The 72,089-nt window shown below is 39.6% G+C and overlaps 3 protein-coding genes across 14 annotated transcripts; 2 read left to right on the top strand and 1 right to left on the bottom strand.

Moving 5' to 3' along the window:
* The first annotated feature begins 14,659 nt into the window (after positions 1 to 14,659).
* On the top strand, positions 14,660 to 16,919 carry LOC105051066 (transcription factor BC1). Of its 2 annotated transcripts, none has more exons than XM_073243616.1 (8): positions 14,660 to 15,080; positions 15,207 to 15,392; positions 15,481 to 15,546; positions 15,635 to 15,703; positions 15,788 to 15,871; positions 15,986 to 16,138; positions 16,240 to 16,356; positions 16,429 to 16,919. In XM_073243616.1, exons 1-7 carry the CDS (start codon positions 14,715 to 14,717, stop codon positions 16,327 to 16,329), a joined length of 1,014 nt encoding a protein of 337 aa, XP_073099717.1. In that variant the 5' UTR covers positions 14,660 to 14,714; the 3' UTR covers positions 16,330 to 16,356; positions 16,429 to 16,919. The 2 variants fall into 2 exon arrangements, with proteins under 2 accessions (XP_073099717.1, XP_019708362.1); XM_019852803.3 differs by having other exon boundaries at positions 16,479 to 16,919.
* Positions 16,920 to 27,344: 10,425 nt separating this feature from the next.
* On the top strand, positions 27,345 to 49,216 carry LOC105051068 (uncharacterized). 10 transcript variants are annotated; one of them, XM_073243380.1, is made up of 4 exons: positions 27,345 to 28,546; positions 29,805 to 30,373; positions 30,455 to 30,572; positions 48,042 to 48,515. In XM_073243380.1, exon 1 carries the CDS (start codon positions 27,509 to 27,511, stop codon positions 28,457 to 28,459), a length of 951 nt encoding a protein of 316 aa, XP_073099481.1. In that variant the 5' UTR covers positions 27,345 to 27,508; the 3' UTR covers positions 28,460 to 28,546; positions 29,805 to 30,373; positions 30,455 to 30,572; positions 48,042 to 48,515. The 10 variants fall into 10 exon arrangements, with proteins under 10 accessions (XP_073099481.1, XP_073099482.1, XP_073099480.1 ...); XM_073243381.1 differs by lacking the exons at positions 29,805 to 30,373; positions 30,455 to 30,572 and adding an exon at positions 29,515 to 29,552; XM_073243379.1 differs by having other exon boundaries at positions 29,805 to 30,572.
* A 251-nt stretch (positions 49,217 to 49,467) lies between these two features.
* LOC105051069 (uncharacterized) lies at positions 49,468 to 59,064 on the bottom strand. 2 transcript variants are annotated; one of them, XM_010931346.2, is made up of 5 exons: positions 58,989 to 59,064; positions 58,073 to 58,829; positions 57,854 to 57,904; positions 57,628 to 57,700; positions 49,468 to 49,965 (listed from the first exon to the last, which is right to left on the bottom strand). In XM_010931346.2, exons 2-5 carry the CDS (start codon positions 58,729 to 58,731, stop codon positions 49,810 to 49,812), a joined length of 939 nt encoding a protein of 312 aa, XP_010929648.1. In that variant the 5' UTR covers positions 58,732 to 58,829; positions 58,989 to 59,064; the 3' UTR covers positions 49,468 to 49,809. The 2 variants fall into 2 exon arrangements, with proteins under 2 accessions (XP_010929648.1, XP_073100060.1); XM_073243959.1 differs by having other exon boundaries at positions 49,469 to 49,965; positions 58,073 to 59,063.
* Between the last annotated feature and the right edge of the window lie 13,025 nt (positions 59,065 to 72,089).

The raw sequence follows: 72,089 nt of genomic DNA on the forward strand, positions 1-72,089 counted from the left end.
CCTTGTCCGGACTCCTACGGGAGCCGGACTTCGCCTTTGACTTTAATTGCAGGAAGACTCCGCCCGGACTCCTACGGGAGTCGGGCTTCGTCCTCGACTCCAACGGCTGCAGACAGACTTCATCCGGACTCCTACGGGAGCTGGACTCCGCCGACAACTTCAACCGCAAGTAGACTCCGTCCGGACTCCTACGGGAGCCGGGCTCCGTCCTCAACATCAACTGCCGGTAAGCCTTGTCTGGACTCCTACGGGAGCCGGACTTCGCTTTTGACTTTAATTGCAGGAAGACTCCGCCCGGACTCCTACGGGAGCCGGACTTCGTCCTCGACTCCAACGGCTGCAGACAGACTTCGTCCGGACTCCTACGGGAGCCGAACTCCGCCGACAACTTCAACCGCAAGTAGACTCCGCCCGGACTCCTACGGGAGCCGGGCTCCATCCTCAACATCAACTGCCGGTAAGCCTTGTCCGGACTCCTACAGGAGCCGGACTTCGCCTTTAGCTTTAATTGCAGGAAGACTCCGCCCGAACTCCTACGGGAGCCGGGCTTCGTCCTTGACTCCAACGGCTGCGGACAGACTTCGTCCGGACTCCTACGGGAGCCGGACTCCGTCGACAACTTCAACCGCAAGTAGACTCCGCCCGGACTCCTACGGGAGTCAGGCTCCGTCCTCAACATCAACTGCCGGTAAGCCTTGTCCGGACTCCTACGGGAGCCGGACTTCGCCTTTAGCTTTAATTGCAGGAATACTCCGCCCGGACTCCTACGGGAGCCGGGCTTCCTCCTTGACTCCAACGGCTGCGGACAGACTTCGTCCGGACTCCTACGGGAGCCGGACTCCGCCGATAACTTCAACCGCAAGTAGACTCCGCCCAGACTCCCACGGTAGCCGGGATCCGTCGCCAACTTCGACTGCCGGTAAGATCCGTCCGGACTCCTACGGGAGCCAGACTTCGCACCTGATTTTGATTGCAGGGGACTCCGCCCGTACTCCTACGGGAGCTGGGCTCCGCCTGCGACTTCAACTCCGAGAGGACTCCGCCCGGACTCCTACGGGAGCCAGCCTTCGTCCTCAACATCAACTGCCGGTAAGCCTTGTCCGGACTCCTACGGGAGCCAGACTTCGCCTTTGACTTTAATTGCAAGAAGACTCCGCCCGGACTCCTACGGGAGCCGGGCTTCGTCCTCGACTCCAACGGCTGCAAACAGACTTCATCCGGACTCCTACGGGAGCCGGACTCCACCGACAACTTCAACTGCAAGTAGACTCCGCCCGGACTCCTACGGGAGTTGGGCTCCGTCCTCAACATCAACTGCCGGTAAGCCTTGTCCGGACTCCTACGGGAGCCGGACTTCGCTTTTGACTTTAATTGCAGGAAGACTCCGCCCGGACTCCTACGGGAGCCGGGCTTCGTCCTCGACTCCAACGGCTGCAGACAGACTTTGTCCGGACTCCTACGGGAGTCAGACTCCGTCGACAACTTCAACCGCAAGTAGACTCCGCCCGGACTCCTACGGGAGCCGGGCTCCGTCCTCAACATCAACTGTCGGTAAGCCTTGTCCGGACTCCTACGGGAGCCGGACTTCGTCATCAGCCCCGATCGCTGCCGAACTTCAACCGACGGATCTGCACTCCCAGGCAGGCCACAATAACAGCCACGATCCTGCTCCACTTCCTGCGGTAGATTTCGCGCAGCTCCATCACTCCCTGACAGGCCGCAGTAACGGTCACAGCACTGCTCCACTTCCTACGACGGATCTCGCGCAGCTCCACTACTCCCTGGCAGGCCACAATAATGGCCACGATCTTGCTCCACTTCCTGCGACGGATACCGCGCGATTCTCCCATCCGCTGGCAAGTCGCGACAACAGACGCCGCTCCACTTCCCGCGGCAGACTCCATGTGGCACACCCCGGTGATAGCCACGGGTCCACTCCACTACTCTTCGCAGCAAACTCCGCCTGACCCTGGGCAACCCACTGCCAGACGGTTACAGATGTCGCTATCAGGCTACTGCCCCCTCCGCCTATAAAAGGGGGCTCCAGATACGTTATTCAATAAGCTCTCATCTTTCATCTAAAAACTTTGCTAAATTCTCCATTCAAGCACTCCATTCTTGTTGAGGCAGAGAACTGACTTGAGCGTCGGAGGGTCTTGTCGGAGCAACCCCACCTCCGGTTTAGACTTCCTTTGCAGGTCCCGACGGCGACCGCGACTTCCTCGACTCCAGCTTCTCTGGCGCAAGCGGATTTTTGCTCCAACAGCTCTAAAGGTCCCTAAGAAGATGGACAGGATGGCGAACGAGAGGCCACAGGAAACTAACTCGGAGGGATGCAAAAAATAATGACAGAGAAGAAGTTCCTAGGCGGTGGGAAGAAGGTTGAAGGTGCTGGAACTAACCTATATCGCTCTGAGAGACCAGAGGGACGAAGACAGGGATGATTTGGAAGACACCTACGGCTCGAGAAGATGCCCACTGAAACAGGGCTCTCGAAGAGAAGGCAGACACTGATAGAAACTCTGGAACGGAATAGGGCACCTAAAGGTGGGAGGACGGGTTTAAATAGACCCTGGGATCCGGCGCCATAATGATCACGAATCCCCCCAAGCCAGTCCACACCCGGCACGTGTCCCACTCCCCCCGACGGGCGGCTAAAAGCGGCTGACGGATCAGCAGGGCCATTATGGCGTCGTACCTGGGCCAGTGTATCGACGAGAATTTTGAAGGGACCCCTCATATCGCCCCGATTCGAAAAGACTCCAGCACGCGCACATTTAATGCCAAAATATCTGGGGGCGGCAGTGCGCAGAATTCGAGGGGACGGTTTCGGCTGTGCCCATCTCTCTGTACTTCCTTCGTTCGAAATTCAAACTCGAAAGTAGGAGGACTGGTGTTGGGTATAAAATATCCACAGCCGAAGTCCTCAGCAGAATCAGCTCCAGGAGGACTCCGCCCGGACTCCTATGGAAATCGAGCTCCGATCGTATCATCAACTTCAGAAGGACTTCTTCCGGACTCCTACGGGAGCCGGACTCCGCCGATAACTTCAACCGCAAGTAGACTCCGCCTGGACTCCTACGGGAGCCAGGCTCCATCCTCAACATCAACTGCCGGTAAGCCTTGTCCGGACTCCTACGGGAGTCGGACTTCGCCTTTGACTTTAATTGCAGGAAGACTCCGCCCGGACTCCTATGGGAGCCGGGCTTCGTCCTCGACTCCAACGGCTGCAGACAGACTTCGTCCGGACTCCTACGGGAGCCGGACTCCGCCGACAACTTCAACCGCAAGTAGACTCCGCCCGGACTCCTACGGGAGCCAGGCTCCGTCCTCAACATCAACTGCCGGTAAGTCTTGTCCGGACTCCTACGGGAGCCGGACTTCGCTTTTGACTTTAATTGCAGGAAGACTCCGCCTGGACTCCTACGGGAGCCGGGCTTCGTCCTCGACTCCAACGGCTGCAGACAGACTTCGTCCGGACTCCTACGGGAGCCGGACTCCGCTGATAACTTCAACCGCAAGTAGACTCCGCCCGGACTCCTACGGGAGCCGGGCTCCGTCCTCAACATCAACTGCCGGTAAGCCTTGTCCGGACTCCTACGGGAGCCGGACTTCGCCTTTAGCTTTAATTGCAGGAAGACTCCGCCCGGACTCCTATGGGAGCCGGGCTTCATCCTTGACTCCAACGGCTGCGGACAGACTTCGTCCGGACTCCTACGGGAGCCGGACTCCGCCGACAACTTCAACTGCAAGTAGACTCCGTCCAGACTCCTACGGGAGCCGGGCTCCGTCCTCAACATCAACTGCCGGTAAGCCTTGTCCGGACTCCTACGGGAGCCGGACTTCGCCTTTAGCTTTAATTGCAGGAAGTCTCCGCCCGGACTCCTACGGGAGCCGGGCTTCGTCCTTGACTCCAACGGCTGCGGACAGACTTCGTCCGGACTCCTACGGGAGCCAGACTCCGCCGACAACTTCAACTGCAAGTAGACTCCGCCCGGACTCCCACGGGAGCCGGGCTCCGTTGCCAACTTCGACTGCCGGTAAGATCCGTCCGGACTCCTACGGGAGCCGGACTTCGCACCTGATTTTGATTGCAGGGGACTCCGCCCGGACTCCTACGGGAGCCGGGCTCCGCCCGCGACTTCAACTCCGAGAGGACTCCGCCCGGACTCCTACGGGAGCCGGGCTCCGTCCTCAACATCGACTGCTGGTAAGCCTTGTCCGGACTCCTACGGGAGCCGAACTTCGCCTTTGACTTTAATTGCAGGAAGACTCCGCCCGGACTCCTACGGGAGCCGGGCTTCGTCCTCGACTCCAACGGCTGCAGACAGACTTCGTCCGGACTCCTACGGGAGCCGGACTCCGCCGACAACTTCAACCGCAAGTAGACTCCGCCCGGACTCCTACGGGAGCCGGGCTCCATCCTCAACATCAACTGTCGGTAAGCCTTGTCCGGACTCCTACGGGAGCCGGACTTCGCTTTTGACTTTAATTGCAGGAAGACTCCGCCCGGACTCCTACGGGAGCCGGACTTCGTCCTCGACTCCAACGGCTGCAGACAGACTTCGTCCGGACTCCTACAGGAGCCAGACTCCGCCGACAACTTCAACCGCAAGTAGACTCCGCCCGGACTCCTACGGGAGCCGGACTTCGTCATCAGCCCCGACCGCTGTCGAACTTCAACCGACGGATCTGCACTCCCAGGCAGGCCACAATAACGGCCACGATCCTGCTCCACTTCCTGTGGCAGATTCCGCGCAGCTCCATCACTCCCTGACAGGCCGCAGTAACGGTCACAGCACTGCTCCACTTCCTACGATGGATCTCGCACAGCTCCACTACTCTCTGGCAGGCCACAATAATGGCCACGATCCTGCTCCACTTCCTTGTACGGATACCGTGCGATTCTCCCATCCGCTAGCAAGTCGCGACAACAGACGCCGCTCCACTCCCCGCGGCAGACTCCACGTGGCACATCCCGGTGATAGCCACGGGTCCACTCCACTACTCTTCGCAGCAAACTCCGCCTGACCCTGGGCAACCCACTGTCAGACGGTTACAGATGTCGCTATCAGGCTACTGCCCCCTCCGCCTATAAAAGGGGGCTCCAGATACGTTATTCGATAAGCTCTCATCTTTCATCTAAAAACTCTGCTAAATTCTCCGTTCGAGCACTCCATTCTTGTTGAGGCAGAGAACTGACTTGAGCGTCGGAAGATCTTGCCGGAGCAACCCCACCTCCGGTTTAGACTTCCTTTGCAGGTCTCGGCGGCGACCGCGACTTCCTCGACTCTAGCTTCTCCGGCGCAAGCGGATTTTTGCTCCAACAATAATGATACTTATGCATCTCTTCTTGGACATCAATCTTAAATGAGAACTCCTAATTCATCTCATCTTATATATCCTTGCATCTTTTTCTATACAATTGCACTAGACAAGTACAAAATATATCCTAGCAATTCTCAAACATTAATTGACAATAGATGGGAAGAAATATAAAAAATATATATACATACACAAAGTCAACTTAACCCGAATTTATATCCATTTTCTTGTTTCAAAGAGAGTTCACAATTAATTATGCTGTTCATTGATGTTATTCAAATCTTACATTGTTCCATGGAAGCAAATATGCATGGCAGAAATGTCCTAACTATTACTAGATCAATGATGCACACATTCCTCAACAACATGCAGTTAGATGTGGAGGGTGGTGATTGTAAACTTTGTTAGATCAGTTAGTATACAGTTTAATATTTAATAGAGGTACCTTTGTTTAATGATGCATTAGCTTTTCAGGATGCTAGGGAAGTGAAACATGCCCATGTAGAGGAATCCACTTAAGCCATTGTGATTCCTTTTTTTGGACTGAAACGAGAGGTAGCAGGATGCTACCCCCTTTTTAGTGCTGGTAAAAAAATCAAAGTTACGGTTCCAAGAGAAACTACATGAGATACAGAAGGAAGATAAAAGAAAAAAGAGAAGATTATCTATAATTTGTTGCAGTTGTAGCTAAAGTTTCTAGCTTCATCCAAAGTCTCTTATGATTGTCTTCATCCTTCAAAGAACAAAGGTGTTCCTAGCCACAAAAAGTTTGAAGAATGTCCCGTAAAACAAAGAAAACAGAGCCTTTCTTTCTTAGAAATAGCCAATTGTTCCTTTCCCTTCAAACTTCCCAACATATTATAGCTAATAATTGATCACCTATTTTGCTCTCAAGTTTGTTCTTATTTTTCTTTCTCTAAGTACTCCACATGTCAAAAAACAAAGAAGATTTACCTCTTAAATTCCGCTGTAATTTTATTGTTGTCCACAAACTCCTTGCAAGAGAACATTTGAAAAATAAGTAGGTGCCCCACTCTAAACTCAAGCCATATAGTATACATCCGGAGCTGATATTCCAACCTTTTCTCACAAGAACTTTCCTTGTATGCAGCTTATTCCTTGTTGCCAACCTAAGAAAACCTTCATTTTTTCAGGTGTTAGCGCTTTCCAAAAAAAATTTGAGAAGGAACATTTAAGACCACCACAATTAAAAACTTATAGGAGTCAACAATGAATAAATCATTCTATGAAAGCTTCCAAACCAATACATCTGCAATATGAGATGGCCTAAGAGGGGCAAGAATGGATAGCAAGGAAGACAAATGGGTCTCTTAAAGTATAGCCAATGGCCTTTGAACTTTGATACATCATCTCAAATTCTTCCAGCTCTAGTATGATGAAATCAGCCTATCAGTTTCAAAACACAACTATAAAGCTCTAAAAATGAGAGCAAAGAGGAATCATATCAATCCAAACTTCCTCCCAAAAATGGATCGAGTCGTCATTCCCCACCTTGAAAGCTACAGAATTTCAAAAGGCAGAAGTTTTTGAATAAACATCTTTTCATATGGGTGACAAGCCCAACAAGCTCCTTGTTAATCTCATTTCTAACTTCCTCTATGAGTAATAGGCCCATGCCACCTAGCTCCACCAAAGATTTGGAGATTCCAATAGAAATTTTCATGCCTATTTAGCTAAAAGTGACTGATTCAGCTGAATAAGGTTCTTCATCCCCAAACCTCTCTGATCTTTGGTTTTACAAGTGTTGATCCATATAGAGACCTGCAAAATAGAGATTAGCAAAAGTAAAGATGCAGACTATTGTTGGGATCTCTCTTTTTTTTTTCCATATAACTCCTGAAAAGAGATATTTATAGGCCAAGGGGCTCCCACATAGATAGGGATCTCTTTTGCACATACAGTTAACGAAAAATAAAAAAATGATACAATCGGACTCAAAAATAGAATGAAACAAAAAAATATTGCAGCAATCTCCTAGGCCTACCATAACTTCCACTATGCATGAGAAGTGGAACGAAAAAGAAAAATCTCATATGATGTGAAACAGTACTATAAAATTTTTTCTATGGATTTAATTCTAAACCCACATGGGATCTTCTGTGGAGCAAATCCATGTGACTTTCATGTGGTTTCATGTTTGACTTCATTATTGATAGCTTCTCAGATCATCCCTAATCATGGCTCCCCCTCTTTAGAGGATCAAGCTCCTACTAGATCTGGAACTAAAGATGGGGAAACACAGCTTGACCGACATCCCGATTGAACCACTTGGCCATGCTCAGACGTTGGCCTTTTCGTCTAATCCAAAAGGCTTCTTGCTGTCCTTAGCACGTCTCAATGATCTTCTTCTCCATAATGGTGTCATCCACTAGCGTCATCTCTTGATCAATGACCAAGTCACCCACCAATGGCAAGATCTCCTCCAGCCCATCATCCAGCATCACTGGCTCCAAAGGTTTCAAGTTGCTGACGTTCATAACCAAGTAGATCTCCATGTAAGCTGGAAACTCTAACTGGAAAGCATTATTGCTGATCTTCTGAAGAATCTTGAAGGGGCCGCATCAAATAGGCTTTAGCTTCCTCCTATCTCCCTTCTGCCGCTCTATCCCAAGGTGCAACCACACTAGGTTGTCCTCTTAGAAATTAGCCTCCACTCGATGTCGATCATACTATTTCTTGTGCTTCTGCTGGGCTCTGTGCAATTGCTGCTTTGCCTGGCTATGCACTTGCTAGATCCCTTCTAAGAAGTGCTAGGCTCTTGCGACGGCCCCTTCCTTCTTGGATGTCTGTAGTGTAATGATTATCGTAAACTCTAAGTCAAAAGGACTTTATGGCAAATAGACCAAGCACACCTCAAAAGGGGACTTCAATATAGAACTGTGCTTCATCCTGTTGAATGTGAACTACAGGTAAGGCAAGCTCTCATCCCAAGTCTTGGGATGTTGAGCATGGTAGCCTCGTAGCAGATATACCATATTCTGGTTGACGATCTCCATTTAGCTATCAGTTTGAGGATGATATAGTATGCTCCTTTGCAGATATGTATCCATCATGGACCACAAAGACCTCCAAAAAGTGGTTAGAAACTGATTGTCACAGTTGGATGCAATCAAGCTAGGTAATCCAAAATGAGTTCACACATTCCAAAAATACAGCCATGCCGCCTCCTCTCCAATGATCATCTTCTTGCATGGGAACAGCACCACCATCTTCCAAAAGCGATCAACCAACACAACTAAGTAGTCGTGCCCCTACCGCATCCTTGGAAGACCTCTTAAGAAATCCATGAAGACACTCTCCCAAGGTCGACTCAAAACTGGCAAGGATTTAAATAGCCCCAACTTTCGATTGCTTGGCTTGGAACAGCTACACAACATGCAGCCCCTCATGAATTAGGCCACATCTTGTTACATCCCAGGCTAGTAGACATAACGATGAAGATTTGCCATCATCATATTCACCCCAAAGTAGCTTACCACTTCGAGGTATTCACCTCTCTAATCCACTTCACCCGGTCTGTTATTTTTGGCATACACAACTATGCGCCTTTGTAGAAAAGCCCGCCTCTCAAGATAAACTCCATGGGCCTTCTAGCTTCGATGTCCTCCAAAACACCTCAAAAATCAGGGTCCATCTTGTACATGTCAGTGTACTCCTCCAGTGTACTCCTCGTGCAACACCAACTGGACCTACATAAGAACAAATAAACACAAGACCGCGATAGGAGGTCGTGACAGCACATCTGTCAGTTTGTTTTGTACACCCTTCTTATACTTGATGATCATGTTGTATTACTATAAGTATGTCATCAACTTCACGTGTCTGGCTTGCTATAGCTTAGACTGTTTGGAGGTACTGAAGTGGTCGGTGGTCAGTGTGCACCACCATCTTCTTCTCCAAGAGGTAGCATCGTCAATGCTTCACCATCTGGTGTAGGGCTAAGAGCTCCTTGTCATATATCGGATAGTTGAGCTGGGAGCCCGAGAACATATTTAAGTGATACGCCATAGGCCGACCATCTTTTTACAAGACAGCCCCTATGGCGTAACCTGATATGTTTGCTTCGAGCTCGAACAACCACTGAAGACTTGGTAAGGCTAGGACAGGCGTCTCACTGATCTTCCTCTTCAAAAGCTGAAAGGCATCTTCACATTTCTTTATCCACTCGAACTTGTTGTTCGCCTTTGTCAAAGCATGAAGAGAAGAAGCCAAAACAAAAAAATTTTAGATAAATTTCTGGAGATATTGGCATGCTCCCACAAAGCTTCTCACCTCGATCATGGATTGTGACATTGGCCACTCCTAGATTGCATGCACCTTATCAGGGTCGATGCGAAGCTCGCCGTTGCCTACCATAAAGCTGAGGTAGACCAGAGAAGAGCACCCAAACACCTCTAGGATCTTCTTGACGTTCACCATGTGCTCCTCCTAGGAAGTGGAGAAGATGAGGATGTCGTCAAGGTACACAAGGATGAAGTCATTGAGGAAGGATTGCAGCACGTCGTTTATTAGTCGCATGAATGTGGTGGGGGCGTTGCACAAACCGATCGATATCACAAGCCATTTGAGGAGCCCTGCCACATCTTGAATGTGGTCTTCCAAGTGTCCTCTTCACAGATCTAGACTTGATGGTAGCCAGACTTCAAATTCAGCTTGGTGAAGACCTTCATATGCTTTAATTGGTTGAGGAGGTCATCGATGTGGGGAAGTGGGTAGCAATTTTTTATGGTAATTTCATTGAAGACTCAATAGTCGATGCACATCCACCACCCCCATCCTTCTTCGACACCAGCACCACCAATGAATTGCAAAGAGAGTTGCTCACCTTGATGATGCTGTTCTCAAGCAGCTGAGCCACCTGCCACTTGATCTCCTCATTCTCGATCACGAAGTTCTTGTATATGCCAAGGTTAGGAAGCAGCGCATTGGAGATGAGTTGGATCTCGTGCTCCATTGCTTGACTCAACGGTACCCTATGGGCCTCTTCAAAAAGCCCCAAGTAGTTGCCAAGGAGTTTGGCCATCTCATCCTCCTGTTCTCTATAAGGCAATACTAGCATAAGAAGACCCCCGATCATAGAGATCACTAGATGAATCATCACCGGCATGAATTTTTGGCAGGCATTTACCAACCGCTTCGGTTGGCAAGTGGTCACCAGGTCGATTGGTTGATGCGTTCGCTCTCACCTGATGATGAACTTCCTCCCATCTTTGGTGAGCTTATACTCTTATGCTCACTGATGGAAGTGAGCATTCCATTCATATAGGAATGGACTACCAAGTATCACCTGATAGATATCCAGGGCTACCACCTCACACACCATCTCATCAATGTAGCGATCGGTGGTGGTGAAGTGAAGCTTGCACTGGCGGTCGACCATCTAGCCCACGTCCTTCATGATCCACCCCAACAGGTAGGGGCATGGATGTGGTGTCATCTCTAAGCCAAGCCTCTGCACAAGGCTCATCGAGATTAGATTCTTCTGAATGTCGATGTCAATGATGGCACCGATGACCTTGTTCTTGATCTGGATATTGAGGGTGAAAAGTTTCTCTGTGGCATCCTCTTCGATTGATCAATCCGGTCTTGTCGCCTTCGGCTTGACCATCAAAGATAGGCTTATGTCTGCCTTTGTGACCAATTCGAGCCATTCGCCTTCACTTGTCATCGTAGTCGCCGCCATGCACTTGACTTTATTCTTCTCCTCAGCCTCTTTGGCATTAGCTCTAGATGGAGCTTCTAGCATTTGTCCTTCATGTGACCTGTAATCCTATAATGATCATAGTATAAGTCACTTTTAGAAAAGGAAGAGGAAGAGTTACCATCGCCGTTCTTCTTACCGCACTTTCGGTGTGACTTGGGGGATCCCTCCTTGGACCCTTCAAAATCGACCGCTAGGCTTGTTCTTCAGTTCGATAGCTATGGCAGTAGTGTTGGTGCTAGAGATGTCCATCACTTTATACAGGGGAAGCTCGACCTAAGTTTGCTTATGCAATCCAATGATGAACTTGGTGAAGACATCTTCGTTGTCGAGGGAGATAACCAGTGCCACCGTCAGGTGTCGGAACTCAGTGGTGTACTCCTATCCGGACTAGTTCTGGCTTTGCTTCAAGTTATACTAGCAGGTCTACTGGTTTTGAGAATACCCTATAGGGTAAAACTCCTAATGGAGGAGGCATTTGAACGACTCCACTCAACCTCCGCACCACTATTGGTGTGAAGGTATACATTTTACCATGCTAAGGCATGGTTGGTCAGCTTCAGTCGGGTGAACGCGATTCGATCTTTCCTACTATACCCATAAGGATAAAGTAGGTCTCCAGCTGGTTGATCCAGGCATCCAGCTTTATCGCATCTACTGTACCATTGAAGGAGGGGATATCGATCTTCACCTTGACCTTAAATGGCCATGGCTTCTCACCTGCAATGCTCATGGAGTCGATGTCGAAGCCTAACCCTGTCACACTCGAATGGCCTCAATGGAACTCCTTTGTGGGGGTCACATGTGCTTTTAGGGGAAGGCTGTCGTCAATCTTTGTCGCCTCTTCGTGTTCTACGATTGTTGCCGGATCAATCTATGGAGTAGGTGGCTGTTGTTGATTCTTTTTGCTGTTCTCCACTCGAGCCAGCATGGCGGCCATCAGGTCCCCCATCTACTTGATCTCTGTGGCTAGATCGTTTATTGAATTGGTCTCCTCTAAAGAGCTCATCTTTGATTGTGATGGTCGTCGATGCTTCATCAAGCTGGTGAGAGGTTCACCAGTCACTTAATATATAGCCCTCGTATGGACCATACATAGCCTAGAAACATACTCTGATACCAAAACTTGATCCATATAGAGACCTGCAAAATAGAGTTTAGCGAAAATGAAGACAGCAAACTATTCTTGGGATCTCTCTATTTTTTCTTTTTCGCTACAACTCCTCAAAAGAGGTATTTGTAGGCCAAGAGACTCCCACATAGATCGGCATCTCCTTGGCATGTACGGTTAGTGAAAACAGAAAAATAACATAATTTGACTGAAAAATAGAATGGAATGGATTCTTAGAATGGAAAAATATTGTAGCAACCACCCGAGCCCACCACAACTTCCACTATACGTGAGAACTGAAATGAAAAAAAAAATTCCATACGACGTGAAACAGTATTGTAGAATATTTTCCATGGATTTAATTTTGAACCAGCGTGGGATCTTCTGTGGAGCAAATCTGTGTAACCTCTATGTGGTTTCATATTCGACTTCATTATTGGTTGCTCCTCAGATCATCGTCCCTGATCAAACATAATCCTAATTCGTCAGGCAATGAAATCCATCAATGTTGTCTATCCCTTTTCATAAGAATGTTCTTCTCAACTTGTTCATTCTCTTTATAACCCAGCTAGGCAATTCAAAAATAAACATATAGTAAGATGGCAATGCAATTAGAACCGTGTAGACCAAAGTTAGCCTACTGCTGAGTGAAAGTAATCTTTCCTTCTGAGTAGCTATTCATGATTCATAGTCATGTACCAGACAAGTTCTACATTTGTAACTAGTCTAATATAATTAGAGTTTATTCTAGTTGGTTTTAGATTATGCCACTTCGGAGGATCACCAAAAGCTTTTATAAGCTAAAAGGAGATGGGCAATCAAGATGATGACAATGAATGCAAGAGGAGAATATATATAACTATAATTTTCAGCTCACGCATGCAAAATCCAATAGGTGGATCGCTACCATAAAGTTACACAACCTGGTTTGTTGCTAGTACAAGCATGCAACATCATGGCAAGGCATGAAGACTTGAACCGAACAAAATGGCCACGTGGTTGTATATTTCAAATGAAGAACCATTTAATGAGTTATGAAATGAGAAGATTTCATTCTCAAATCACCAAGAATAATTGATCAGATAAGACCATGGATCTAAACATGGAGCTTACCGATGCATGTCTTAGGTGATATGATCCATCATGGGGCCAAAGTCAAGCTGATGGATTCAACATTGGTGATTGTCAAAGTTAGTTGAGGATTGTGGAGAGGAAGATCATGCTCATGACAAGGTGTGAGATTTTGGTGATTGTGGCTATGGTAACATATGACATGATGAAACACCTCATTTGTACATGAATATCAACAAAAATTATAAAATTTTTATTAGAAGGGGTTATTTTTACTGATTCACTATCTGTTGGTGACCATAAAAAAAAAAAAAAAAAAAAAAAAAGAGGATGATCTGTTGGTGCATGATACCAATAACAATACTGTAAAATTGAAAATTATATAATGAATGGAGTTTGATTACTTCATTCCTTTTTAAATATTAGAAAGAATCATATGTAATTGCTTGGACCTACCTCTCTTCTAGCTCTATGATTGTTTACCATAGAATCCTGAAAAGCAACCAAACTGCACCACAAAATACTGTGTAACTCTCTATAATCTTCATCAGAAGATGGATGGCTATCAAAAAATATGCACTGTATGTGACACCACCTTGTTTGATGGCCTTTAATCTCTTGATGGAGACTACTGAGAGCTGCAATAACATTCTATGGTGCAACTAGTGCACCATATAGGATCTGTGCTCAATTGATTCTTCTCTCAAAAGGCATGGAAATCCTATACCATGGCAAGTGACACGGTGAAGGTGAAAGCCACCTAGAATAGTTATATATCCTCCTAAGAAGCATTTCATTTTTCTCTTTGGATAGTTATGTAACCAAAAACCATTTTTTGATGCAATCTAAGACTATCCTTGAAAACTTTTAAAATGGACCCCATTAAACCTCACAGCATAAGGGAAAGGGGAAAGAGAGAACAGAACAGCCCTTCTCCTCTTTCACTTTCTAGGGTTCCACATCTCCTTATTTCCCTTTAGCTATTGACTTTCACGAGTCTTTGGATTCTTTCTCTCTAATTTTCTGGATGGTGATTGTGGCAGGTATATGCATAGATCCTCTTTTTATGGCACCATCATGGATTGGCTTAAACAATAGACAGTTAGATACTGGTCCAACCTAATCATATAAAAGTTATTTAAGTTTTAGATGTCCAAAGAAGTTACTATTATTAAGGGAATAACCAATAACGGATGTGTAATCAAAATAGGAGGACATCATCTTGAACTAATCTGGTCTCTTAAACTCAGACTTAGCAGAGAGGAAGAGGAGAGGTAAGAATTGATAAGACCAGTCAAATGCACACATACCGGCATGGGGCCTCTCTCTCTCTCTCTCTCTCTCTACCACAACAACAACCCCACCCTCTTCCGCAAACTTTTATATAAACCAGGCTAGGCCTGCCATCAGACCTACCCTGCCTTGCTACTCTGCTCCTCTGATCTCTCCTCCTTGGCTTTTAGAATCAATCCTCAGCTCTCCACAATGGAAGCCTTCTCATACGAGCAGCACTACCCTTTCCTTCTAGACTCTCCTATCCTTCCACCCACCCCCTTTGAGATGTCCCTGCCCATACAGCAAGTTGGAGAGATGAACAATAACTCCCCTTCTTGCTTCCCCTACTATTTCTCAGCTGAAGCCATCCTAGGGGTCTCATCTGTTGATGCCAGAGCCTATGAGAGCAGCAGCTCTCTTGACACTGCCACAAAAGCTCCTTCAGTTGAGAGTCAGATTGCTCCTCCATCAGTGGTAATTGAATCCCATGATGAGAAGGTTCCCAAACACCAAGGCTCCATGGAGAAGAAAAGAAAGAATGGTGACAAGACTTGCTCGAGTTCTGGTCGATCCAAAGTAAGGACAGCCGAAATCGTTGACCATGTCAAAAAAAAAAAAAAAAAAAAGTATTTCTAGTGATTGGCAGGTCTTGTTTTCAAATATTGCCTGTTTTCTTTGCTAAGTGCTGTTTCATGTTGTTAGAATGTCAAGGAAAGCAAGAGTGGCAAGCAGAGAAAACGCAATTGTGAATTGAAGGGAAAAGAGGAGAAGAAGCCCAAATGTGATGATTTGAAGGCCACAGAGGCTGGCGAAGAGCCCCCTCCAGGGTACATTCATGTAAGAGCAAGGAGAGGTCAAGCTACAGATAGCCACAGCCTTGCAGAAAGGGTACTCCTGCAGACTTGAATGCACCCTTTTACCATTGTGACCACAATGATTTGTGACTCAGTTTCAAAACATGCCATTGGGTTTTCAGGTCAGAAGGGAGAAGATAAGTGAGAGGATGAAGATGTTGCAAGGTCTTGTCCCTGGCTGTGATAAGGTGAACTTTGTATAATGTGCTACTTTCTATACAAGGATTAGATTTAGAGACATTTTACTGAATGATTGCTAATGGTTTTGATTTGTAGGTTACTGGAAAGGCACTCATGCTGGACGAGATAATTAACTATGTGCAATCTTTGCAGAACCAAGTTGAGGTGAAAGTGATAAATATATAGTTTCCCTCCTTATTTAGCACATCTCAAGTGATTCTAATGCAGCATATTTATTTGCAAGTGCAGTTTCTTTCCATGAAGCTTGCTTCTACAAATCCCTCGTTATATGACTTTGGGGTGGATCTTGATGACTTCATGGATAAACCAGAGGTAGGATAAAAATCCCAAATTTATCTTAATATGTATTTGTTTGTATTTCATGGTTATGGATAGATTTCTGTACATGGTATTTGATATTGGTGGATCTGTAACAATAAATTTCAGAAAATGGAGAACATACCACATCAACTGACACTTGTGAACCCAACCACTCACTTTCAGCCTACAGCTTTTGATAATGCTACAAATAACTACCAAATGATAGATCCTCCTGTGCCTCTTCTACTACATTGCCAGGGACCCACTGCCTTTCCTCAGGTCTTTATTCTTTTTAAAGGATCATTTATTTTTAAAGATAAAGTTCTTAACAAAAAATCCAGTATATGTCCTTGCTACTAAATAGAGCACTTCTTTTTCAGGATGGTGGCAGTTTTATGATTCAGGTGGGAGAACAAAGACAACCAATTCTCGATCAATTTGAGCACAACAACATGAGCTCTTTTCAGTAGATTAAAAAATAGCCTTTGATACTCTTGGTAAGCCATAAGTGATATGCCTTGAGGGCCAAATTTATGGCATTTTCTTATATTTTCTTTATCTTACCTCAGGTGTACTTCTCTTCTCATGTTTTCCATGTTCTTCCAATTGCAACATGCAGACAAACAGTACTGTGGCCACATAACATCACAATAGACCCAGATGGATAGCTCTCGTTGCTCTTGAAATGGTTTTCGCCCACAATGCCTAGCTCTCAATCCATTTGAATAAGAGTTTCCTTCCAGAGTTTGCTCTAAATTTGTGAAACAAAGGCAAAGTCAGGGCATGGAAAAACCAAGAGTTCAGACCGTATCTGCAGTAGATTCATGCACAAATACCAAGAGACGATGCCTGATGTTACACTTAAAAAGAATAATAAGAAAATTTTAAAAAAAAATTATTTTATTTTTGTTGTATCCTCAGTTTTACATAGAGAGAGACAGAGAGCTGAAGGGTCCTTGTATCACAGGAAGCTTACAAGGCTGGCCACTGACATAAGATTTCTTTGCTGCTTCTTTTTTTTTTTTTTTTTTGTAACTTTTTCTTTTTTTCTGTTCGAACATTCATGTGTATTTGTATAATCTTCAATATACTGTTATTGTTGTTATTTAAGTTGTGGATCTTAGCAGAATCTGCCTAGTCTATGATTGTAGACAGGGCATCTTAGTGGAAAATATATGCTTCACTTTTTACTAGGCAGTACATTAATGTATGAAAAATTTTTGATTAGATCCATCTTCCTAGTTTTTGCACAAGATTTGTCCTTGAACATGACAATTCTCACCAAAACTAAAGAAAGCTGAAGAATTGTAGATTTATTTTTACCTACAGGATTGCAGTCATTAGTCTTTCTTGCATTCAGGAGATTGGAGGCATGCAATCATGTGAATAAATGAATTGCAAACTTCTCTATATCGACTTTGTTTAAGAATCTGAAAATTTGAAAATGGAATTATACACCTTGTAGTAATAACTATTCTCGCTTGTCAATCTTTGAATCCTGTCACTGACCAAGCAATCCAACGTATCAATTAAAGATCATACATGGTTAGACTACCTCCGATGCACGTCGATTGTCCCAACTGCAATGTGCTTGCTTTTGCATGCTTTTTAAGGTTGTCGAAGCAACGATGATGCACTAATTAAATTTTAGAACAAATCAGTAGGCTCTTAGGCTGACCATATGTAGGTTGCTGAACCAAAGCACTTGAGGAGTTGAACAGAGAGAGCTCATGCTTTTCTCTATCAATAAATTAGTTAGGCCCTAGGCAGACTGTCATTTAATTTCATTTCATGTCTAACATCTCTCTCTCTCTATCCCCCTCTCCCTATGAGACTTAAAACATGCCTCTTGAACCACCTTGAGGAATCAAAACACAAAATGTCACCTTCATGATACATGATTTTTTTTCTTTTTTCTTCATCTAAGGGAGGCTTTCACTATCATGCGCTGTCCCATTAGTACAAGTTGGCATGTAACAGGTGGTTGCATGTCTACCAAATGTGATTCCTAGGACATGCATGGTCTATTTTTTTTTTTTTAATTTTTTATAAACTAAAAAAAGTTATATATAAACTTTCTTAAAATGATAATTAATCATAAATCATGGTCCAACATTATTTTTAAACATATTCTATGTGGATTACATCGATATTTATTACAACAGAAAAGATAGAATTGCCTATTTGAACTAATTGTCGGTATGGTAAGGTCGTAAGACAGATTTTCCTCCAAGATGCTACGCACGATCTAAACAAATGCAATCAATGATTAGATTTTTTTTCTTCTAAAGTAAGCATATATTCTTTAAAATTCCAGGCATGGTATTAATGAATCATGTCTTTATCAACTTGACCACGTTGCCAAAAACCAGGTCATACATATGGTGGGTAAGTACTAAGGCAGGCTGACGGCAAGACTCCATCAAGCGTCTGCGGCTGTTTCCAGGTGTTGGACACTTGGGAAGTATGACATGATGGTCTCCATCTTGATGCAAAATATACGGCTTCCAGACCATCTCATTTGGGGGACCAAGAGATAAGGAAAGCTTAGGTGGTTGGGTCCGGGCCTCGACTGGGCCCGGCCGACATGGGGCGGTGTCCGCTTACTGGGGCCCAAAGTGGCCGACGATGGGCATCCCCGCATGGAGCGGGCTATCGCGTCGTTACGTTCTCTCTCTAGACTCCCTCTCTAGAGAGAGACAGAGAGAGAGAGAGGAGAGCGTGAAGCCATGTGAGATAGAAGCTGACAATGGATTTAATGTTAGTTATGTCCTCACACAAGCATGGGCTGCCTCCCTCATATGGCTGGGTGACTGATCCCCCCACATGTTGCTCTCTCTCTCTCTCTCTCTCTATGGTCTGGCCTAGTCAGGAGCTCCAAATGAGGCCTTATAGGTCTGGACCTCCCTAGAGCCTGTGGCTTAATGGCCATTGTAAAGGTTCAGAGGATCCAATTAGCTGTAATTTTGGCATGTTGCATGCATAAGGATTCGATCATCTGAAATTTGGCACCTTGCCTGCATATCCATTCGAAAGCAATCATGAACTTTGATGCATGGAAGTGATCTTACCAATTCAAATTGTTTAAAGTAAATCTGCTAGATGAATTCATTTTTTTTTCCCTCATGGATTTCTCCTATTTTTTCCTTTGTTCCTTCGAGTATTAATATATAATATGTTTATTATAGAGAGGTGTAGATATAAGACCACAAATGGAGTATAGAGATGAAGTAGGCTGGTCGAGTTGACAAATAAGGACGGCAGACACGTGGATCATTATGGTTGGTTCGTGTGTTGATAGTAGAAATATCAAAAAGTACTAACATAGTGGTTGCTCATTCAATTGAAACAATATTTTTAGATTCAACTTTGTTTTTGCCAACTCAAAAATAATAATTGACTATGCAAATAATGTCGTAATATGCCTTATATGGTGTGTCTATCATTTCTCATTTTACCTATTAATAATAGTTTTTGTTTCTACATCGGTAGCATTGACAACTACCTGGTGGTAATATCTAATATTTTTATTACTAAATAAAAATAAATAAATTGGGATCGGACTTATTATCAAGATTATCAAGTCAATTGAATCCTACATATGTCATGTAAGCTAGGGTTTGTCTTGTTGGTCACATTTCTACTTTGTAATTAGAGATTTCAAGTCTTAGATGGTGCATCCTCAAATATTTAGACTTACATAAAAGATGGATCTCTCTTTTGTCTAAAAAGGAAAAAAAAATAATGAAGATCTTGACTAGTCTACCATAATCTAGCAAAATTGGGGACCGACATTAACTAATACAATCAGTGTAGGAATGGCTGAGCATATTTCTTTGTTAGATGGATTATATATGGTTTAGGCATTACTATAGTTGACAATCATTGGTTCTTAATGGACAAAAATCACATCCCATAAACACATCTCAATGTGCTTATGAGTGACCCACTATCGCCGTAATGACAGGAGGAGAAAGTGATACCAAGCATGGACAAGATAGATGGCTTTGGACAAGCAAGGAAGATGGTCACAAGAGGAACAAAAATTTCTACAAGAAAAAGTTAGATAACGACATAAGATCCATTGAGATCTTGGACTTTTCGATACTCGATGAGTCATGAATGAATGCATTAGTATGAGCTAAGACCAAAAGCATGGTAAGATTACATCCACATCATATTTGAATTTCGTATATTTGTCACATTATCTGCAAGAAACTCAAGATATTTCCTTTGGAGTAACTATCAAGAAACCTGAATTTCGATTACAATTTGAACATGTGACGATGGTGATAAGTTTCAATTTATAGCATGTATGCAATTGCATCTGGTAGTTAGAAAGCTTGCTTGCCATGATTGATAAAGTTGTATGATGCCTTGATGGTTGATGTAGAGGAAAGCCAATACAAAACTATTTGTGACTTAGGCTGGGAAATAATGGCACAGTATTGTAGGAGCAGGAGCCCAAGGTAGGGCCTGGGAACTATGAAGTTATCACAATCGGCTTGGCCTATGAGGTCCAAAATATAGTGTTTCTTAATCCTCTTATAAAATGTGTCATGAGAGATCAAGGATACAGAATTTGGATGCCAAAAGCTCAAACCAAAAATTCCTGCTTTAGCCGAAGTATTTGTGGCACATATTTAAGTGGCTCAACCGACAAGCGCATGCCGACAGAACGAATCATTAATCTATCAAGTCAAGCAATAACTCGCACTCAAATTAAGCATGTTAAATCCACACTACAAGCCATGATGCCAAGGTTTATTTGAGCCAAGCATAGCATGATACATATGGTTCCATTTAATGAAATTAATGAATTATTGTTGCACCCTTCATTCCTTCAATAGGTCTTTTTTTTGGGGGGGGTTTGTAACTATTCCTTCAATAGGTTTTTCATGGCGAAGAACAGTTTTATCTTTTGGATATTTCATTGATTATCCCTATTGAAGCCCCACTATTGAATTGGATAGCTTTATATATTGGCTTATGACCATGTACATGGACAGCAACCATGACACAGTGATCTTAGGTGCTCAAATTACCAGAGAGCTGCAGGCCACAATATATGAAAAGAATTCAGTAGGCTTTTCAATACAACAAAGCCTAATATTATCATAAGAACTTGAACTGTTCAATTGGGTCTCTATGCATCACAACAGGGAGGTCAGAACTCACAAAGTCCACAGTTCCTTTTTGTCCAAAGCCTCAACCTACATTGCATCTGGTGCATAAGTTCACATGTAGGCCAGTGCCATGAGGCAAATTCTTTAAAGTTTGCATGGGGCCTGGCTGCTCAGGGGTGTCCAAGGGCTAAGAACACTGTTCTCAAGGTGGATTTGTGTTGAATTGTAGACAAAGTACCCTGTGGATGCACCATGCCTTTTTGTTTCTTCTTTGAATGCTCTATCTGGGGAGGGGGGGCCTTCAAGCTTGCTCAGTGGAGAAAGGTTGTGCCCAACTGGCCACATTGTTCTTGGATGGGGTGGCAGGACTCCGATCGCCGAGCGTGCGATGCTTTGGATCATTGGACACTCTAGGGATGGTCCAGAGGACCAAATATTGCTGCTGTCTCCATGAAAGGACCAAGTAATATGGTCAGAATTTGATCTCAGAGAGTAGTTTTGGTTAGAATATATTTAACCAAAAAACTCCCTGCTAAGACTAGCAATGCATGTGCATGCTGAACATTTGCCTGCTGTGGTTGGGTTGGGAGATAAATAAGTCTTTGTTGATAACTACATCCTGTCAGGAAAGATGGCCCCTGTATGCCATCTTGATTGCTACAGAAGGCCCACTCCCATGACAAGTTCCAAGGGAAAAATAAGGAGAACAAAAAGGTCAAGAGGAAGAATGACAGAAGAGTTTGTCATTCCATGCAAATTAAAGTAAGAATACCTGCCCTGTAACCATCATGAAGATTGATGTGAGATTCTCATGGAGCAATGATTTCAATGTGTCGGCCTTCGAATCCTTTCGCTACATCATTTACATCACAGATTCAGTACATAAATGTAATCCAGCTACGTCAATGAGCATTAAAGGTTCATTCTCCAATTGGCGATTTTGATCTGAGGTTCTGATCAAACTATGATTTCAATATGTCGATCTTGGAATCCCTTCGCTAGGTTATTTACATCACAGATTCCGTACATAAATGTAATCCAGCTAGATCAATGAGCATTGGAGGTTTATTCTCCGATCGGCGATTTTGATCTAAGATTCTGATTAAACAATGATTTCAATATGTCGGCCTTCGAATCCTTTCGCTACATCATTTACATCACAAATTCAATACCTAAATATAATCCAGCTAGGTCAATGAGCATTAAAGGTTCTGTTGTGGGATGGGCATCGGGGGCATCGAGCCCGAAAGTCCCATACCGGATGCAATCAAGAGAGCCTACTGCTTATTAGTATGAGTTCCCCCTCTCCCACGTGAGGCACCTTTTGCAGGGCAAAACCGTGAGGGGTGGGTGTTTACCGGGTCAGAGACCCGGGCCCCGCTCCAAAACAGACAATACCTCAGGATTGGATGGAGGAGATGGTTCCGTACTATAGGCAGTAGATCTCAACAATTGGCACCGTCTGTGGGAAACCGTCCCCTACCTGCAGCAGTACGCTCCCTTGTTGGGGGGACTGTTGTGGGATGGACATCGGGGGCATCGAGCCCGAAAGTCCCATATCGGATACAATCAAGAGAGCCTACCACGTGAGGCATCTTTTGCGGGGCAAAACCGTGAGGGGTGGGTGTTTATCGGGTCAGAGGCCCGGGCTCTGCTCCAAAGCGGACAATACCTCTCTTGATTGTATCCGGTATGGGACTTTCAGGCTCGATGCCCCCGATGCCCATTCCACGACAAGTTCATTCTCCGATTGATGATTTTGATCTGAGATTCTGATTAAATCATGATTTCACTATGTCGGTCTTCGAATAATTTTGCTACATCATAAGAGCCATCCTTTACATCATAGATTCAATAAATAAATGAATTCTAGCTAGGTCAATGAGCATTGGAGGTTTAATCTCCGATCGGTGACTTTAATCTGAACTCATGTAGGGTTTACATAAATTATCTATATGTAGAAAATAGATTTATAGTTAATACAACTAGGACATTGTTCCTTTTCTTAGATGCTGGATAAGTTTTCCACCGAAAAAATATGATGTTGGGTAACAATGTTTACCAATTTACTTGAAGAATTCTTTTCAATGTAAAAGTAATTAAGTTGTGATAGAAAAAAATTCTAGAAAATCATTTTTTCTAAATTACTTATTGAAGTAAATAAACATGAGCTACTAGATAAACAAAGACTAAGATTCCCAATCAAAATAGTTTCAGTGCCTCGGTTCTATTCCGAAGAACGAAACTTAGATAAGAATGTCTCCAAGAGGACTGGAATAACTAAGGTGAATGAAGTAGAAATGCCCTTCTCCAGTGCATGAAATTTTTTGAGGCGATCTTTGTCATTTGCATGATCTCATGTGCATGAGTTACAAACATGCAAGATGACAACAACGAGATCGATGCGTGGCAAAATCGGCATACATAAAGCTAGAAGTGACAAAGCAAACTATTTGAACTGCTTAGAGACAATTATAGCAAGAAGGGAATCTAAGATCTAGGTTGAAGTATCCAAAAAAATGATGAAAATTGGAAGGTCTACTTTAGAAAAAATATAATGATTAAGTATGAAATGATGCAAAGAAACCCCGGAAAAGCCAGCTCAAGCGCCCAACTACCTAGCCCCCCAAAAGAGGCCCAGACTAGTATTTTGGGCTTTAAAGCCTGGTTGAGCTCAAAAACTAAGCAGCCCAACGATTTCCAAGATGGGTTTGAATGGACACCTGATTTGAGTTTGACACAGCTTGATAAAATCCATAGGAAATTCTTTGTGCACCCCACCTGGTATAGAAAAAATGCATCATCTCATCTAATTGGGCTATATAGCCACCGCTTTCCAATGCGCATTTAATACCTATAGCTCCACTTTTTCGTTTGAAATTTTGAATGATGAAAATACTCCTTCTCTTTTGAAAAATTATGATATTCTACGGCTGTATTACGACATTCTGCGGTCAAATTATAACTTTCTACACAGCATATCACAATTTTTCTTCTAGAAGTCATAAAGAGAGAAGGTTATTTTTATCATTGAAAATTTACGATGCTTTCTGAAGCGCATTTAGTACTTGTAATTCTGTCTTTTTATTTAAAATTTTAAATAATGAAATTAGCTCTCATCTTCTAAAAAAATTATGACATTCTGTAGTAATATTATAACATCTTTTAATCAAATTATGACTTTTTGTATAAGATACCATAATTTTTTTTCTAAAAATCATAAAGAGAGAAGTGCATTTTCGTCATTGAAAATTTATAAAATTTTTAAATAATGAAAATGCTCCTCCCTTCTAAACTTGGAAATTACACTCGATCCAAATAGATCCCAACCTGAACTGACCCTAATGGATCGGGTTGGTCAACGTGTTGATTGGGTTTTGATCCGATTCGACCCGAACTCGATAAATTTATATCTCGGGTCGGGTTGAGTTCGGGTAGCAGCCACTCCGACCTATTATCCGATCCAAACCCGATCCAATCTTATGTATATATATTATTCAAATATGAGCTAGTTGTATGAAATGTGGGCCTTATGGTCTTTAAGCTTAGTTAAGGCCTTAAGGATTGAAAAGTGGTAATGTGCTATGTATTGTTCAATATTTCTATTTTCATTTAGAAAATCTCATTTAGGTGGGGCGAATATCCGATCAGATAATCAGATACTCAATCGGATAAGATATGAGTAAAAAAAGTGTTGACCTGTCAAGTCATAGTTTGAGTTAAGGTTACAATGCTAGGATATTAGATCGAATTCGGATCGACTCAAATCTGCACCTGACCCGAACTATTACTAAGCCTACACCCTTTCTTATGACATCCTATGGCCAAATAATGACTTCTTGTATAGGAAGTCATAGTTTGGCTATAGGATGCCAATGTCATAATATTTTCAGAAGAGGTGTGATATTTTTGTCATTCAAAATTTCAAATGAAAAAGTGAAACTACATGTATGAAATGCACATTGAAAAATAGTGGCTATGTGGCTCAATCAGATGAGGCTGTGCATTTTTCTGCACTGGATGCGGTGTACAAAGAATTTCTCAAAATCTATACCAAGGGTCGGGCCAAAACCTAATACTTGGGCCTACTTCGGGCCAAAATGAGTTAGCCTTAGCGCAGGCCCCAATTTTCAAGCCTGAGATGGGTTCGGGCCTAGGCCCAGTCCAGTCAAGATACTTTTTGTATTCTAAATTCAATAGGCTCTGGCCATGCTCTCTGTTTCTAATCAAGATACTTCATTGATACCTCCAAGGGTGAGGAAGAGACCTTATTTTGTTATGAATGCCGATCTTCTAAAGATGGAAGATTAATTCTAGAGTTTCTGTTGAGTTGGTGATAGGGTTTGTGTATTGTATGTTGTTGTACAAAATAGGGACTATTACTGTGACAATTAGTTATTTTATGATGTATTGTGTCAATGGTTTTTTCTTTTTTTTTTTTTTTAAATAAACCAAATGGCTCACACAAATATAGGGTGAATACATCCACCAAAATCAAAATATAAAATATCACAAAACAATATCAAAAAAATCAGAAAATCCATTCAAATCCTACCGTCAAAAGGACCAACAACAAATAATGTCATTCAATCCACCGCACTAGTTACTTTCTAATAGATATACGTATTACAAAACGAAATATATTACCTGGCTCATCTCATGGTTCATGAGAGACTTTCCATTTTACTGGATTCGGCCTCAACAATTGAATAGCAAACTGAGATCCAAATAGCTGATGCTATATTTTGGAGACAAGCTTCATGATTCATAATTGACATATTAAGGATTATGGAATATGCTTAAGAACTAAAAGTTTTTGAATATTTGATGAAACCAAGCAAAGACATTGAAAGGAAGACATCAGAAAGAAAAATTGCTGCAGGAGATTAGTCCTGAGAAGCTCATGACATGCACAAGGACAGAATGGAGTTAGAAGTCATAGTTTGCATGAACTAAGCCTTTGCTTTAAGACTGCTGGTTTTGCCAGAACTCCTTTTCTGCTACGCTCACATCAACATAACAGGGGGTATTTGATATGGGTGGTTGTGGGTTTAAACCTTTAACTTGTACTCAAGCCATTTGATAACTGGGTGAGTTTGGCACATTTATGTGCTAAACCTAAAAGTGACCCAATATCAACCCATTCATGGATACAATTATATGTTATTGTTTAGACACGAAATTTTATGTTACTTGTTATGGATACAATCAAATGTTGATGATTATAAAATATTATATATAGCAACATATTAATCAAACATGAAATTAATGGGTTAACATTACTTGATATATTAACTGGGCCTGAGTTATTTTAATTGTATCATGTGAGTTTAAGCAAGTCAAGTTAGGTTAGCAAGTTAATCATGTCATCTGTGGCCCAACGCAACCCATTAATCAAGTAGGTTAGGTGGGGCCATGTTACATGTCTTAGGTTAGATTTTGATAATTTTCTCAACAAATTAACATCTCAACCCAACACGGACTTGACCCGATCCAATCTTTTACTGCTACCCCCACTTGACATCTTGGCATAAGCTTGGCCAAGCCTAAGTTAGTCCTTGGTAATTCGGCAAGTGCCCAAGCAAAACTTTGCAAACCTAATATTTGGCGTAGGTTAGTTGAGAATTTAATTTGGACAAGCTAAGGATGGGCCACATCCTAAACTCCAATAACTTGCACTACACAATTCTTAGGTTGTTTCTACGTAGCACTATGAAAATGGATTAGGATATTGTGGATATTAAACCCCCAAAAAGTGATGTTGAGTGTAGTCTACATTGGTGCTGTTCCATGAATTTTAGGCTCAACCATGGGCTAACACATATGTAACCTATAATCTCTTGATTTTTCTGTTGGATCATAAATCTTTAAAGATTTTAGGTTAGTTTTTATGATTTTTTTCAGAGTTTGCTTCAAAATTATTTATAACTTTGCTCTAATTTGTGCTGAGTGTGATGCTGGCTTGTATTGATTGTTCACTGATAAATTTTACGTGTTTCAAAAAAAAAAAAACTTGTTGAGTGTATTGGATTTCATACTATCCAATATTGACTACTTATCAAAAAAAAAAAAAAAAAAAAAAAAAAAAAAAAAAAAAAAAAAAAAAAAAAAAAAAAAAAAAAAAAAAAAAAGTCTTATGAGTAAATGAATAATAGATACAATGGATTAAAAAGTCTCTCTCTCTCTCTCTCTCTCTCTCCGGTAGTAAAAATGTAAGAGTATTTACACCTGAGAATCCAGCACCTAAATCCCGATTACCTCCTCACCCACGTTTTCAGAACCCAACCCAAAATCAAACAAACCCAGACTCTCAAAACCCACCCCCGCACCCACAGATATGGATAAGAAACGAAAGGAAGATTAAAAAAATAAAAAATAAAATCCCCAACTTCATCTCCACCTTGATCTCCATCTCCCCAACCTTCCCTCGCCGCTGACACTGTGCGCTCTTCCCCACCTCTTTTCCTCCATCCGTTTCCCCTTTTCGGTTCCCCGTTTCTCCTGCTCCCTATACGAAGCTCGAATGGCGGACCCCCAGCCGCTGGAGGCCCCCAACAACGGCGCCGTCTCCACCGTCGCCGCCGCTTTTCCCGCCGACTCGGCCACCGCCGCCACCACCGCTGCCGCCTCCGCCGCTGGTGGCGAAACCCTCGTCCCGGGCTCCAAGCGGCAGCGCCGCCCCAGCGTCCGCCTCGGCGACATCGGCGAGCAGCCGGCTGCCATCCCCTCCGAGCCCCACCCCCGCCGCAGCAAGCAGTGGAAGATCTCTTCCTCCGCCTCCGCCGCCGGCGACCACCACCTCCGCCATCCCCCGCCGCCCAGGGACCCCTCCAAGCCCCTCTCCAGGACCCGGCCCCTCACCACCCTCGGCCCCGACGAGTCCCGCGACGCCCCCGTCGAGGACCGAGTCCTCCTCCCCGTCGACGAGAACCTGGAGCCCCTCGCCGTCGCGATCCGCCGGGGTGTCCGGGATGCCAAGGCCCGGCGGGCTATCGCTAGGCGGGCGAGGTCGGTTTGGACCTCCAAGGTCGAGGAGGGAACGGACGCCGTCGACCTGAAGTCGAGCGGCGGGGATGACGCCGGCGAAGAGGGGTACCGGGAGTTCGGCGGCCTCCGGCGGGAGGACTCCGAGAGTCCGAGAGCGGCGGCGGGGGTTAGGGTTAGGGTTTCGGACAGTAGGGATATGGGTCCGTTCACTGATGCGGTGGAAGGAGATTTGCCGTCGGAGACCCACGGTGGGGATTGGGACAACCAGAATGGACAGTGCGGATGGCACGAGGACGGCGGAGTCCGGTCGTGGCTGAACCAGCTGGGGCTCGGGCGGTATGCACCGGTGTTCGAGATCCATGAGGTGGATGATGAGGTGCTACCATTCCTGACTCTTGAAGACTTGAAGGACATGGGGATCAATGCGGTGGGGTCAAGAAGGAAGATGTACTGTGCCATCCAGAAGCTCAAGAAGGGCTTCTTCTGAGAGTTTCCGTCAAGAATGTTGTTGAAAGGGAAAAAGAGAAGTTTTAAAACTGGCGGCAAGATGGGAATTGCAAACCTGAAATCGTTGGTTGGTGTTCCTCTGTTTTGTACAAATTCACTCAATATAAGTTTTTCTTAATTTAATACCGTCACTTGCTTTAAGATATGATATTTTGTTGGATGTTTTGAATGTGTCTGCTTCTATTGTCTGGTCAAATTGTTGAAATAGCTGTCCTTGGTAGATAATGTGGGAAGTTGTAGGAGAGATTTTATGATCAAAAGCAAATTCAGTAGAGGAGTGGAGGAGGAGGAGATTGGTTTAACTTGTATTAGAAATTAGAAGTTCCAACCAGTCAATCACTGGAGTAATGTGAAATTAATGGACATCATTTTACTTAATAATGCTTTCTTCTTAACTTAGCTATACATTGTTTCAGGAGTAAATTCTGATCTTAAAACCCTTAGTCTGTATCTTAACGTCCATAGTGGATGCTAAGGATGGTAATGTGGATACTGCTTTGGATTCCAAACTTTGTGTTTCTTAACTTTTAGAACTGATTTTTTTTCATTTGCTCATGGTACTCTTCATGCTTCATGAGCATGATACTGGCTTAATATGAGTAATAAAAAATAAACTCATAAACATGCACACAGATAGATTCAAGGGAGGTGCAAGATAGGGGGGAATGTTGAATTATGTTGCTGTTGAATTTTTTATCTAGTGCTTGTTTGACAAGCATCTCACTCTGGGACTTGCATTCATCTTTCTGAACCCTTCATACATCTTATCAATTGATCAAAAAACCTAAATCTAGAAATAAAGGATAATGATCTTATGATGACATTCTGGATCACAAAAAGATGAAGTACAAGAATACATTATTTTCTTCTATTCAGTAGCGCCTACTTTATGTTGCGCACATCTCTCTGTGTATGTATTTTTATGTTTTTAATGAAAATTTTCCTGTACCAAGGATGTGATAATTTCAGTGATATTTTAGCTTATTCAGACTATCTCTAGCACATGCCTTACTTTAAATCCCACATTGTCCACAGAACTCTTGATCTAGGGACATGCGTAGTTGGTGAAGAAGGTTAGTAATACTAGGCTTTTAATATTCAGTTTTTCAGACTTTTCTGTGGACCTTGTATTATTCTCTATCTTTGTATTTGTTGTTGATTTGCTTGGTGATCGTAACATTCTCTTGTAGCTCCTTATTGAGGTTTTCTTGAAAAGATATAGGAAATTAACTTTTGAAAGGTGTGACTATGAATAATTTTGGAAGTTTATAAAATGCTGTAAAATTAAGTTGTCATGGGTATGATTCATGAGTAAATATCTGCAGCTTTGCTTCGAAAATGTCTGCGTGGCATGGTGTTTGTACTCGAGCTGTATGGAACAGCATAGTCACCATAAGGAATTGACCAGAGGTACTGCATCAATTTTGTCAACCAATCAAGTATTGGATGTTGGACTGAGAATTTCGGGAATGTGGAAAGGGTTAGGAAATGATGTAGTACTTTCATATGCATGGAGTTTGAAAAGAAACAATAAGAGAAGTCTGGCAGGTTAGTAAGTTGTCATCATTTTTGTTTTCTTTTTTTCTTTTTTTGTGGTTGCTAGTTGTGGTGACCTTATATTTTTCTAGCTTGGCTAGTTTGGGTTGTGATGAGAACTTTCTACTCTGTCTAAGATCTGAGGAGACTTTCCATTCATTTGTCAGAAGATTAAGTCTTATGAGGGATCAACAGGGCTATGACAGATGCTCTTATCTTTATGCAGTCACCTTCTAGTGAGATAGGCAATATTCATGAGATTTCAAACAGGGTAAAAGGCAGTGGATACTGATTCTTATAGGCCGTGGTCGATGAGAACTTATTATCGGGGACAGACAAACTGGAAAAATTGCTATAGGTATTGATACTATATTAAACCAAAAGCAAATGAACTCAAGGGGCACCTCTGAAAGTAAGACATTGTACTGTGTCTATGCAGTGATTGGACAGAAATGCTCGACTGTGGCACAATTAGTTGAAATCTTGGAAAACGCAATTCATATGCTTGAGGGTTCAAGAGTCGAAAGCTCATTCTGCAAGAGCACCTGTAATATATGGTTTGCAATTCTCATCTTCTTATAGATATGGAGATAAACTAATACATATCGGTTGGTTATGATTTTTTTTCTGATTGCAGGGGGTTTAATGTTTTCATATGTTGATGATATTATCTTGAGGGTAATGAGACCTTAAGGGCAGATGTAGTGTTACCTTGAGATGATGATTTGGAAATTCTTTTGCCATTTCCTGATAGGGATCAAGACAAGCAATGCTGGATATGGCATGCTGCCTCAATATTGTGTTGTATGGTATTAATGGTCCATGCTTGCTTGCACCTATGTTTTCAATATTTGAATTCAGTAGTACTTTTGTCTGAACATAAAGAAGCCATTAGAGAAAAAGCAAAGGAACAGGTGCCTTACTAATGTCTTGTTGCTTGCTGGATTCCCTCCTCTCTTATCCTTCTTAATTGATGAAGCCATGAAGAAAGGAGGGTTGAAGACTGGGCAGATACCTAATTTCTCCCCTTCTCCTCCAAACCTTTTCCCTTGTTCCCTCTCCCTTTGGTACCCATTCTTTTCCTTTCTATATTCTTTTCTCCTATAAATTTTCATCTAAAGCACTGGTATCTCACCTCCGCATCCCCAAGCGCTCTTTATATTCTCCTATTCTTCGGCCCACCCCCCTTCCCCTCACCTTTTCTTCTTTTTTTTTTTTTCTTTTTTGGATTTCTTTACATGATCTGCTTCAAAAAGTGGATTTATCCATTATCTTCATTTCCTCCTTTTCTTTAATTGTTACTTCTCTCATTATCTAATAGATTTTAATAGTTTGCTATCAGCTATCACGTGATCTTAACAGAGACAATACTGGTGCTGTGTACATACTGATGGACAATTTTGGCTTATTTCTTTCAATGTCTTATCATCTCAATATTTTATTCTTTTGTGCATGTTTTGAAACATGCAAATTTCACACAATGGGTCTCCTCATGCCAGTTTTTCGAAGTTTCTATATCTGGTTATTTAGGATTCTTGACACCAATCCGATATCTAGGTAACAATCAGCAGGGTTGTTGGGTTTCGAAATCACTTCATCAAGTTTTATAAGTATTATTTCGAAATCACTTCATCACTTGCCCACGCTCCCCCCTTCCTCCTTCCTCACATACATGCATACACCCATGCATGCATACGCGCACAAACTATCTTTCTCTCTCTCAAATCAGGTGGTGTTGGGGAGCATGATGGTCTGCCTGTAGTCATGCATATGATGGCGATCATGATCACATTGCCATTGTTTTGATTGCATAAGTCAGGGTTTGATTGGTGGAGGTGATGTTTTAGTGGAATATGCTGGTAGTTTGAATTGTAATGAGGGCACATTTACATCAAAAGGAGTTTTTAGGCTATGATCACAAGGATTATAGACTTGAATACGAGGTTTTAAATCTTGTGAGACGAAGATGTCCCAATTTCTCCATAGAATAGAACACCCCACTGTCTCGTCTTGTCCCAACAGCTGTCTCGGTCATAAATCTAAGTAAATATCCCCTATCTCTCTCTTTATTTCCTTTCTTTCTTTTTTTCTTTCTTCATTTTTCTTCTTTCTTTCCTCCTATTCATTCTTTTCTTCTACCTTCCCTTATTTCGTTTCCTTTCTCTTTCTTCTCTCCTCGCTTTCTTTTTTTCCATTTTTTCTTCTTTCCTTTCATTTTTTTTTCATCTTTTCTTCCTCTCCTTCTTTGCTCTTTCTTCTTCTTTACCCACGTGGATGGGTTTTGGTGTCCTAAATCTGTCCCAATTCTCTTTCTCATGGGAAGAGTATGGGATAGTCAAGACACCCTCCGTTCCATCGGAACGTAAAATCTTATCGAAAGCAAGTTCATATTTTAAAGGGCATCTAAGGTTTTGTAATCTTATGGGATTTTAAGTTGCACGTATTGAGAGTGGGAGGCCAAAAGCAACTGGGCAGACAAACCTTAAAAAACTCAAAAAAATAAAATTGCTTCGAAATCTTGTTTAGCTAGTATTCTACTTGATATTTCTAATGGAAGTATGCTACTTGATATTTCATATTCAATCTTTCATTACCTTTTTTAGGAAAGGTATTTTGTTGAGTTCATTTATGTGCCCTTCGGAGAGTTATTTATACTAGTTCCAAAGAGCCACAAATGGAAATGTGCATTACTTAATAGTTGATGTGGTTTGGATGGGTACATCAATACAAATTATTATTTTTTTGTAATTCAATATATTGTGATCGGCAAGAATGTGGGAAGAAAGCTTGAATATAAAATAATTCTCTAGTTTATGTATAATATCCAAGTTAACAAATTCTTGCAATGAAGATTTAAATCTTTAGTTATTGTTGCGATCAAGGGATCATGGCTTAGGCAGGTTGGTCTTCGCTCTCGCATATGTGAGGGATTGTCCACTACGGTCTCTGACCGCGGCATGGAGTCTCATGGTTTTGTCCTTCAAAAGATACCTTACGAGAGAGAAGGTCCCATCCCATATCAGCCAGAGCAAGGTTCGCCGTATCGGGTCGAACCGTCTGGTATGGGGCGTACCGAACCAGATCGACGGCCAACCGATCTGGTTCCGTCTTTTTTTTTAAAAAAACATCCGAACTGCATCAAACCGAGCGGTTCGGTATGATTCGGCTCCATACCGTCCAAAATTGGGCGGTATGGACTGGTACGGTTCGGTTCGGCATTGAACCAAACCGTACCGACATATATGGAAAAAGAGGGTGCGGGAGTGGGGGGAGTGGTGTGGGGCTTGGATTGTCTTTTAGTGACAGCCCAGGTGGGTTGTCTTCTCTGAGAGAGTCGAGAGCTCTCAGAGAACTCCTAAGGCATCGCAGACTCAACGAGACGTCAAAAACATAAGAAAAAAAAGAATTTTTTTTTCAAATTGCATCATTGGTTCGAGGAGATGCTGATTTTTGATTGAAAGTAAGATAATGTATTATTCTTTTAGTAAATATTTTATTTTTTATATTTTTATTGTTAAAAAAGGATAAGAACGAAGAAGTATGAAAATAAGAGAAAATCATGCCAAAATTTTGTGATTTTGATATAATTTGATCATATGTGATAGATTTTTGGAAGATCTACATGATGATACTAAAATTGTTAATTTTTATTAATTATATATTTTTTAAATATTTATATATATTTATTCATAAAAAAATATTAAAAAAATAAATTTAATAAAAAAATCAATGTTTTAGAATCATGTTTAGAATGATTCAAGCTACCTAAATCTAACCTCAAATTTTTTTTTTGAAATTTTTGAAATTAAAATTTTTTTTATAATTATGTAAATAATAAAAAAGTTATTAAATAAAAAATATGTAAAAATAGTGTTATATTTTAGTTAATTCAAAAATATTATTTGAATCATATAACATATTTTTTTGAATTTATAAGTTTTAAAATTATTATTAAAATTTTTTAAATTTATATATAATATTTTTTAATAATTATTAAACTACCGTATTTTGTTATACTTGCAAATATTTGTAAGAAAAAAAATTCAGAGCATGACATTCGTTGACTTTAATTAATTATATATTTTTTGATATATATTTATTCATAAAAAAATATTAAAAAAATAAATTAAAAAAAATTAAAGTTTCAGAATGATGTTTAGAATGATTCAAGCAATCAAGCTACTTGAACCTAACCTCGATTTTTTTTGAAATTTTTGAAATTAAAAATAGTTTTGTAATTATTTAAATAATAAAAAATATTATCAAATAAAAAACATATAAAATTAGTATTATATTACAGTTAATTCAAAAATATTATTTGAAGCATATAACATATTTTTTTGAATTTATAAGTTTTTAATTTATATATAATATTTTTTAATAATTATAAAACTGTCGTATTTTGTTATACTTGCAGAAATGAGTAAGAAGAAAGATTCAGAGCGTGATATTGGTTGGGATCATGATGAGATGTTCTCGGTTCGGCATTATTGGAGATGCAAATGGTGCAACACAGAGTTCAAAGGAGGAGGGATGACTAGGTTGAAGCAGCAGCTGGCTGGTGGTTATCCTGATGTATCCATGTGTTGGAAATACCAGCAAGAGGTCTGACAGTTGATGAAAAAGTATTTTGCTGATTCGAAAGCAGTGAAGAAAAGGACAGTAGAAAAAGATGGAAGTGGATCGTCCAGCTACAGAGCCGCCTTCTTGTCACTCTAGAGAGTCAGAGGAGGCTTCCGCTCCAGATGATGAGGAGGCACAGATTGAGGCTGTTATTCAGACGAGCTTGGCTGATTAGTACCGACAGGAGGAGATGGTCAGGTACAGAGAGCGATTTGAACCATCATGCTACGAATCGGGGTCTGGATTAGCGATCGGTGGGAGAGAATTTGAGTTCAGGAGGACTACCTCAGTCAGAGAGTCCGATGGTAGAGGGAGCAGACACGGCATGTCATTTTTGTTAGGAGCTTTTGGCAGTAAGAGGTCCTCCGGAGATATTCCAATAGGAGACACCATCCATGATTTGGATCCATATGCTTTTTTCAGTAAGGATTCAAAGCAGCAGAGGATTGACACAATGGTGAAAAAAGATAAGATGAAGAATATGTGACGAGCTATTGGATTATGGTTTCATTTCAGCCATATTTTAGCAAATGCAACAGACAATTCTTACTGTCGATCTGCTATTTTAGTCATAGAGACTGCTGATCAGGGTGTAGATCCGTCAGGATCTAAGAACATCTATAGTCAGCTTCTTGACAGTAATAAGGAGGATTTGCAGAGATGGATTGCTTTTTACAAGAGTAAATATCCTATATACGGACTGACAATGATGTGTGATGGTTGGATCGGTCCTACTAGACGGAGCATCATTAATTTTTTGATATACTGTGATGGAAAAATATTTTTTCACAAATCAATTGATGCTTCAGATAAGATGCACGATGCCATATGTATCTTTGGTCTGATGGAGGAGGTGATTGACTCAGTGGGTGAGCAGTATGTCATGCAGGTCATCACAGATAATGGATCACAATATAAAGCTGTCGGAGAGTTGTTGATGGAGCAGCGACCGCAAATATACTAAACCCCATGTGCTGCAAATTACATTGATCTTATACTGATAGATATTGAGAAGATTCGTAGGGTGTAGCAGGTAGTGGAGATTGCCCAGACTATTATTAGATTCATCTACAATCACACATGGGTTCTTTCATTGATGCAGACGTATACTGGGAGAGATTTTAAGATCGGATATCACACGATTTACTACCAACTACATAGCACTTGATAGTCTTCTTCAGAAGAAAGCAGCCTTACGTCAGATGTTTGTTAGTGCCGAGTGACAGAAGAACAGATATGCGAGGGTCGGCACTGATGGAAGTCATGTGGAGAACTTGATGACGAGTCAGTCATTCTGACAGCGGGCTGAGAAGATAGTGAAAGTTATTAAGCTATTATATGAGGTACTTCATATCGTGGATAGTGAAAGGTACGTTCAGATGAGCTTCTTATATTACATAATGGAGAGGATAAAGAAACAGATCAGTGAGAATGATCCGAAGCATACTCAAGAATTCATTAATATTATTGAGCCCCGTTGGGACTATCAGATGGATAGAAATTTGCATCTAACCGGTAAGCACGGATTCAAGAATATTTTAAAATATTTTTTTCTTATGCTTGTAAAAGTGTACTTAATCAATTATGGAATTTATCTATAGCTTATTATTTAAATTCGAGATTCCAGTATATCATTCCTGGGATAGATATGGATAACGAACTTTTTGCTGCTCTTCGTAATGTGATATATAAGATGGTGTCCGATCCAAAAATCATATTGTTGTGTCTGCAAGAGGTATACTAGTTTAAAACAGATGTGATTATTCAACTGAATTCGATCTGTACTCAATGATATATTTATAAATTTAATAAATATATTTTTTTACAGACGAAACAGTTTAGAGAGGGATCAGACAGCTTTGGAGTCTCATCAACTGTCGTAAGCAAAAAGTAGATGAATCCAGATAAATTACATATAAATAATGAGCATCATAGATTGATATGTAATTTTGCTTAATAATATCATAAAATTTGATATGTAATTTTGTTTTTGCAGCTGAATGGTGGATTGATTTTAGAATGTTCGCAGAACATTTGAGAGGTGTGGTTGTCCATATTTTTTTCAGACAATCTCTGCTAGTGGCTGAGAGCGCAATTGATCGACTTTCGTCCTTTATCCACAGCAGACAGAAAAATCGTCTGATATAAAAATATCTCAACGATTTTGTATATGTTCACTATAATCTGAGATTAAGGCTAAAATACATTCAGAAGGAAATACAATTAAAGTACACTGATTCGATACTATATGATTATGCTGACGAGGACGATGATCCGATTATCGGATGGCTTGCAGGTCAGCAGCAGGAGCTAGAGCTTGATGAGTCGGGGTTCCCTTCACGACCAACCAGTGTGGTAGCTAGGAAGATCAGGGTGGATCCAGGGCAATGGACAGAAAGAAATATTTCACATAAGGTTCCAGCTGATCAGCCACAGCCTGAGGGAACACAGGAGACTCATTCATCATATGACTCGATGTCCGATACTTTCTCGCAAAGGTTCGAGCGACAGATATTTTGACGAGGTCGGCAGTCAGCAAGAAGACATCCATCCTCAATCACAGAAAACTCAATCATAGAGAGGCACAAAGGGAGAAAAGAAAAGATAGTTGCACGTGCACCACTCTCGAGAGTACAGAAGCTATCTGGCTCAGATTCGGAGATCAGAGAGAATGATAATGATACTGGTAGTAGTAGTCATGGATTTGATGATCAAGGAGGAACTGGAGGACAGGAGATCACTGCTTATGAAACAGTCGCAGGGTGATATTCGATTCATCGGTGAGTTTCAATTTATACATGCCACACAAGATAGTCCATGGTGGACGAGTCGGTAAAGATCGTGGGGAGCTGATTTCATATAGACGACGGGCTCTTAGAGATCGTCTAGCACACAATGCAGCTGCAGACGATCTTGCACATGGAGTAGAGTTCATGGATGTATCTGGGTCATCCTCGTATTATGGATTCTATTATCTGCAGCCATCTTACGATCCATATGGATATGGTGCATCCGAGACATCGTCTTCTAGTGGTTACTATCCTATGCAGTCTGGAGCATTTTACGGATCAGATTTTGCTACCGGCATATTCGGATGGGCTCCTTCACAACCATACCATCATTCCGAGGATACTTCTCAGAGCCAGAGTTTGAGTGAGAGATCTGAGATGTCTTATAATTCAGAGAGGATGTCTTATGGGACAAATATTCAGGAGTACAGTGCATCTTGGTTAGAAGGTTGGACTGATGTTTCTTTAGATTATGCTAATGATTCAGATATCTACAAGTGTCATAGATACTCGATGAAATATTAAATGCAGAGTAGATCTTGAGGTTAGTATATTATTTTTTATGCTTTATACTTTAAAAGTTTAGATATATTTTAATGCACATTTATATATTTTTTTTAAATTTTAGGATGATATAGTTGTAATATAATGTAAATAAATATATATTTGAAATTTTGGATCAAGAATCCCTATACCGCTATCGAACTCAAAAATTAAATCCAAATATATCAATAATATGCAATATAATGTAATTTGGGGGTTGTATTTATAAATTAATAATTTGAACATCCAAAAAAAAAGAAATAAAACAAAAAAAAAATTTGTACCGGAACCGAATTGGTACGTCGAAGCGTACCGTGTGTCGGTACGATACGGTATCGATACCGTACCGTATCGATCCGCCATCGATACAGGGTCCGATACCGGTGCAGTGGACCTTGAGCCAGAGTCTTCCTTGACTCACAACCAATATGTGACTAATGACGTCCTCCCTCCTACACCACAACATAGCTCCCTAGTCAAAGAAGACTCCGGACAAAGTTGCGGAAGGTGCACCATAGTCCGTTGAGGCACATCGGCCCCACGGTGGGCATCAATGTTGCGGTCAAGGGCTTGTGGCTTAAGCGGATCGGTCTTTGCTCCCATGTATGTTATGTATTGTTCACTTCGGCTTCTGGCCTTTATGGCACGGGGCCTCACAGTTTTGTCCTTCAAAAGGTGCTTCATGGGGGAAAGAAGGTTTCATTCCATATAAGCCAGAGTTTCTTTTAATTGACAACCAATGTGGAACTAATGATGCTCTCTCTCCTACACCACAAGGTCGGAGATTCGCGCCCTCCTAACGCCAATTTATTGCCGCTAATCTTTTGATGGAGGTTGGATCGGTCAGATAAAAGATGCGGCTGGTGTTGGGCGGCGGCGTCTTGAACATAAGTTCCTGACTGAAGTTAGCTCCGGTGAGAACCCTCCAATGCTCAAGTTAGAAAACTAGAAAACAAAGGAGGAGCAAGTTGTTGGGAGAGCAGTGATTGCATACACTAAGGGTCCTCTTTGGCCTTCTATTTATATAAGAGGTGGAAGTGCTGTGAGGAATTTGGAAAATCAGATTGTTAGTTTTGCCGTATTGGGCAAAATATGTCTATTATTTTCTATTTTATTTGAAGAGGTACATCGTTATTTTCTTCCTTATCCGCTCATGGCAAGCTGTGACGCAAATTCTGGGATTTTCCTAGTTGGTGTAAGTCGGGCAACAACATCAAGTATAAAACTTTCGTGAAATGTCAGCTTAGATCAATCTTGAAGATATCTCGGGTTGGTCATAACTAAGGTCGGGCAGGATTGAGGCTCCTGTATGCCAGCTTCAACCGAGGTAGGATTTTCCTCCCCATATTAGTTATAAATGCTATTCTTTTGTCTTTGTTTTAGAAGAAAGGTGATAGTCATGTTTGGTGTCTCAATAGGGTCTATAAATATTTAGAATGGATTAGAAAGAGAGTTTCTAGGTAAGCTATTTGATACTTTGAAGAAATGTAACTTTCTCTGGTGTCATTTCGGGGTTTTATTGGTAAGGTAGGTGGATTATCCAAACTGGATCATTATAATGGGCTTTAATTAATATAAAATAAAATCTTATGACATTGGACCAAGGCCAGGGAATTGCTTGATGTTCTCATTGCTAGTCATCACTTAGTGCATCTTGAGTAGTAGTGTTTAAAGCTAGAGATATCTCGTCTGGATCCCATAGATAGTGGAACCTGTGGTGGAAAGATGGGAGCCTTTAAGTTTAAATGGAATGCAACTCAGTACTTTATATTTGGTGAGTCCATGCAACACCAGCTTGAAATAACATCTACGTTTATCACTAAATATCAAAGCTGACTCCAAATAGTTCTGATAAGGGCTGATGGTTATGGTTACAATATGCAACAACACCAGGTATCCTTTTTCTACTCATAAGGCCATGCAAAAGCTAGAAATGAAGTTAATTCTTGAAAACTATCTTTTAGAAATAGAAGCCTGAGCATCAACTTTTAGAATGAATGGAAGGAGTTTTGAATCTTGACATTGATATGTATTTGGATTTAAAACAAGAAGGGGCATCAAGAGCAAGTTGAATGGTAAATATTTTTTTTTAAATTCTTTATTTCGTTCCTTTTTTTTGGAAGAATGTTCACATGAACTTTATTGTTATTGAGGCATCTGATTGAACAAAATCATTGCTCTTTGGCTCAAATGAGATAATGATGTGATTTTTTAGACTATTACTAGTTGGAAAGATAAAATTGTGCAGAAGGGGTTATGTTAATGGGACGGGTAATGAGTAGCAAGATGGAAACAGTATAGTCAAAACTCCTTGTTGGCGTGGGGGGGGTGGGGGGAGAGAGAGAGAGAGAGAGGTCAATTGGTTTTGATGGGCTTATTATCGCAATTCTAAAGGAAGATGTCAAGATTTTGATATAGTAGAGGTTCAGCAGCTAGATATTGGAGGAGAGTCCAAGTCAGCAACAGACTATGCAGATGTAGTTGTCATATGTTACAATTGCATAATATTGGTACATGAGTAATGATTTTAGAAAGACCATGTGGAATTGCTTTTGATTGGTGATCTGATTTCAAAATTAACTGTGTGCTGATCCAGCATTGCAATTTCTTGTTTTTTTTTTAAAAAATCTTTCTGCATGTTTAATTGACTATTTGTACTATCATTGCATTTACTGGTAATGTATTACGAAGAAATGGGAGAAGCAAAAGCACTTCAACATTTCTCCATTGATAATAACCCGGAGGAAGTGAGTTTTAAAGAGCGAAATAATATTAAATTTAAATATGTTTTCCAGAAATTGACCACAGATGTTGAATAATTGGACAGATGTAATACCAATGTTGATCTGGTATTAACCACAAAGCCCAGGTATTTTAGAGATGGCTTACAGAATAGAATTTTGTTATCCTTGAGACTGCCATAAAAAATATCAGTGATCTCTGGAGTGAAATAACTACTTGTAGAATGATTCTCTGGATTTTCATGATCATGTGTGATAAAAATTCATAGTTTGGTTGATTGGCATTCGGATTTTCCAAATATGTGAACATGCCAAAAGATATTGTAAACCTTCATACATTGTTGTGACCCTTATAATGTTATATACATGCAGGTGCAGCTGTAGGTTATCATTTTGTAATAGCAAGCAGATTTTGATCTTAGATCCTGATGCTCCATCTTCTTTGAACTAAATTAGCTTGGCAAATTTGACACTTTACATAGATTTGACAGAGCCAACGTTTGTGTGATTTCCTGGCTATCTTATACAAGCAAATTAGAAAATTTGTCTTTTGGACTATGGATGAAGTATTTGGAAACAGAAAAAAGTTGATAAACAATTCAAGAAACCAGCCTTCAGATCAAGCACATTAACTTGTTACATTAAATAGTGTGAGAAGAAACTAATAACAGCAAAAACATTCAATCTAATTAGGATGAGGAAGCATTTGGGAGACATGGCAGGACTAAATCAATTTTTCCAGTGCAAGCAAGCTTGTATAGTAGCAGTCTAGCTGTATTTGCAGCTGTATGGTTGTTGACTGCAAACAGTGCCGAATACCAGATAATAGATGAAAGCTATATCTGAGGCAAACTTCCACTTATTCTGGATTATTACTCAGTTCGTGCAACATCACTACAGAGGAGAAAGACATGCCTTCTGACTGAAAATAGAACAAGCGCTACCAGTGGGATAAAGTGGAATGTTCTTATATTGATTGCCCTTGAAGTAAACTTATAAATACATGTGAGGATGACATAGGTAAGCATATAATAAGCCAGACCAGTTATTTGAGTGTGAAGAAGTGGACGATACTCATAGGACCAGGATTAATCTTGTTTGTGTGAAGACCAACTTTGAGTTGCAGAAGGGCCATATATGTGCTAAAAGTCACTAGCCTATACTTATTGTGTAAGATTATTTTGGAATATTAGGTGAGAAGAATAATAAGCTTTATCAATGGCAGACATTGTGACTGCATAGTCCAGAAAATGAGTAAAATATTCTATCAAATTGCTTGGACAAATTCATGACAGGACACAGCAGAGATTTGCAAGCAATGTGTGGTCTCTACAGGTAAGCATGTGATGCGGTGTGCCATTGTTATTTTGGGAAGCCATGATGGTACAAATTGCTTGAAGGAAAACAAACTTACTTGAGGGCTTGTTCTTTTGTGGATAAATATTATAGGAAAGTTGGTCAAGTTTCCCGTTAACCAACTTACCCATATTTTTACACTTTTCAAGATGGATAAATTACTTTCCTACGGTAACATTTATCCATGAAATGAAGGAAAATCTTACCCATTTAGGGGGTGGTTAAATCATTTTCCCATCAAGTGGGAAAGTGACCTTTTTAATTCATTCTTAATATATCCTTAATTTTATTATAATAATAATAATATAACAATAATAATATAATATATTATTATGTATAATAATATTATATAATATTAATATAAGATATTAATATTATTATAATATAATATAATATAATAATATATAATAATAAAATAATATAATGTATTAATATTTATATTATAATAAAAAATATAATATAATATAATCTATAATAGTAAATATAATATTTATATAATGTATTATAATAATATAATATAATAATATTATAACATACAACAATATAATAATATAATATATTATAATATAGTAATATAATATGTTATATATATATATTTATATAATACTATACTAATATAATAATATAGTATAATATATTATAATATACTATAATATATTATAATAATAATATAATAATATAATATATGTTATATTATACTATAATAATATATAATAATAAAATAATATAATATACTAATATTTTATATAACAATATAATATAATATTATAATGTAATATAATATATATAGTAATATTTATATAATAAAGGGTATTATGGAAAATATGAATAGATCATAATAACTTACCTAGAAAAATAGTAATATAAAAGAACATGAATAACAGATTTTCGAGTCATTTTTCTATGCACAAAAGAATATGGATAAATTATTTTCCTGTCTAAATATTGTCTGTGAAATACTTAACCAGAAAAATACTATTTCCTGGGTAAATCTTTTACCCGCAAAAGAACGGGCCCTAAAGGTGAAATGAAAATGAAGGTGGTTCTTACGGTTAAGAGTATTGGAGACTGAGAGCTGAATAACCAATGGCACTGACAATCTGCGCGAGGGTTGATGATATATTTATAACTCATATTATAAAGCTTTGCTAGAAGCCCTCTTAACCCTTTTGATGCAACCTTCCTGACTCCATATTAAGCACCATTGTGAGGGGAACAGGTTTGTTGGCAGTTTCTGGTTTGTGAGGGCCCAAGTTGTTAAGATTGGTTTCAAAAGCTACTACATTGAGTTCTATCATGCAGGGTCGTGAATCAATTCACCATCCTAGCTTTGATAACTCCAAGAAAGCTGCTTCATGAGTTTTTGAAGGACAAAAGGGTATTAGAATTTGTCAAGTACTGGTTTTGTATTCTATAGATGAAATGCTTGGAACAAATGCTTGGTTATCACCTTAATGATTATCACCAAATTAAAAATATGATAAAAGGTCAAAAGAACGAGCATGTTTGCAGTATTTTTGTTTACAGTATTTTTGAGACAAAATTTCATGGTTTCATGTGCCGTACTCATCAATTTATAACATATAGCAGCACTGTCAGTAGTCATAAGTTGGTTCGCTCTGACTCCCAGTGATAATGGAGTGTGAACAGAGATCCCAAATTATCAAGGACAGAATTACAGTATTTTTATTTTACAAGTTTTGCTTGTAATGTGAAACAATGTTTGATGCTTCTTGCACATTCGTTTATCGATTCTCATGTTTGTTTCGTTGGAAACAATTCTCAAGGAGGTGTAAATATATCCAATAGCAGCAAATTTGTCTATTGTTTATTGGGAAAATAAACAATACGTGCTATATGATGCAGATTTTTATTATATTGACTAAGTAATCCATTGGTTTTGTTACTTGACCCAAGAGCACAAACTCCCAATTACATTTGAAGTCTTCATCATGTTTTTATAATTTCATCAGGTTACCACAAGCTCTTACACTTCATTGTACATTTAAATCTGAGCGTGTACAGGTAGACAGCAAGAATTCCACTGCACATTTCTCATCTTTTCTCAACTCGTTTTGAACTTGCAGTGCAGATAATTTGTTATGATATCTATTCTCTCACCTTAATGATGGCAGAACATGAACAATCAGATAAAACTCAGGTTCTTATGTTGAGCATTTTACACAATTACAGAATTTTCCACTGTAAAAATCCACATGTCCACATAGCATTGCCTATACAGATCCAATGCCAGCATGTTTCATCTTAAGCTCTCATGGACATATTATTAAAATCTTTAATCATGCAGAAATGTTTTAGAATCAAGTCCATATCTTTCTACGGTATGTTGCATGTGAGAGAGAAATTTAAATTAGATTTATTTTTTTAAAAAAATCTAGATAGTTTCATTGACTTTTAGGTTTTAGTGGACGTGATGATTAAGATGATAAGCAAGGTGGTGGTGGGTGTTCTTGGTTTAAAGAAAATAAGATCATGAGCAGAATAAAAGGAATTGTGGGTTAACATGAGTCCTGAGGGGATCAGGCAGGATTAATAGATTTGAAAGGTGGTAAATGGGATCGTCAATTATCCGTGTATGGAGTCAGGTGTTTGAGAGAGAGAATGTGTGTGAGAGGGAGACGGACTCTTCTTGTTCAAACTTTGAGTGTGGAGTTATAGAGTACTTGCATGGATGTGCCAGTTTGGCTATAACACTGTCACTATGAAGGGCAGGGGTAGAAATGGGGATTTATTCAGTTATAAGAATGAAACTACAAGCTAATTGAAAGACCAGGCTCAATGCACATTTACACTTTAAAGGTTTAAATTTTTTTTTTCAGTGTATTGACCTGTACATGCCACACAAGTCTTGAACTGGTATATGGGGCCTTGATATGCCCCACTCACTATCTTCAAACCGGGCCTGAACCCCTCATATTTTGCTGGACCAAGGCTGATCTAATCTGAACAGCTTGGTGTCAAGATGGATAAATATAATACCACCCCACAAGGTAGTGAGAGGCATTGGAATGCTCTCCAAGTGCCAGATTTGAAGAATCGGTCATTATATAAACTGTAAAATGCATAAATATAGTTTTGCAATTTTTCTTAAGTTAGTTATGTGAAATTACATATTACACTATGAAACACATATAGTTTTTCTTTTTCTTTTTTTTTTTTTTTAGTTATGTGAAATACATATTACACTATGAAACACATGTTAAATAGCAAAAAAAAGCTTTAGCACACATAAAATAAGGATGATCCGAGCATTTAAAAGTACTATGCTCAAGTTGGGGGGCTAAAAATGGCCATACCAAGGCCAAGGGTGCAAGCAGGCCCAAGCTATGCTCTCTGGTACAAAGTGTTGGTATGGTAGGTAATGCATGGTGTATTTTTACTAACCTGGGACTAGTACTTTTTGTGCCTCAATTTTGCTTAAAATCTTAACTCCGTGCCAAAGATTCAAGAAGGTGTAATAGTTAATTTCTGCCAAGTCCTACATACAGAATAAGATAGGGATTCAACATATGCTTTTTTCTTGATGGTCTCAAGAACTACAAATATACGTGGAAAATCATTTCTTTAAAGTTATGCAATTGCATGATGTGTTCTTGTTGCCATTTCTACAGGCTTTGTGGTCATGTTTGATGCCTCTATTCAATATGGTGACAGTTCTTAAGCTGGTTTGCATGTCAGGTATTGAACAGGATTCATGGAAAAAATCATTGGGCATCTTGCTAAGAAAAAGAGTGGACATTGTGTTTTCACAGAAACGAACTTTTTTCTTTCAAAACAATAACAAACAACAAATTTGTGTGTAAATCTTCATTTGAGATCATGCAAGGATGAGTGTCTAGGCATATGTGACTTCAGAAGGTCTCTGATAATGAGCAGAGCTGAAGATTCCAGCAGATTTTAACTGATGATAAGGATGTCAAAATGAAGGTGGAATAGTCCATTGTTATGAAGGGAGATTTTGACAAGCTTGGATTACCAAAGTGATTTATGTTGATGTTTCACTTGATCGCAGAGCATCTCATGGTTAAAGCTGACAAGTTGCAGAGCGTAAAAACCAGGTGTTCAAAATGTTATGGATCTTTTGAAGGATAAGTTAATATAGTTTATTGTTGATGTTGCAACTGTGCAAAGTACCATATATCTGCAGATACTTGGCTGCCCATCTTGCAAATGTGGGCAGATCCCACCTCTGATTTTGAACTCTGTAGTCTCAAATCACTAACGTATGCAAGGTTCTTCTTACTTTGCAGCTTATGTTTTTCCAGCAAAAGGGAGGATGTAGAAGAACATTTTGACTCGAGAACAAGTCCTCACAAATGAGAAACCCAGCATATGACTCCTTTCTGGTTGTGGCATGTTTGATTATCAGTGAGAGTCCTATGCACAATTGGACATTTTTGAGTTTTAATTTGAACAATTATAGATTGGTTTGAGGCTAGTTTGAATTACTTATTTGGTGGGAGGCAAAACTAGAGATCAGAATCTGCTTCTTGGGTGCACTTAAAGAGTGGAATCAATTCTGAGTCTGGATGGGGGTCACAAACTTTTCCAGAGTCACAAAGTCCATGTGTATGAATGCTGTAAAAACCTTACTATTATTTTTGTAAACTGTCTTTTAAATTGCATAGGGATTTTCTTTTCTTCTGTAGATTCAGGAGGTTCCCTTGGCAGATTCAGTTGTATGGTGATTGAGGGTTAAAGCATTATTGTCTCTCATTGAATCCATGTTACCTGCTATCTATTTATTATATGAAATATCAACAGTTGCTGTTTTAAAATGTTATTTGATCTCTCTATTATTAGGATTAGAATGAGGGATGAACTTGGATATCCAAATTTTTCCCATATGGTAGTCTTTAAGCACCTACCGGAAAATTTTGTCAATGAAATCATCGATTCACCAGAACTTGAAGGTCATTGTGTTTACTGTTTTCTAGACTTTAAAATGCTGCCAAATTTTCTGTAAACTAATACTGAACTGTCCTTTGTTATACCTTTTTTTTCCTGTTAGATAAATTTGTGTTGAGTTGGAAAGAACGAGTGTGTTGCCATAGCTACTTACATTTGCCATGGCACTGTAGCACCTGAAGTTAGCAACATACGTGTGCTTATAGAATGTCTGCCATATTTACTATAGATTTTGAATAAACTTTTCTGGCAAAATTCAAAGATTACAGCTTTAAGTTGGGACTCGAGGTAATGGTCCTTTTGTTCATGTTATGTTGCACAAAATCTTATTTCCATTTAGAGAAACTTTTTCAAATTGCTCTTCATATGTATTCTTTCTTGTGAGATGATCATCATTGATAATCATGTTAACATGTGTTCCTTGCGTCTACTGGGGACAGGACGTGAAGAAAGTTTTAAATCCACCATACTTCATCTTGCTTGCATTTGATATGTTTTGATCTTTGTGCTAAAATTTCTAGCTTACAGGTATAACCATATGGCTGCTCTTTCTTCTGTAGTAAGTTGTAATAGCAACTTCTGGTTAACAGTTAATTAGAACTTTTTTCTCCAATTATAAAATGTTTCCTAGTTTTGCTTTGTTTTCCTTCTGGTGTTGGTTAAATGAAAAATCAACACTTGTTTCCTGCTTCCACCTCTAGTTCTACACCCTTGAAAATGTCTCCATCAGGTCATACTGGTTTTTATTTATAGTATCTAATTTTCCTGCCACTTCTGATCAGCATCTCAGATGCATTAATTTTGTTGAGAAAAAAAAAAAATCTATCCTGGTTATTAGTGCATGGCAGGTAATGCATTTCCTTTCGCATGTGTCATTTAGTTGCATAGAAGGAAACTGGAGTTCAAGTGTTATTTATTTATTCTTGTTTTTCACCTTTACTGACACATAATTCTTGTGTGTTACTTTATGAGAAGATTTTTCTAGTAAGATTCTTAGAATGTAACGTCTGATACTTGATATGTCCTTTTCTTCATGGAATCACAGTATGTTGCACATGTTTGCATTGTTTTTCCACGAAGGATGTCTATGATCATTGTGGATAGCATGAATGGCCTTCAGAGAGAATTACATGCAGGGGCCTACGCTTGTCCTGATGCTGGTGGCTCTATGCGTAGTTAGGATCTCATGGTGATTGCAGCTGGGTCCTGCGCACTCATTGTCTGTGCCCTTAGTTTGGTCTGTGAAGTTAGTGAACCTGATTTGTTCTTTTGTTTGGATCATGACTAAGGCCTTAAAAGTTTTCTGCTTGACTATTTTGAGGATGCTGACACCCAACTGATATTATCCAGTGCTGTACCCCAGATCGATCTTTGGTGGTGTTTTCACGTCTCTCCGGGTTTGATCCTCATCATGTTTTCTTGGTGTACATATGACCAGAATCCAGTTGTTGTTCTGTTCTTGGTACAGCGGTTGTCAAAGTCTTATATAATCCAAAGTTAGTTGCTGTGTTTTCTTTTCTGATGATGTTTGTTGCATGATGAGCACAAGAAATATTGTTCATGTGGTTAGGCCGGTGGTAATTTCTCCAACTATATTTTATTTTATTTGCATATATCCAATGATCTACATGGATTAGTGATGTCAGTGTCAATTAAATGCTGTACATAGATTGGATCTCATGCTCTTACATGCCCTTGAAAGTTCAAAATGAGAAGCTCATGAATTCAAATCATCTCACCTGTATGGGGATAGAAATGTGGATTCAACCTCTAAGCTTTTGGTTATGATAGTGATAACTCCTGTACTGTTAGAAATTTGGATTCCAACACTGAGCTCATCGTTATGATGACAATAACTTCAATAGTTTGTCAGTGTCAAACTTTTGGGTCATTAATGTTGTGTATCTTTTAACTTCCATCTGCTTGTGATATACAAAGTTTTTACAGAGGAGGAAGTAAGCCCTGTTTCATTCTAAATTCACTCTTTTAATGTATTCTTTTATTTCTTATGTTGCGTAGACATTCTCTCAAGGTTCGCCCTCAAACAGATGATGAGAAAGATGGGGAGCGGCTGAAAATGGCAAACAATTTACTAAATCTATGCTAGATAATTATGATTTATAGAATGGACCTTTGCTTCCATACCCTTATAAATATTTGCAGTTGCACATATCCTTTGTCAAATTAATTATTTCTTTTTGCACGTATATCCTTATAGATAAGTGTAATTTTATAAATTTGTGTATATTTTCTTGTAAATTATTTTTCTAAATGTAGATCCATGATTCAATAAATGCATGCAGATATTAAATTGTATAAATGCAATTTTAGATAGTTATGAGGGTTTACATACGAAAAATTCCTGGCCGAACACACTCATCAATGGAATAGCATCAAGTCTAAGACTAGCCATCTTAGGACTTTAAATCAGATAAATGGCCTCATGGATGATGCCCGCCTTCGAATATTTTTCGATTTTGCTCATAAATAGTTTCTTTTTGGATGTGAATAATACAACATATATCTGATCATACATCCAATGAGCTGAAGAAGAAAAGATGCAAGGAGGGATAAAAGTAGCAGCAGGAATTGAAATTAGTGAGTTAAAAAAGCTGAAGAATTATCAAGCCAAGATGGCTCGGAAATACACCGTCGATGTTGTCATCTCTCCCCAAAAATTGCGGTATTTCCAAGCTATTTCTCAATGAATTAGATGAGAAAGAACAAAGCAGAAAGCATGAACCAAAGTTAAGAACAAGAAAAAGAACTCAGTGGAGTGCTTAATTACACATGAGAATGATGCAGAAATAAATCTACGCACTCCTGCCATACTCCAATGTCATCACACGAGTTGTGCTCGGTGAGTCCGGCATCAATGTCACTGCCTCCCTTAAACACCATACGCTGTCTCGAACATGTTGCAAGGTCAAATAGGGAAGAAGCAATTGTCCTCTACATGTGATCTCTACCTGAGATTGGGGCATGAGACTATGAGTCCATATGTAATTATAACATCAAATCATAATTCTCTATAATTCTATCATGATTGGGTATGACCACAATTAGATTAGAAGCCAAGCAACTTTGTACCATTGAGAAAAATCATTGGACTTGCTAGCTAATGTTTGAAATGAACATGACAATATCTAGGTCCCTCCATAAGAGTGTGATAAGGTATCTTTGAAGTCATCTTAAGGCTAATGGTCTAGACTACTATACATGTTGGGTCATATACAAGTGATGTGTGATAATGATGTTGGATCTTTCTGCTAATGGACAGGCACTGCCTGTCTGTAAACTAATGAAGTCTATGTACTGTCCAAGTTACCCAAAAGAATATTAGAACACAGGCCACATCAGCACCAGGATCAACAGGGACAGCTTGGAATGATAGAGGCGGCATCCTAATGCACGTAATAATTAATTAGATTATATAATATAAACACCACACCTTCGAAACAATGACTGCAAATCCGACCTTTTGCAGCCTATAAACCAACATGGGATTGACCAAAAGATAATTTGAAATTTCTGGTCTTACCCTCCACCAAAAAAAAAAAAAAAGGGAAACATGACCCTCTCCTGGAGCCAAGCCATGACAATTATCCCACCCATATATATATATATATATATAACAGCCACATGTATATTTCAACAGTTGAGTGCTTTCTTAGGAGGTACCAGTTCTTGCTAGTTAGGCAAGAGGGAGAGCCCAATTTCCCTTGGAGTTAGCCCTCAAGGATATGATGGATAAAGATAGGGAATAACCTTTTTTAATATAGAGAAGAATAGAGATAGGGATTAGCCCTTTCTAGCGTCAATAAAAATGCATAAAATTTAGAAAAAAAACCCATCCAAATAGACCTATGTATCTTAAAACATCTACGAGGTAGACCAATTGATAGAAAGATATACATATTATTATATACCTAATTTATTCTTATCAAAAAAATTAGCTAATTTATAAATTATATTATAGTGAAGTCATTAAGCTAATTTAATTCTTAAAAAAAAAAATCGAGATCACTGCTACTGCTACTAGTATTATTATTATTATTATTATTAATAAGAAGGGCGGTGAAGGGGGTGGTCACGACATAACGTCTGCTTTACCCCATGCCGTTGCTTTACTCCATGGGAAGAGATTCTCACACCATGGACGTCACGTAACCGGCCCTCCCTGCCTTCCTTTCACCGGTCAGCGGTCAGCCGGTCCAAAATAGAGGGTTAAGGGGCAACGGAGACTGCCCGTCCCACCACCCCCGCTGCCCGCCCTCCATCATTGCGAGAACCCCACCTCCCCCTGCCTTTACCTCAACTCCCAGCGCCTTTATTCATGTGTCGCTGGAACCATCCAAAAACTTTATGACTTTTTTCTCTGATACATATATTATACAATAATATACATCACTTACAGTTTTTATGCATGAGAAAAGGTTGGATGGGACCTCAGTTATTTCTAAAATTTGGCCCCTCCCATTCATCACTTACGAAAAAGAAAAGCACCCTTCAACCAAGTAGCCTTCACTGGGATATTAAAATAGTCTAGTCTAGCACATAATCTAAACAAATCATGTATCCTTGTCTCAATCCTCATTTGCATGTAAACTTCAACAAAAAAACTAAAAAAAAAAAAAAAATACCACAAGAGGCATCATTCATATAAATTTAAATTAAACAAGGTCTAATTATGTATGCATAATATATATGTTAATAATTTATATCCATTTACATGTTTTGTAACGCAATTAGTAGTTCGTTCATCCTGTAAACTAATGTACGTAGATTATATATTTATATATTTATATGCAGTTATTTGAAAATATGAGTTGCACAAACGTCCAGCTTGTACGACCTACATTTATACATATTACTAATATTGACTTATTACCACTTTTCAGGAGAGAGAATAAAAGGTGGCAGATCCAAAAGGCACGCCGAGGAATCGGCGCGATTTTTACAGAATCCCATCCTCCTCCCCACCCTTTCCATCTTCGCTGTTGGCCTCCCTACCTAACATCACATTAAAATTGCATGCACGTCTCCCTCACGTTGCCTCTTTTTCTATGCAAAATCCCACTCCTCTTATCGTAGACGCCAAAACAAGTCAATATTCTCACTCTCCATGAGAAAGAGAGGGAGGGGGAGAGAGGGTTTCGGAGGTAAGTAAAAATAAAATTGTGGGAACCCTCCAGTCCTTTTCATCAGGCCTCCAAGGGACCCCCATGGATTCCTTTAATGGACACAGATAAAACCATAGTTTATAGGTGAAGGGAAGCGATCCTTGATTTGCTTTGGTCCATGTTTTGATGCTTTTCCTCTTCACCAACTTGGAATGATTCTGTTTGTAGTTATATAGCTTTCATCCCATGCATTGTCTTCCCCCAAAAGCCTATAATATGTAAATATCTATGGTGTCTATTCCATCAAAGTGCACCACTTAAGCCATTGATGGGTCCAATAACCACAGTCTTAGGCTTTCTAGGTGAGAACACATTGCCTCGGTTTGCCATCCAGAGGCTGAGGTGAGACCGGCGAAAGCATGACGATGGACGGGTCTAGCTCTCACACACACACACACACACACACATATATATGCATGCAAGGACCACGTGTATCGGTTGCTTTCCTCAGATAGGGTTTTCTTGGTGCAAATGGGTTGTCACTTAGGCCATAATTAAGGTCAAGGGTGTTGCATAAGCTGCATATATTGTAAGTTCATTCCCTGTATACCAAGAAGATAATGTTATAGATAATGCCTAATTATCAAGCAAATGTTGCAAAATTAGTTCTAGGACTTCCTTCCATTCATATAATTAATGACCGACCATGAAGAATACCTATAGTTAGTGTCCTAATTTAATAACATTTAATTAGTTACAATCAACCAACAATAATGACATGATCATAGGAGTAGTATGCAGATCAAATCAAGTATAACAAGGAAAAAACACACAAGTACATGTGACGCTTAAAAAAAAAATATAACAAATTTGAAACACCATCATTCTGTGCTGTCAAACTAAAGGATGGAAAGTTTGGATGCTTGGATATCAATAATTAAAAAAAGAAGAAATTCTTTTATCCATGTGAAATGCATCTTCTATATTATAAGTCCAATTCTAATTATGAAGTCCTTAGACTTGAGAGATGACATGCATGAAGAAGGTTTATTGGTTTGTTAGAGGAAGCCATATTGTATTCTTAATCAGTTTCTTCAAGCCATATTGTATTCTTAATCACTTTTTTCTCATTCACCCACATCTCTTTAGATGAGGAACGTACTCATTAAGTAAAGCACGTACTAGTGTCATAGAGTTGACTTTCAAAATAAAAGCTACATGACAGGAATATCGCATATGCTAGAAGGTATGATAGGTATAGCATATGCTTTATATTTTCTTGCGTGTTCACAGTTCATTATGATCATAAATTTTTAGTATGGAATGCTTTAGGTGGGAGTATAATAAGGCAAGAGGAATGGTGGGTAGCATATTGTCCATCTAAAACTGCATGTTAGCAGTTCATCAAGAGCGTATGGTCAGTACTGCATGTTTTATATAAAGGAAGAACAACTAGCTAGTGATAAACTATTACAAAGAAAGAATGTAGTTGTCCTATTTTCTGCTTTGAGGCTGAAGGTGGTTCCTAGAAATTATAAAGGGTAGTATAAGATCGCATTCTCTAGTGTAGGAGAGGCATTAACTCTTCCATTGGTAGACTGGTATATAGGATTCGAAGCAACCATAGTAAGACAAGAAAAATTACCACTCGATGTTTATTAGGAAAGTTTTGAAGAAAGATAAAAACCTAAAACTGCGGCTTTGATCTACAATTGAAGACCTTGTTAAGCAACTGTGTACCACCTATTCATGAACCACCATTTCTAGCAGGCAGAAGTACAGTTATTCATTTCCTTCAAAAAAAGAAGTTCTGTGATTTATACAAAGCTTGAGAACTTATGTAGTCTACTATGTAGATTGTGAACACAGAAAAAACATGCATGGGATGTATGCAGACATTTCCAAATTAACCTCTCTTTACATATAATCCACATTAAGTATTCAAATAATGGAAGGAAAAGAAAGGGGAAGAACTTGGTTCTGTAGATTAAAATGCTAAAACTATTAAGACCATGAAGTGGAAAAAATAGTAAGGGTTATTATTTTCCATAATTTACAGCAAGAATAATTCTTTGCAGATTTGAATAATGTTTATAATGACAAAATAAATATCGTCATCGCTGAGCAAATTTATAGTTGCTACGACATGTTTCTGGGAAGGCTAAGACTGTAATGTGTGTATTATGAAGGTTTTCAATATTCTTTATCAAAAAAAAAAAAAGGTTTTAGATATTTCAAATTCATATCTTTGACATTTCGTAAACTAAAAATTTTCAGTTGGAGTTGATACATTTTAAAAGTGTTGGATTGTGCCTAACAGGAGGTTCAAAAATGGACAAACTTAAAAAATAAGAAGAAAGGGATAAGTTTGAAAAATTCCACTAGTAGAAGAAGAAAATTCTTTTTTCTTTTTTTTTAAGGGATAAACAATGCTATGCACGCAAATTTTGCTGAAATAAGTACAGGATTGCAGAATCAAGGAGAACATACAAAGAAAGAAGAATAGCAAGGGGTGGGAGGAAGAAGAATATCAATAAATTAGAAATCTCCATTTTCATAATTTTGGGTTTTCACAAAATTTCATTACGGAACCAAACAACCTAGTGTGATAAATTATATCTTAAGTGTAGCATGCAAAATTACAACATATCACGATTTTCTAATACATCCAAACGCACCTCAAGACTACCCCACAAAAAAAGGAAAAAAAAGCAAAAAAATTAAAAAAATAATAAAAAAGGATAGGGTACAAAACAATGACCCTTGGTCCAGATTTATATAGTTAAGAACTTACATTTTCACAGTCCGAACAGAATATTTTCATAAGTGATACAGAAAGGCTACATTTTACAAGTTAAGGAGCATTTGTAGCAGTTAGCATGCGTGAATTTAAATATAAGCAAAATTTTAGTAATACAGTAATTTTTATATGGCACGCATACTCACCGCCACTGTGTCGAGGAATTTTCGCAACCAATACAAAAAGCTGAACTTTAAATCGATGTATAATAGCAAGTATAAAACACAAGAAATGAGTGTGATTTCAATTTTGTTAATGGTTACCTTTCAAGATATCGCTAAATAAATAGGCAAAGTTATATATATTTTATCTGGAATGCATATAGGAAACACATTCTATGTATTTTGCATGTTTAAGCAAATGACTCATAATTTTCAGAACCAACCCTCCACCCCGGAAAAATATAAAAGAAGAACCACCAAAATTATGAGAAAGGAGGTAGGTCCGATAACACACACACATACCAAAAAAAAGAAAAAAGGAAAGAAAGAAATTATAATAGTTAGATACTAATCCTCTCTAGGGAGTAATATGGGTTAACACTTACGTATATTCATTATATAATTAATTTGTTAGCTATGCTAGGTTTTGGATTTCATATCTCGATAAGATATCTTTGGATTGCATTACTATCCTTTAATTGACCATTTTATTTAGCTATCAATTAAAACCTGTCATTTTTCATAATAACACGCGAAAACCTATCGGTAGTAAACAAATGCTGATTTAGGAGAGAGGTGTCCAATGCCACATTATTCTGTTCACAATTCTAAAATTTCTAATAAACATGTTGTGAGTAAAATTACAAAGATCTTCCGCAACAAAATATATGCGAAAACATTAGATTAAATTTACTAAATCTCTGTGCTATGAAGCAATTTTGTTCTTTTCATGATAAAACTAACACCGCAATGATCATCTGCATCAAGACCTAACCATCTGCCCTATCAGTGAATGCGTAAGGTTTTCTGAATCCACCAGCCACACTGGATGATTTTCGTTGAAAAAAAAATAAAGAAACAAAAGAAATCAAAGAAAAGGGATATCTAAGAGGTCACTTCATGATATACATATTCTCTACGTATGCTCAACCAAGATAAATCCGAGGCAATGCAAGGAAGGACGACGGATAAAGAGATGGAAAGATAATAATGTTCCGGAAAAAAAGTGTTCATAGTACGTGACACAAGAAAGGTGTTATAGAGTGAGGAAGGTGATATAAAGTAAAAATGGTTGGGAAATCTCAGCTGGCAAATCAAGAAGCATAAGCAAGCATATATAGAATAAAACCCATGGAAAGTAGCCTTCTTAATTTTCTCTCTCTCTCTCTTTCATATCCCATGGTAAGACGAATTTCTTTTCTGCATTAATCATTAGAGAATAATCCCTCTTTTATGTTGTCGCCAGCAACAGGTACCAAACTGGATTAATGTTTAGAATTCCATAGCTCATCCCAAAACCAATGAAGAGGAAGCATGCAATTTTCCTTTCTTTTTTGGAGTAGAATGGTGCATGTGAAATATTTGGCCAGACTACAATGACCAGTTCCAACTCACCGAACATGAGTAGACGTAACCTCTTTGTTTGTTTCTTCAAAATCTCTGTCTGAAGTTATCCCCTATAAGGAGAGGTTACATCATGTACAATAAGCCGTTTAATAGGAAAACTCATTTCAATTTATAAGAGAAACGAGGAAGCTCCGTACGACTTTCCTCTATTAAGATTTAACAAAGATACCTGCATTGCCCTACACGAACAACTGAAAATGCCTAAGAAGTGCACAAGCAAGCAAAGTCTAAATCATTATGAGAACACGAATGAGATATCTTTTATTGATGGGGAGAGAGGTTTTCCACAAGTACTCCAATCAATAGGTGGCTTCATGTTTGGATAGCGCATTGCTTTCAGCAAAGGTAGGTGAAATAATGGTTCTTAAGGTTGTCTCAAGCACCCAACTAGGAACAAGGACAGTATAGTGTGCATAAAACTTTTATAAACCTCGTAGAATGGATAGGAAATAGCCATTGCTCCTCATATCGTCTTCTCTATGGTTTACTAGAAGCCTAGCATGCTAAGCTTCTTATGGCTCTCTTACTCTTGAAAAACCTATAAGACTGCTCTTTTTAGGCATGTCACTTCTATGTATGCTATGTCGAGCCTGCAAATAGAAAGTTACTTTGCCATGATGGGTCATGAGCCCTAGGGTTTTTACAGCCCACTTCAAACATTGAGAACATAAAATGGTGCACTTAAAACCCGGTCTCCACCTAATAAACCTATCACCGCCACTGATAACTAACTATCTACCCACCCCCAAGGCAGCTCCAAAACGAGCTCAGGAAGCTCTAATCATGGTGAGAGCAATGATGTGCCACTCAGACACTCACATCTCACCTACAACGAGTTACTACAGAAGCTAGCATCCCACATCTAAGATGCCCTTTTTTAGCTCCAAAGTTCCTTTCACCATCCCAACCCCAACCATTGGGAAAGCACAAAAGATGCCAATAGACCCATGAAGTCGGCCTCATGGCGCTCTTGCTCCCATTCTTGTGATGTTCTTACGTTAATGATCCTTGTTGGCGACCTTCGCAATAATCCGACAAGGCTATAATTATCTAAAACCATGCATTCCATGTCAAAAATAAGAAGCAACAAACTAAATCAAAAGAAATATATGCTAAAAGGGAGGTGTTAATCAAGTGTACCTCTGACTCATCCTCCAGTCCCAGCTTGTTCACCAAATACTTCATCAACAACCTAACAGTCATCCTCCCATCCCTGTAAATATTGTTTTCCAAGAAAAAAAAAAATTATATTTAAGCAAGGCAATGGACTCATCTCAAGCCAAAAAAGAGCTAAAAGAGAGAGGAGAGTAATCATAATAGATAATTATATTTCTGAGAAAGAATCATGGGGAGATAGTGATAGTACTTAATCCTCAAGTAGCTCTTTGGTATCTGAGGCAAAAAAGGCTCTCTTCCCCTGCATTAAAACCCCAAGAAAACCCATATATATGAACAAAACTAAAGGAAATAAACTAAAGGAATTCAAAGAAAGAACTATTAATTAATAATCCAATCAAATATATAGACAAGATCGAACAAGAAAAAACAAAAAGAAATATCAAAGAAATAATTCGCTCTAACTCACTGGTTTTGTGCCGCCTGGAGCACGAACCAGATGCCGGTCTGCGGCCTCGGCGGCGGGCTAACCACCCTCAAGTCGGCCCCGCCCGCCACCAACGGACTCGAACTCCCCGCCGGGCACATGAATTGCCGGGCCACAAACTCAGGCATCACCGGCGGCGCTTTCGAGCTGCTCCCCATCGTCGGTCCACCACTCCAGAACCCCCACGAAGGCGGCGGCGGCGGCGGCGGCGGCGGCGTAGCCTCCTGCCAGCAGTAACTCAGCCCTTGGTGCGGCCCCAGCCACGGCAGCACCGGCACCATGAGGGAAGGCGTGGCGGACACCAAGGGGCGAGCAATGGCACGGGGATCGGATGGCGAAGGCGATGACGAGGACGAGGGTCTATCGGTGAACAGCTCGAGCTCGGTCAGTCCCTGATGATGGCGAGAGGGAGTCGCCGGTTGGCCGAGGCCTAATTGGAGCCAGTTCTTGGACCTGCTGCTGGTCTCCGCCACCTCTTCGTCCTCGTCGTGGTTGTCGTCTTCAGGTCGGCTGGTCGGGGCATGGGAGGGCTCTTCGGCCATGGGATTGGATCTTAAGGAAGGGGTTTTGGGTTCGAAATCGGAGCAACAGCCTCCATAGCTGTCGTAGTGCCGGCGGTGGAGGTTCCGAGCCGGGACCATCGTCTCATACCATTGTCCCCCGCCGTCCAACCTTCATCACCTCTTTCTCAACAAATCTAAGGCTGATATAAATACAAATCCTGGTAACAGCACTGATACTAGGAGAAGAACAACAACAACAAGAAGAAGAATAAGAACAAGTTCATGGAGAGGAGGAGGAGGAGGCTATAAGAGAGGGTGAAGCAAAGGCTACTAAGGGAAGAGAAGGGAAGGGAGGACAAAAAGAGGGGAGGGGGAAGAAGGCTTTTGGATCTCACTTTCCATCAATTCCTCTCCTTTGGATGCTTGTGGATAGATCGAATAGTTTTCTTCCAGGCAGAAGACAGACTGAAATGAAGGAGAGAAGGGATGTGAGGAGAGTTATATATTTATATCTTTATATATTATATGTTATATATTGTATATTATATATACTTTCTTTATTATTAACATAAAAAAAATATAACATATTTATTTTATTTTATCATACATATATATGTACAGCTGCTTTATTTTATTTTAAATGATGAGGACAATACGATAGGAAGAGGGTGGTGTCTACGTGGGAGGTCATGGGTGGGAGGGAGCGGATTCCGAGGGAACCCATGGGAGTTTGGAGTATTTACGGACGTGTCCAGGTTCGGAGGCACGGCGGCCGAGGCCGGCTGGTTCATCATTGCGGTGGCTTTTTTGTTTTTTTTTTCATTTAAGATGGAGAAAAACCGGACCGGACGGTGATATGGAAAGAAAGGAGTGGGTTTGGATCGGACGGTGGAGAAGGGTCGATCACATGAATTTGACGGGACTGGAGGGTCGAATCGAATCCGTGGGGTTTGATTTGACGGTGCGAGGAGGAGGGAGGAAGAGAGCACGTGCCCCCCACGGCCGCTGCCACCACGTGACGTAACACCACCACCTGAGATTATGCTTTTAAGCAAAGAGATCAAGTTTCCATACAATCTATACTTCAAAACTAATTACGTAAAAGTAGTGATTCAAAACAAAATGCGTGATATTGCTAAAAAAAAAAAGCAAAATACGTGAAACTGATATTTGAAAATAATTATCTTATTTTTCTGCTTATCATTGAATAATATTGCTAAAAGATTGATAAAACTTTACCTTACAGTGTACTAGGGCTTTTATTTTTTCCAGTTAACTATTGCTATTATCATGAACCCAATGGCTGTTTTTTTTCCCATTTTAATCTAACATTGAGAGTTATTAGAAATAAAAAAAATGGTTGCCATAACAAAAATATGAGTCTACTAGAATAAAAATGATTTAATTGATAACACTGATTTTGCTTCAAAAATGATGTTCTTATCAGATTTTAGCCAAGATTTCACCATTTCCAATTCTAAAGGGTGCCATTAATCGGTGAGATGAAGATATAGATTAAAATCCTAAAACTCTCTCTCAATCATAATTATCCATGTTCAATAGTAATCTATTCTTAATTTAGACTCTATTGGAATTTCATTTCCTTCTCCATTTCCTTTGAACCTTGGATTTCTTCTTATCCATGTGTTTTTTTTTATTTTTTTTGGTAGATTCTTATCCATGTATTTGATGTCAAAGAAGTGATTGTGGTAGCAATATGTTGCAGCCTAAATTGGTTCCTACATATTTCTAATAATAGATAATATCGATCTATAAAAACTATTATTTCATTTCTTTTCAAAGTTAGCGAGGTTAATAATGGTATTTATTTTAGTTGTGGACCACCACCTCGGCCTTGATCGACTTTGACCTCGGCCATGCATGACCATAGACTCAGGGGGCTCAGTCCTTAGTGGATGCAAAGATCATAAGAGGCTAGCCATAGCTGACCTAAAGGAATTGAGCATAGAAATCCAAATCAACTAGCCTAATCCAAAGCTCTCAACCCCTTTACACAGTAGTTCAGACCTCGACTGTAGCTGAGATAAGTAGACGTCAGCTATGGCCGAGTTGAGGAAGACTTCTTATATAAGGTAGCTGTCCCAATTCAGACAGAATTTATCCCTTTCACAGTTATGGAGAGTTCAAATAAGGAAAAAGATCATCGGGATTGAATCGTGCCATAAATGAAAAATAACAGCTGAACCCATGTCACAAATGCAGTAGCGATCATTGTCAACATGATCCACGTGCAATATCTGAGAATCGATTAGTTCTCCAGATGTGCATGACTCTAAATCTCCCTCTATATATAAAAAGAGGAGTGCGAGGATCCCAAGATAAGCTCTCGAAAGGTCTCTCTCTATTCTCCATCTTTACATTGACTTGAGTGTCGGAGGGTCTCCATCGAAAAATACTTCAGTCGGGAGATTTTGCAGGTCTCGTTCCAGTCTTTGAAGTTTTTCATCTCGGCGTCTTGATTTCAATTGAATATTAGGTCTCCCCATCTTTGCAGAGGAGACCACCTCCGACCTTAGGCGTGGGATTTGATAGTAACAACTTTCAAAGAAGAAAATAAAAGAAAAAAAATGTGACAAGCAATCTGGCTCGTGCAATGGAGTGGAATTTCATAGATGTTAGCAAAGTACTATCAAAATAATATTTCCAAAAATAGTACTATGAAACAATAATAGTTAATTTTACTATAAATAGATTTGAGGGTGGATTAATAGTTATAGACTAGTGATGGATGGTTTGTAGGGTTGGAATAGGGCAAGGTCAGACCATGACCCTACTTGAGCTTGATTCGATATTCTTTTTGAGCTTGATATTATTCTCAGACATAAAAAAAATTTTAAAATTAACCACAGGCCAAGCCCAGCCAAAAGCCAGATAAGGTTGAAATGCTAACTAACATTGCCGACTTCCATCTCTCCTCCACATTGAAGAGGCTAAGATTAGAGAGAGAAGAAAAAAGAAGTGAGGAGAGAGGAGCCCCTATCGCCATCGCTAATGGCTCTTTATTGGCGGTGCCACCACAATTGTTGCTCGATCTTAGTGGTACCTACATCATCAAGTTCTATCATACTACCATGTTCTCCCCCACCTCCCACTCAATGAAATTACCCTCTCCATTGGAGCCTCCAACTTGTTTGTTGCCCTCCACTAGTATCTCAATGATTCTTTCCTCTTGCCTTTACCTTTCCTTCAATCGACATTGCTCCTACGCCATCATCCTCTTTGGCCAAGTTAGGATGCTCATTAATGCTATTTACACCTTCAAGGCCTTTGACTACCCTCCACCCAATCTCTGAGCACCCTCCTATTCACTTGCATCCTTGCCAAGAAGCATGATGAGGTTGGTCAAATCTTTGGTGATTTTCCTAATCTTATTACCCTAGTTGGATATAGGGTTCGAGACTCGAGCCAAGTTTGGCTAGATTTTGAGCTAGATTTAAGCCTAATTCTAGACTCAGTTCTTGGGCCTAATCAAGGCCCAAGATTCAAGCTTTGCCATTGGCCAAGCATCAATCCAAGCTCGGCCCAAAATTCCTCCTTACTTTATTTTTAGATCCATACTTAGCTCAAACTATATCAGGCCTAGCCTATGGCTAGACCCAAAGTCGGCCAGGCCCAATGGGCCTCAACACAACCCAGACCCATTTCCACCCATGATGGTCTATCTAAAAACCTAGTGGGTGTTGGTTAAGTTTGTGTTGGCTAAGAAGGTTATCTATGATATCAGGGGTGGAGGCTAAGAAGCACTAAAGTTGGAGGAGCATGCATTGAATTAATTGGCACTAATCTTTAATTTATTGTTCTTAAATAAAAATTATAAATTCTTATTTCTTGGTGGGAAGGAGCAAATAAGAAATTTTGAATAAGATTAGTAGTTGGGCCATAATGGGATATTAAACATCAAAGAGAGCCATGGCACTTACTTGAGTAACAAAGAAAAAGACTGTCAGCAACAGCTAATTACCATCGCTAATAGTCAGTTTATCTTTGCTAAAAATTCAATAAAAATAACACTATCACTAATTATCATTGATGGTAAATCCACTGTTAATAATTTTAATTTTTTTAATTAAATTATTAAAAAATTATTAACGATGGCAATTTCATCGCTACTATCATTGCTAATAGTTTTTTTAATTTTTTTAATTAAAATTTAAAAAACTATTAGCAATGGTAGTTTGCATCGCTAATGCCGTCACTAATAATTTTTATTTTTTTTAAAAAAATTATAATTTAATATTTTAAAATCTATTTTAATCATAGTAACAAGCAATAATATTTTTTAAAATCTGTTATACTTAAAATAATAATTATATAACACAATCATAAATATAAAATTAATTATATTATATTAAAAATATAAATTATATAATTTTACATACAGATACTGCTTTACAAGTATCAAAATTACATACATATCAAAAAAAATTATGTACGATTCTCCTCATTGTCCTCTTCATCCTCCTTCTGCTCCTGTACATCCTCTCCAATAGTTGGTGGGTGAGAGCTGGATGTCTCGGTATCCTATAGCGAAAAAAAATAAAATATTATTAATAAATTTTAATATAAAAATATATATGTCGATATAGAGATGTATATTTTGATATACTACGATTCTCGAATAGTTTATTTCTACACGTTCCATTTGATGACATGGAGCTATAGACACCCTCGATCCATCGTTTGGATAGTTAAATTGAATTTTTATCTCCTATATCTTTTTTTCGAACTCAAATCTAAATATGTAAAGCTTCTAAATATAAAAATTTTAAATAAATAAAAAAATTATTAATAGACTTATCTGCTATGATAGTTGTGACAACAAGTCCAGCTGATCGCGCAGATGCAGATCCTAAAGAATCTCAATGACTATATCGCGGATGGTGTCTCGGAAGCTCTGAGGCGTTGGCTCCAAAGCCTCAGCATGACTTCCTCCACATGTACATCAGTCCATGTTTGAGTCATCGAGCTCTAGAAGAAGGATGCCGATGAAGATCTTCGAGCTGATGGAGGATTGAAATTATGATCGAATCCTATGATCCGACTCCTACTCATCCATCCGGTGGCCCTAAGCCATCCCTCGAGGTCAAAGAGGGGCTGAGAGGATGGGTCCTCACCATACCATGATATGAGATACTCCGTATAATCAATCTATACAGTTTAAAAATTTATTAGCCCATATATATTAGTATATATAAAAATTTAATAAATAATATTTTAAGTTGTTACTGCGATCTATCGAGAACGAGGATCTAAATAATCACCAGTTCTCCTAGACTGATATGTGGCCTCTCATATCTACAGCTGTCCTGATGCACGATCTAGCTGCTGTGTCTATAATAAATAAATAATAAAATTAAATTAATTAAAATATACATATGATTAATTCAATATAAAATTAATTTAAGGATAGAATTTTATCAATCTGTCGGCCACAACATGTGTGCCAATGGAGTTGCTAGTGTGCTTGATCGAATACTGTTGGGCAGACCGATTCTGCCGTATCCTCTGCCGCCTATCAGAGTACTTCAGTACTCCACTGATTGCAGAGGGCCTTCCATATATCCGTCTACATCCAGTGTCTATATAAAACTTTCAATCTAATGGTGACTCAGAACTAGAGTACTCTATGATAAACTATCAAAGGTTGTACAGTCCATCCCGAACCTTCGCATGGCCACCTCCTTGAAGGTCCGATGGCCAACCTCCTCATCTTGAGGAATCTCGAATCGATGGTACCCCTGCAAGTAGGAACAACCGTGTATTAATAAATAGAATACAAATCTATCGTAAATTTAAAAATTAAAAATCTTTGACTTACCAGGAACAGCTCCTAGGTTGCATCATGAGTCCCCAATGGCCAACTGGAGAACTCGTTCACTGGCCCCGACATCAATCATCGGATGATGCTGGTAGCCACACAAGACACCTCAGGCTCTATAAATATGCTGTAAAATTTATTTTGAATAATAAATGTTAGACTTTAAAATAATTAAAATTTAAATATATTCAGTGAAGATATATAATACTTACATGCGGTTCTGAATGTGGATGAGCTTTCTATTCTTCAGTCGAGTCATAGATGCTGCAAGCTAGGCAGATTCTCTACCACTTCTCTGACTTTGAGAATCAGATGCAGCTCTGTGTGACTGTAGGATCACTAGTGATCCCACATCATCCGAATCTAAAAATATCAAGATATTATAAAAAATATTATATTAGATAATAAAAGATAAAATAATATAAAGAAGAATATCTAAAGTACTAGAGTTTATCGTATGGTACGTGTCATGCAGAAGCATGTGAGCTGGCGGCATGAGAGCTCTCTTCTTAGCTGCGATGGTCTGTAATCTCTAAAAATAAAAATAATTATGTATCATATTGAATTAACTATACACAAGAATAAAATAATTATATATCATATTTATTTAATTATATATTATGATACCTTAACTTTATACCAACAGACCAACACATTATCATGTACTGTTGGATAAGAATCATTTTTTTGCTGATACATTGCAGATGCTAACTAATAATCTTACATAACATCTTTTCTTGGACAGTTCCCCCAGCATATTATGCACATTTGGCTGCTTTTTGTGCTCGGTATTATATGGAGTCTGATCTCTCTGATGGAGAATCGATATCAGTTGGTAGGTTTAGCTTCTTGTATCCCTATCAAGTATTTCTCTATTGACATATCTCTTACAAGGACAACAAGTCCATCTTTGAACTAAGAGTGCAGCATTCTCAAAAGCATAATCACAAACATACTTAATATCCTCTTTATATTCAGTAGAAATCATCATGTCGACTACTCAATGGTCCATCCAACTTAGGGCTAGAAGTGGGCTCGGGCCAAGCTTCGAGCTAGGCCCGAAACAATTCAGGCTGGGTTTGGACTGAATTATAGAGCCCATTTGTCTTTCGGGCCGGACCTAAGTATATCCGTTAGCCTGTTAGCCCGAACCCAGCCCAAATTTCAGCCCGTTAGCCCGAGCCCGATTCCATGCCCCTTCTTAATTTTTAAGAATTACCCTCCCTGAGCTGAATAGGTTCCATGCCTGGGTCTCCTGCATCAAAGTTTTCGATCGATCCCAAATGAAATGGAGAACTACCGTCGCTACCGTTGCCTTCTCCTCCCTCGAAATCCCTCCTTCAGCCTTGCCCCCGCCCCCTTTAGTGCCACCAAGCTCCTCCAGCTCTATGCCAATGCCAGTGACCTCTCCTCCACCCACTGCCTCTTCTCCGTCTCCCCCACCCCTTCATCTTCACCTGGACCCCCATCCTCGCCCTCTTCGCCCGCTTTGGCGACCACCTCCACTGCCTCACTGGCTACGCCACCATATGCTCTGCTACCATCCCACCTGATGGCTACGTCTTCCCCTCCATCCTCCGCTCCACCGTCGTAGCCGCCCAACCGTCAGCCGTCCACGCCGATGCTGTCAAGTTTGGGTCCGACGCTGTCCTCCTTGTTTGTAAGTTTCAACTCAAGATTTAGAGGGACAAACCCTCTCAACCCTCCCCCGACCCTAGCTTCGACGTTCGCACCGCACCCCCATGGCCCCTACCCATCCTCGTGGCCCTCCACGGCCCCCTGCGGCTACCCCCGCACCACCCCCCCACCGGCACCCCTTCGCCCATGGATTGTGGGCATTCGTGCAGAACCCCAAACCCCTTTCCCCACATGTTGTGGATTGTGGGCTGGCCCAATCGGGTTCAGGTTGGGCCTAAGCCCGACTCGAAGCCCGAAAAAAAATTTGGGCCAGACTTGGATGGGGATAAAACTCAACCCAACCCGACCCACTTCCAATCCTAATCCAACTATGATCCATGGCACACTATCTAAAGATTCTGCATATACAAATATAAGATAAAACACTTATCAAATATTTTATCATTTAAAATGGCTTACATGATAAATACATCTTATCATCAACTAATAGATATAGAAGGTCCTATCCCATTCAAAAATTATATTAATTCTATAGATCAATTATGATAATCAAATGATACGTAATAGGGATCGAAAAAATTTCAACAGTATTTTTTCTTAATTTTCTCTATACAACTGAAGATGTGTGAGGAGAATAATAGAAAAATACTGTCCAAAATTTTTTTCGGATCCTCAACATACCATTTGATTACTGTAATTACCTATAGAATTAATTATAATTCTCAAATTATCCAAACTAGCCAGTCAATTGATCAATATATATAATTCTTCGATCCATACAAAAATATATAAATATACGGATGTCGTAGAATATGTGTTGGAATTCGAAGTTTGGTGCATGCATGTGTATTTTAAAAATTTTATTTTCTAAACACCACAGTGAAGAATAAGATTAGAATATTTTTAATCTGAATTATTCATACATGAAAACATAAAATCACATGGAGCTATCTGATATGCTGAAATTGATATATGCTGAAATTCAGATTGTGATCAAATCACATATCTGTTTCACAATTCTTTTCTTTGAATCTGGATCTGGAAGAGAAGAGGTTCTCTCTTAGCCGCACAAGTACCCGACCTCTATGAGTATCCACTTAAGATCAACTTGGAACAGCCTTCTTTAATCTGAATTTTGTTTCTCCCAAAATTTAGCCTGCTGAATCTGAACGAAATCTGAATCGCGATCAATATTTGATCTTTCTTCTTGATCTTCTTCTTCTCCCCTTTTTTAAGACTTTTCTCCTTGTTTCATGCTGCTACAAAACACCAGCAACCAACAAATTATGGGATGCCCAACACCTTGGGCGTGAAACTCCTTGGGACTCGCATCCCAAGGGATGGGCGTGTAGAATGCCCAAGAGAAGAGAAAGGGAGAGGAAGAGAGGGCATGGGGAGAGCCTTTGGTCGTGAGGGGCTGCTGGTTTGGATGCTTTAGGGATCTTAGGGGAGGTCCCTTTAAATAGGCATAAGGATTGAATCCTATTTAATCACATAATATAAGTCCTACTTGTATTGGGTTTTCTATTAACTTAAGTTATCCAACTTACTTTAGGAGATCTTTTAGGCGCCAACAATTAGAGCCCTTGCACTCATAATTAGACATCCCAAAATACACCCAAGATATATTTTATAAGAGAACTAAAAGCCCTCTAATCAATGGACACGCCTAATTGGATCAAATCAAAGTGGCGCCCCAAAATAACTATCAAAAAAATTAATTAGAGACTTGCACTCTTAATTAGTATGATCTATAACCTTAGACACCCAACAATTAGAGTTTCATGAATCTAATTCATGTAGGTTATCAGTAGGTAATTAAGTTAGAATTATCTTATGAAATAAATAGTCCCAATGGAAAGAAAAATTGGGTCCAACTATGTGCTAGCAAGGTTATCATAAACTCAATAGATTTCTCTAAACCCAATTGATACTTCATAAGCTCAATTACTTATTCCAGACCTAATCTCTTTATTATGTGACCCTATAGGTTCAATTCTATCTGATAGTGAGATATATAATGATCTCTATCATTATATCATTGAAACTCTTTTCAATAGATCGGAATAATTTTACTCTTTTCATAACCTAGCAGTATGTAGTGGCAACCCAGAAGAACTAAAATGAATCTCTAGGTGTAGTTAAAGTGTCATTCAGTTTCTCTATCATGAGTTTTGACTAAATGATAGGTCATGGATAAATCGTCAAATCTCAATATCAGTTATATGATAGATTCGATTAGCTCAAATTCAGTTGTGACTTTTATGAAAACTCCTTTCCATCAATCATACTACTATGGCCATAGATTCTTGGACTTAACCTTTCAAATCTCATAGAACTACTCCTCTCTATCAAGGTCGATAGATCCTATCTTGATGCACATCCCACTCCTATAGTGGACCAACTGTCACCAACATCCACTACAAGGGCTCATTGTAACACATGTTTATATGTCAGTCAAATTTCAGCAGTCTCACTGTGAGTAGCAGTACCATCTCAAGTCAAAGGACCAGTCATACAACTACAGCATTAAGACAATCACTGACAATTGAATAAAAATTCAAGTGATCTCTCATATGGTCACGCTCAGTACTAGTTGTTCTCTAACAATCATCCGTACTTGTCGTCCTGTGTCTCTATATAGTAGATCAGAGACTCATCTATCTCGAAGAAAGTGATTTATGTGTCAGTCTATTCGGATCTATCACCATCTTCATGATAATCCTATGATCGGAAGTATTTCAGAATTAAATACATGTCTCTAATTCTCAATACGTTGAGAATATGTATCGAAACTAATTCTATGGATGATTCAAGGACACATCACACTTGAATGAAAAAGAAATTATCTTTTTATTGATCATATTAATATATTAAGTATAAAATTATGTCCTAAAATTATTATAATATGTCAGCCATATTGACTTCTAGGATATACATCTAACAATCTCCCACTTGAACTAAAGCCAATTGATCACAAATCTAAGTCCCATCTTCTTAAGGTGGACTTTCATTTTCGGTTGGCTCAACTGCTTAGTCAGCGGGTTTGCCACATTGTCCACGAAGTCTACTCTTCGCATTTCGACACGTTTGTTTTCGAGATAGTCATGTATGATATGAAAATACCGCTCGATGTGCTTAGATTTTTTATGAGATCTCGGCTTTTTAGCAAGTTCTATGGCTCCATTATTATCGCAGTACAATGGTATGATATCTGATGTCATAACCTCAAGTTTCGTAACGAACTTTTTGAACCAGAAGCCTTCCTTTGCAGTATCCAAAGCAGCAACATTTCAGCCTCCATGGTCGAATCCACTATGATGGGTTGCTTGAAACTCTTCCAGCTAACTGCGCCACCATTGCAAACGAACATGTACTCTGACGTAGACTTTCTATTATTAAGATCAGACATGAGTCAGTATAGCCCTCGACTCACAACTCAGAATCACCTCCAAAGATCAAGAACAGATCCTTAGTCCTTCTTAAGTACTTAAAGATATTCTTCACAACTATCCAGTGCTCATTGCCTGGATTCGATTGATATCTACTCGTGATACTTACGGTAAGGACAATATCAAGTCGAGTATATAGCATAACGTACATGAGGCTTCCTATCGCTGAAGCATAAAGAATCTTACTCATGCACTACACCTCCTCAGATGTGGTCGGACACATCATCTTAGAGAGACAAATACCATGCCTAAGAGGTAAGAGACCTCTCTTGAAATTTTTCATGTTGAACATCTTCAGCACCTTCTCTATGTACAGCTTTTGTGACAGGCCAAGCATCCGTTTAGGTCTATCCCTATAGATCTTTATCCTGAGAATATAGGATGCTTTTTCTAGATCTTTCATGGAGAATTTTTTGGACAACTATCTTTTGATTATGGTCAGCATGAAAATATCATTCTCAATAAGGAGAATATCATCCACGTACAATACGAGGAAGGTGATCGCACTCCCACTGACTCTCTTGTATACACAAGGTTTCTCTTTATTTTGTATGAAATCAAACGATTTGATTGCCTCATCAAAATGATGGTTCCAACTCTGAGAAACCTGCTTTAATTCATAAATGGACCTTTGCAGCTTGCAGGCTCTGTGATCACCATCACCGGACGTGAAACCCATAGGCTGCTTCATATAGATATCTTCCTTAAGATATCCATTCAAAAAAGCAATTTTGTATCCATCTGTCAGATTTCTTAATTATAGTAAGCCGCAAAAATAAGTAAAGTATGGATAGATTTCAGCATGGCTACAGATGAGAAGATTTTCTGATAGTCAATATCCTCATATTGACTATAACCTTTTGCCACAAGTCTAGCTTTATAGGTCTTTACCTTAGCATCGGTACCTATCTTTTTTTTATAAATCTATTTACACCCAATGGATACAATATCTTCAGATGAATCCATTAAAGTCCAAACTTGGTTCGAGTGCATCGAGTCAATTTCTGACTTCATAGCATCTAACCGTTTCTCAAAATTGATATCAGACATCACTTCGTCAAAGGTATTAGGATCATCACTATGACCCTTATCTCTCATAAGAAATATTTCTTTTACTTCCTCCATAAGCATACCTATGTACCTTTCAGGAGGTCGGAAGATCCTGCTTGATCTACGAGATGGTAGAGAAATATAAACTACTGGCTCATGGACTATGGGTTTCTGAGAATCTATAGCTCCAAGCTCTTTAGAAACTTTCTCTTCGAGCTCCACTAACCTCCCACTGCCGCCATCCTGAATAAACTATTTTTTTAAGAATATGATATTTCGACTCACAATCATATTATGGTCTTGTGAAAAGTAGTAGTATCCTATGAATTCTTTTGGATACTCTATAAAGTGAGCTATAATAGATCTATCTTCTAGCTTATCCGTCATCTATCTCTTGATATAGACCGGACATCCCCAAGTCTTGAGATAATCCAGACTCCGCTTCTTACCGAGCCATATCTCATACAATGTGGTAGGAATGAATTTTGATGGAACCCTATTCAACAAGTGAATGACAGTTAACAAGGCATGTCCCCAAAAAATAAAGGTAGATCAGTAAAGCTCATCATGGATCGGATCATATCCAATAGGGTCCTGTTTCTCCTTTCGGATACCCCATTGAGCTGAGGTGTTCCAAGAGGGATCCACTGAGAGACTATGTCGTTGTCCTTAAGATATCTCAAAAATTTTTGATTAAGATATTCTCCTCAATCAGATCGAAGAACCTTAATGGGTTTGTCTGTTTGTTTTTCTACTTCATGCCAGAATTTTTTGATCCTTTCAAAGGCTTTAGACTTGTGTTTCATCAGATACATATTTTCGTATCTAAACAGATTATTGGTAAAGATAATGAAGTAGGTATAACCATCCCTGACCTGCACATCAAATGGCCCACACACATCGGTGTGTACCAGGGCAAGTAACTCTGTGGTCCTTTCCCTATGTCCTACAAAAGGTAACTTGATCATCTTTTTTTGAAGGCAGGATTCGTAAGCTAGATATGGCTCTGTGTTAAGAAAGCTAAGGATCCCATTCTTCTCTAGTCTGTTTATCCTATCCTCTCCAACATGGCCTAGTCTATGGTGCCACAAATACTTCTGGTTAATTTCATCTCTGGATCTCTTTTGACCTACGGCACTCACTATATGCTCGTTTAGGTTTATATTCGTATTAGCATGCAAGTAATAAAAACTGTCAATTAAAAGATCTTGTGCAACTAATTTATTTCATAAATAAATGAAACAAAAGTCTTTATTAAAATAAATTTCAAAACCTTCCTGTGCTAGCATAGACACGAAAATTAAATTCTGACTAGCTACAGGAACATAATAACAGTCTTTTAAATCTAATCTAACACCAGACGGTAATCGAAAAGGGTAAGTACCAACGACCTCTGCAGCAATCTTTGCTCTATTGTCGATCCGAAAGATCATGTCACCTTCTCTCAACCTCCTACTTTCTATCAGACCCTACATTGAGGTACATATATGAGCACTCAAGTCAGAGTCCAATATCCA

Source organism: Elaeis guineensis, chromosome 9 (assembly GCF_000442705.2).
Source record: "Elaeis guineensis isolate ETL-2024a chromosome 9, EG11, whole genome shotgun sequence".
NCBI classification, from domain to species: Eukaryota; Viridiplantae; Streptophyta; class Magnoliopsida; order Arecales; family Arecaceae; genus Elaeis; species Elaeis guineensis.

What these genes read in the sequence shown, in the direction of transcription:
- LOC105051066 (XM_073243616.1), top strand. Translation starts at nt 14,715, where the DNA reads ATGGAAGCCTTCTCATACGAGCAGCACTACCCTTTCCTTCTAGACTCT. An exon ending in TTGTCCCTGGCTGTGATAAG is followed by an intron (nt 15,547 to 15,634) that starts GTGAACTTTGTA and finishes TTTGATTTGTAG; the next exon opens with GTTACTGGAAAGGCACTCAT. An exon ending in CTTTGCAGAACCAAGTTGAG is followed by an intron (nt 15,704 to 15,787) that starts GTGAAAGTGATA and finishes TTGCAAGTGCAG; the next exon opens with TTTCTTTCCATGAAGCTTGC.
- LOC105051068 (XM_019852624.3), top strand. Translation starts at nt 27,509, where the DNA reads ATGGCGGACCCCCAGCCGCTGGAGGCCCCCAACAACGGCGCCGTCTCC.
- LOC105051069 (XM_010931346.2), bottom strand. Translation starts at nt 58,731, where the DNA reads ATGGTCCCGGCTCGGAACCTCCACCGCCGGCACTACGACAGCTATGGA. An exon ending in AAGAGCTACTTGAGGATTAA is followed by an intron (nt 57,701 to 57,853) that starts GTACTATCACTA and finishes CAATATTTACAG; the next exon opens with GGATGGGAGGATGACTGTTA. An exon ending in GACTGGAGGATGAGTCAGAG is followed by an intron (nt 49,966 to 57,627) that starts GTACACTTGATT and finishes CCCCAATCTCAG; the next exon opens with GTAGAGATCACATGTAGAGG.